The sequence below is a fragment of the Aricia agestis genome, chromosome 5 (assembly GCF_905147365.1).
Source record: "Aricia agestis chromosome 5, ilAriAges1.1, whole genome shotgun sequence".
NCBI classification, from domain to species: Eukaryota; Metazoa; Arthropoda; class Insecta; order Lepidoptera; family Lycaenidae; genus Aricia; species Aricia agestis.
Genome location: NC_056410.1, coordinates 21,461,338 through 21,533,426, shown reverse-complemented (window position 1 = coordinate 21,533,426; position 72,089 = coordinate 21,461,338).

The window sequence follows — 72,089 nt, the reverse complement described above, 5'->3', positions numbered from 1 at the left end:
CTTACTCAAAGGTTAGAAATATCAAAATTAACTAATAATTAACATTAAAGATTATGGTCATCAGAAGTGAGGGTAGTTAAATAAAAAATATATAGACGATTGAATATGTTTATTGTCGGTCCAAGGCCCTACCACTGGTTCAGTGACCTTCCCACCGAGAAGAACCAGCAAGAAACTCGGTGGGTCTAAATATTCTTTTCAACAGTATAAATTACAATACAAAACACAGTACACACAACAATCAAGTCACTAACAATAATAGCAAAGGCATAACCAATAATCAAATAACATTTAAGTAATATTATCCACCTAATAAACACAAAGCAACACAAATACAATTAAATATGGCGGATAATAATTACAATAGAAAAGTACTTAACTCATTGTTCAGCCGTCTCCAGGTCACCAGGGAAAGTGACCCAATTACGACTTTCTATGGCTTATATATCCCGGGTTTGGCTTTGACCAGGGGATATTTCCATCTATTGGCTAAACCCATTGACCAATCAAAACAAGTCAATATTATGTCTTGTATGATATTTTAATTATTAAATATTATTTGAATTTGACCGGAAATATTCGCTTTATCCAATCAGCCAACCATAACATTTCTATTGGATAATACAATGTCTGAGCCCTCAAAACGTTTTATTTCTCATTTAAGTATTTATGTTCGAAATATCCTAGATATTTCGAACAATACATTTATAACATATCTTTAATTGAAACAATATTATAAATAACATCTTCTAACTGAAATAAACATTAAGTGTCGATAATTAGATAAATAAGTATCTAAATGAACCAAAACTTCCTTATCATGTTTCACAGATAATAATCATTTTTATCTACTTCGAGGTGCATATTTCACAGATAACAAATACTTTCATCTTCTTCGAGGTACAGCTAAATAACCTAGTTATTTGCCACATTTTTGATAACCTTACTTTTCAAATTATTGTAATTTCTTTATTCCTTTGTTTAATTGTTACTATTATAATCTCAATTCTATATTGTTATTTCATTTTCTAACACACGCGTATGTCACCCCAACCGGACTCGGAAGGGGAGAGGGACGGCCCTCTTTTAAGCAATAACATTTTATTTAACGGACTAAAACGTAACTTGAGCTCATCTACCGCGATAACTCGTACTCAGCTAGTTTGTGCTACCGCGCGCGAGCAGCCTCACTCGTCTGAGAGTGAGTAAGGGGTCCGGACCCCTTAAGAGCAGGGGGGACCCGTGTCCCCACGTCAGATAAAAATAGCTTATTTTCGTAGCTCTCCCTAATATTGCCCGATTAGAATGTCACACGTGTGACTTTAGGGGAGGGGGCCAGGCCCCCCTCATTGTTTATCTCCAAACCAACTAGCAACAGACTAATTATAGCCACGATTAAACTACCATGGTCTTAACCAGACCAGTAGCTTAGACCCTTTCGAAAAAAAAAACGCGTTTCTTGAACTTGTATCACTTGCCCACACGTCTTGTGAGCTGTGAACGACATCGAATATCTAATGGTTAATATTCTACCAACATTACACATCAAAAACCGAAATAACACAATAGGCATGATGACTATTTTTTTTTCTTATCGGTAGTTGAAAGACACTTAAAAAATAGAAACATCGCTGAAAGAATGACTCTAATAGCTTAAAAATTCACCAAGTTATGACAATTCAAATATCTCATAAAAAAGACCTGCCCGAAACGCTCCATACAAAGTACTACGAAAGTATGACGTCACTCTTTCGTAGTTTGTACGCATCGGGAGAGAACTTTGTTCGAGGTATATTAAATACTAGCTGTTGCCCGCGACTTCGTCCGCGTGGACTTAAATGTAAGATGATACCACGTCTTATAGAAAGACTTTTGAGCAAGCGTCAGCGCGATGTAGAAGACGCACGGCGCCATCTATTATGAATTGTTGGAACTAACTTAATTTGAACAAATTTACGCATTTTAACCCCCTTACAACCCTTTTTTCCAGTAAAAAAGTAGCCTATGTCCTTTCTCAGGCTTTAGACTATCTGTATACAAAATTTCATTACAATCGGTTCGGAAGTTTTGGCGTTTGGCGTGAAAGCGAGACTGACAGACAGACAGACAGACAGAGATACTTTCGCATTTATAATATTAGTATAGATTATGTGCACACTGCGCAGCTGTTTTTTGGGTATTTTGATTAATTAAGGGCCGCGCTACACCGGAATGGAGCTGCCATGCGAGGCGAGCACTTTCAGCGCTGCCATTCCGGTGTAGCGCGGCCCTAAAAGGGGTACCACTTACCAGGGTTTTAAAAAGTTTTTAAATTTGACACAAATTGTGTTGACACCGCGCGCTATAAACTAAAGTCCACGCAGACGATGTCGCGGGCAACAGCTAGTTATGAATAAAAACAATATTATATAGTAAAGTAGGTATGATTAGTTCTGTTACAATAATAAAGTAAAAAATAAAACGCCATCTGTTTTCATATATTAGAATTAAAATGTTGATTGCATTGATATATTTTCTGGATGGAATATAGGCCAACACGGTACACTCGAACTCCTTTATTTTAGAGCGCCTTCTGTTGTCAACTTGTCACATATATTAGAAATGCAGTAGGAGTTCTATAAGATAAGATAGATTGATTATTATTATACCAAGTGATTATATTATTAAACATAATATTCTAACGTATTAAAAACTATAAACAAAAACATACTAACTAATAAGTATGATTAGTTCTATGTTACAATAAAGTAAAAAATAAAACGCTATCTGTTGAATCGTATTAGAACTAAAATGTGTGAAACAGACAGACAGACAGACAAACAGACAGAGATACTTTCGCATTTTTTTTTTCAATTAAATTTCTTAATATTTGTATACCATTCGACAACTTATGCAATTAAAAGCAACTTTTGTTATGAAACCACTTTCATAATTAACTTTTTTTAATTTAATTTATTTTATAATCCATACTAATATTATAAATGCGAAAGTATCTCTGTCTGTTTGTCTGTCTGTCTGTCTGTCTTGCTTTCACGCCAAAACTACTGAACCGATTGCAATGAAATTTTGTACACAGTTATTCTAGAGTCTGAGAAAGGACATAGGCTACATTTTGATGTGGGAAAATATCTTATTTTCATGAAAATATCGATGAAAATGAATTCGCATTGCGCGTGGCCAGCGCTCATCCCGGGGGCCTGGGTTCGAGTCCCGCAGGCGGAACAAAAAGTTTTCAATGTTCCTGGGTCTTGGATGTGTATTAAAATAAAATTTCAAAAATCTTAAACATATTTTATGTATAATATTATAAAAAATCCAGAAATATATCGATGCAATGAACATTTTAGTTCTAATACGATTCAACAGATAGCGTTTTATTATTATTATATTATTATATTAACTTTGAAAGCGCATAACAAAAAAAATACAAATGCTATCAAGCTGAAATTTTGGGAACACTTATTTTTTACCGTGATTTCTTTATTTTATTAACAAAATTCGCTAATCTTTGACCTTGTCATTATCCCTATTTTAGGAAAATAATACAAAAACACAACGTTACTCTTTCGTATTCCCAGCAAAACTCCGACAGAAAGTTTTTATGAATACGATAGTAAAGCAAAAAAAAAACCGCTTAGGTGATTCTAGTACTGGTTAAGTTGGTACCTATTTATAATATTATAAATATAGTCTGTCAAAAAAATTGAAGAAATTAAAAAGTGGCAACATCGTAGTGTCATCCCTTTTTTCTTAGATTGATTTGAAAGGGATGACACCACGATGTCGCCACTTTTTAATTTCTTCACTTTTTTGACATACTATAATAGATATTTGCTATAATTCACCCTATCTATAAAAGCGGTGACAAAAATTGTGTCGGGAATTATAGACCAATTTCTATCTTACCGATTTTTGCTAAAATTACTGAAAAAATAATAAATACCAAACTTTTAGATTACCTCCATAAAATCAATTTTTTATCTCCTAATCAATATGGTTTTAGACCTTGTGTATCGACGAAAAATGCTGTATCTGAACTAGTCGAATTTATTGTTACAAAACTGGAAAACAAAAACAAATGCATTGGTGTGTTCTTGGATCTTGCCAAGGCATTCGACACGGTCTCCGTTCCTATATTACTAAACAAACTTGAACGCATAGGTATTCGTGGTGTCGTACATGACTTGTTAAGAAATTTTTTGACAAATCGCAAGCAAAGAGTAAAGATTGCTGACTGCTACAGCTCTGATTTACTAGTCACATATGGCGTCCCACAGGGGAGTGTCCTTGGTCCTAGCCTCTTTCTTATATACATAAATGATTTGTGCGAACTTAAGATTCCCAATTGTAAAATTTTCACATATGCAGATGACACTGCCTTATTGTTCTGTGGAGATACTTGGGAAGAGGCTAGGAACAAGGCAGAAGAGGGCATCCATGTAGTTGGCGAATGGTTGAACAGCAACTCACTTACCTTGAACGTCACTAAATCAAAAATAATAACTTTCGGTATGTCTAAGCGTAATTTACCTAATGATTATAATGTAAAGGCTCATACATGCAATATGGTAGATGCGCGAGAAACCACTTGCCAATGCTTGCCACTAACAAGAAGTCAGTCGCTTCTTTACTTAGGTGTGACCCTCGACCAGACATTAGTATGGAGGGATCATATAAATTTAATCTCAAAACGCGCTAGGAAATTGATTTATATTTTTAAACAGTTACGACACATAGCGGACCTTAAATTGCTTAAAACAGTATACTATGCCTTGGCACAATCCATAATGACATACTGTATCGCATCGTGGGGAGGTACACATAAAAATATAATATTGATTTTAGAACGCGCACAAAGGGCTATACTCAAAGTTATGACATTTAAACCGTTCAGGTACCCCACATCCGAACTATATTTAGAATGTGATGTTTTGTCAATTAGACAATTATTTATTAAAGAAACTGTGGTAGTCCAGCACTCTAAAATTAATTATTCTAAAGTAGAATCATCATCTCGCAATAAGAGTAAAGTTTGTCCAACAATTCAAATTAAAACCAGTTTCATTAGAAAATTTCAATCCTATTTGGGGCCTATGCTATACAACAAAATAAACTCTTCTATTGATATTTACCATTTATGTTCCAAAAAATGTAAAGAAAAAATTACCACTTACTTGAAATCACTAAGTTACGATGAATGCGAAAATTTGTTCCTAACTGTCACATAATATTGTGCGTACTGTTACATAATATATATTAGTAGTACCAAGTACTGTACCTAGTGGCAAAGTTTCCGATCCCAAGACATAGTTTCGTAGGGCTAGGTACAATACGACTGAACATTAATTTAATATTATAATATGTTAGTATTATTATTTTAAATATTATCTATGTACCTACACTAATAACACCACTCCTCAAAAATATTTTATAAATGTCACGACTTCATAGTTGTCGTGGTCGCACCGTTTTTTCAATATGAACCAGCACAAAAATGTGTACAAATTTAATTGTACCCTCATATCGTAGCCTTGTCAATACTATTGTGTTATAAAATAATTATTTTGCAACGTAATTATTCGAGTTGTTTTTTTCTTTAACATTAACAGTTATTTGTATGTGCAATTAGACTTTTAAGTTTTAATACAATAGCGCGAAACTGTCTCAATAGTCAACAATACCTATAAAATGTTCTATGAGTGATGACTGTAATTTCCGAAAGTGATTGAGTATTGTGTAACTATTTTGTGAGGAAGAAACTGGCATCTAAGATACAGGCTCAGCCTAGTTTAGATGCCAAGGGAACCAGCATATTTCTCTGTAAGTTATTGAATCACAAATATCAAAACTTTTCCTTACTTCTTAACTAAACAAATGTCTTACAAATCCGTTCTTACTAACACATTCTAACCTTTAAGTTATAATGGTTTGTTTAATTAGGGTTTATAAAATAGTGTGCGAATAATGTGTGAGTTGGATGTAACTGTTTGAACCCGCACACATAAATATGATAAATTAGGTACTTACTTACAATTCACAATGATAATTATTGTTGTATCCTAGTGTAGTGAGTATAGATGTACCTAGTGGCAAAGTTTCCGATCCCAAGAAGTCATTCGTAGGGCTAGGTACAGTATGTGAGTACATACGTTGGTACGTAAGTAGAATGATATACATTGACTATTATTAGTAGCATGTGTCAATCATTGGATATGAGAAGTACCTAATAATTGTGGGAAAACCTTGATGTCGACATTGTTTACTTCAAAGTATTATTATTTTATTACTTACTTATTTTGCAAAATATCTTATATGAGTGAATGTGTATCATAATGCAATGTGCCTGCATACAATAAATATGGGTATACTTATTGTACGGTGAAGACATAATGTATGTACCTGGGGACTACTATTTACTAACAAAAAATTATAAGTAACTATACTTATTATGATACTGATGCACAGCTGACTCTCCTTTGCCTGCTGCATTGATCACACAAAAAAAAAAGATAGGGAAATGTCAAATGAGGCATTTTCTTATTTTTTAATTTGATTGTGAAGCAGTTTTCATTTTAGTAACTAGATGGCGTAGGGGTAGACTACTATGATCGGTGATACCATCAGTGCTGATTGCCACAAAATTTAAATTTGAAATAGACGCAATAATTTTCCAATGCACAGTGTAATAAAGTTATTATAACTATGTTATATATATATGTGTTAAAAATGGGGAGAGTGAAAGCCGTAAGGCTTCGAAGAGTCGCAAGACTACGGAGGGCTGTAAGGCTACGAAGAGCCGCAAGGCCAAGTCTTCTCGACCTGGCAAGGACGAGAGCAGGGGGTGCGATGATGAGGGCTTTATATTGGTGGAGAGGAGGAAGGAGAAGCCCGCCGCCCGCAACCATCGCGGCACCGCACCATATGTACCTGAGCTGCGTCTGCGGAGCGAGGTCCCTGCGATGCCCTTGTACATATCCCTCCTGCACTGGTCCATGGAGGTCGACGTCGTGGACTACATCAGTAAGAAGACATCCCTCCGCCTGAGGGTCGAATGTCTGCAGTCTCGCCACAAGGTCTTCAGTTCTCAGTTCCTTTGTGGTGAGAGTACCGACTACCGACGCATCTTCTGTCGACCTTTGAAGCGGAGGAATTCTGGCCGACTGATGTGGTTTACCGAAGGTTCCGGGGGAGACTCCGGAATGAAGCGAGCGTCACGTCGCCGTTAATTCGTGATAAAGTGTAGTACCGTAATTTGTGATGAATAGGGATCCAAGGACGAATAGGGACAAAACCAAGAACCGTTTTCAACATCAAAAATTAGTTGCCATTTCATAACTTTCTTTTAATTTTTTTTTTAAGGTAACAGAAGAATTCTTTGCAGTTTTGATAGCAACACTAAACATGTGCGAAATTAGCCACAAGTAGTCAAAAACACTTTTCAAAATAACTCCTCGAAGCGCCAGTTTGCACGGGTATAATAACTTAGCTCTGTTATTGAAATTCTTCAGTGTATGAATGTAATTTTGTCGCAAATGTATCTATTAGTTAAGTGTTTGGGCTGCGATACACACAAAAGGTAAGTATTTTAATATACTCCTTGCAATGATATTTAGCGAATTTCAAACACACAAATTTTTCATTGTTTTTGGGGTGAATAGCAATGAAAGAGGGGTCAATGGGGACGAAAAAGCGGAGGAGCACCTCTACAGCTCTACTTGACGTTACCGATAACATCCTAGCCGCACAAGATAATGGAATGTGTACTTTGCTTGTCCTATTAGATTTTTCGCGAGCTTTTGATTCAATCGATGTAAATCTACTCATATCTAAACTAAGCTATTACGGTTTTAGCCATTCAACTCGGCGGTGGTTCCACAGTTACCACTTACCTCCATAATAGAAGACAATTCGTTAAAATCCAGCACATTAATGGTGACTCTAGCTGCTCTACTTTAGAGCAAGTTGAGGCGGGAGCGCCGCTACCGCGGTCGCTTTTGGGTCAGGATCTTTTTAGCATATATTGTGCGGATATAGTACGATTGAATTAGGAATTGTAAGCATCATATCTATGCAGATGATATCGAGATATACATATCTTTTTATGTTAAAGATTACGGGAGAGCTGTTAGTGACCTAAACGATGACCTAAGTCGCATTGCTTGTTGGGCCAAAAAAAAAATTAATATTAAATCCTTCTAAAACGAAATACTTAGCAGTGGGCAGCCAGCAACAATTAAAAAACTTACCAACTTCGCTAGGTATAACGGTTCTTGGGCAGCAAATCGATAGAGTACAGGAAGCCCGAAATCTAGGACTTCTCATGGACAGTCACCTTAGGGACGAAAAGCATATAGCCGAATCTGTCCAGAATTGCTTCTATCGTTTAAGAATTTTATATAAAATCAGGCCTTACATCTCAGAAGAATTACGAGAGAATTTAGTGGAATCTCTAGTTCTCTCTAAACTAAACTACGCTGACGTGGTTTACGGACTCCTGGCTCGAACAGATAAATTAATTCTAAGAATTCAAAATGCCTGCGCCCGGTTTTGCTACACGATCCCAAGCAGAGAACATGTGACCCCATTTTTGAACACCCGCAATATGCTTAAAATGAAGTCTAGGCGTAAATATCATTTAGCGTGTCTTCTCAAACTCAAACTCAAACTCAAAATTTTTTATTCAGAATAAATTTTTTCAAATATTCTCTGAACGTCGGGGCTACACAGATGCCTACCACCGGTTCGGGAACTAACCCGGCGAGAAGAACCGGCGTAAGAAACTCGCACGGGGCCATCTTTTTCTAAAAAGATGGAAAATTACAAAAAATATATTATAAAATAACAGTGTCATTATGACTAAATAAAATACAACGAATGTACAATTATTATACATATTATAATGAAACAGCTCTGCAGGGGGCGACCTTATTCCCATGGTGTACTATCATTCATGAAATCAGTAACTTTATAGTACGCTTTGGTACACAAACGTTCTTTAACAACTTTTTTAAATCTATTAATTGAGAGATTTTGAACGCTTTCTGGGATCTTATTATAAAGGCGTATACATTGACCTTTAAAAGAATTTTTGACTTTAGTAAGTCTAGTCACCGGAATTTCAAGCTTATGTTTATTACGAGTATTTCTCCCATGGGTATCACATTTTTTCGTGAATTGATATATATTCTTTTTAACATATAATACATTTGATAGGACATATTGAGAAGCAACAGTTAAGATTCCAGTTTCCTTAAATTTTTCTCTAAGTGAAGTATTACGGGCCAACTTGTAGATTGCCCGCACAGCTCGCTTCTGCAGCACAAAAATTGTATTTATATCTGCAGCATTGCCCCACAGCAAAATGCCGTAGGACATAATACTATGAAAGTAACTAAAATACACTAGACGTGCTGTTGTTTCATCTGAAAATTGTCTAATCTTACTTACTGCATATGCTGCTGAACTGAGTCTGTCGGCCAACCCAGCAATATGAGGGCCCCACTGAAGCTTGGAGTCTAGTGTAATACCTAAAAATACAGCTGTATCCACTAGCTCCATAACATCACCATTTAAAAGCACATTGGTTTCCGTTTGCCTTACATTGGGCAATTTGAATTTAATACATTTTGTTTTTTTACTATTAAGTAAAAGATTATTAACACTAAACCAATGTACAATCTTTGAGAGAGCATTATTTACTTCGTCATAACACGCATTAAGCCGTTTGATATTGAATATAAGAGATGTATCATCAGCAAATAATACTATCCCATGTTTATCTTTAATTAAGAATGGCAGGTCATTTATATAAATAAGAAACAGGAAGGGTCCTAATATAGACCCCTGTGGGACCCCCATTTCAATTTTTGCACCAGCAGATTTTTTACCATTTATCTCAACCCTCTGAGTTCTATTTGACAAGTACGATTTTAGGAGGGCGAGTGCTGTGCCTTTTATGCCATAGTGACAGAGTTTCCTGACCAATGTTTTGTGTTGCACGCAATCAAAGGCCTTTGAGAGATCGCAAAAAACTCCTAGAGCATCCTGCGACGTCTCCCAGGCATTAAAAATACTACTGATCAATTCAACGCCTGCGTCTGTAGTAGACCGTCCCTTTGTAAATCCAAATTGTTTATTATGTAAAATATTATTTATATTAAAGTGCGTTAGTAATTGATTCAGTATTATCTTTTCATAAATTTTACTCAATGTCGGTAAAATAGATATAGGTCGGAAATTAGACGGGTCCAACTTACTACCAGATTTAAAAAGAGGTAAAACTTTACTGTGTTTCATTAGATCAGGAAATACGCCACTTTTTATACAATCATTAAATATAGTCGCTAAGTAGGGCGCGATAACATCGATTATAGATTTAATAACTTTCATTGATAGGCCCCACAAATCAGTAGTGTTCTTAATATTTAGTAAATTGAAAGTTTTTAAAATGTCTTCAGGACCTACTTCTTTAAATCTAAAGTCGATATCACATTCATTTACATTTTCTTTAAGTAACAATATAGCATCATTAGGAGAGTCCTTTAGGTTACTTGTAATTGAAACTGGAATGTCAGCGAAAAATTTCTCAAAAGCAGTCGCAACATCATTGTCGGAAGTTATATTTTTGTTATCTATATTTAATTTAAAATCTGAGTTGTGACTGGCGACTCTTCCAGTTTCACTTGCTATTATTTGCCACGTTGTCTTTACTTTATTTTTTGAATTCTTAATTTTATTTCTAATGTGAATAGATTTGGCAGCCCTGCAGACTTGTTTAAATATTTTTGAATATAATCTTACATAGTTTATAAAGTGTTCACTTTGATTTATAGTTCTTTCATTATAAAGGTCATACAGTTTTAATCTGCTTTTCATAATACCTGGTGTAGCCCATTCACTAAATTTACTCTTATTGTTTTTTCCAACTGTCTTAGAGGTGAAGGTAGTATCAAAATGGTTTTTAATTAATTTGAAAAGATTACCAAATGTCATATCTGGACTACTATGATATTCTAAATTTCCAATCTTAGATATAATTTCACCCCTAAACTTCTCAATACGTTTATCATTAATTGGAATACAAGTACTTTTGTTTTTACATACTTTTTTGAAATTCTTGTTCATGGGGAAAATAGCTCGTTGTCCACAGTGATCAGAGCTTAGTATGTTTAAGACTTCTTTCTTTAAGGAGTCTATATTGGTAAAAATATTATCAATGCATGTAGCAGAGTTGCCACTGATCCTTGTGGGTTCATAAAACAAATTTGTCAAATTATATGATCTTAACAAAGAAGTGAATCTAACAGTGGTTGAATTATTGTCTAAAATATTTATATTAAAATCACCACAAAGTAAAATGTGTTTGTTAGATGCACTTATTTTTGTTAATAAAATCTCCATGTCCTTTTCAAATATATCATATAATCCTAGTGGAGGCCTGTATACACATATAATAATAAAGTTTCCCACCTCTATGCAGGCTATTTCAGTTGTTCGTTCTGTAGAGAGGCTCACTAAGTCCTTACGTTCTTTATATTTTAAATTCTTGTTAATTAGTATGAGTGAACCACCTCTTATGGCTTTTTCTCTGCAGAAAGAACTTGCCAGCTGGTGCATACTATAATTTAACATTATTTCATTTTTCTTGAACCAATGTTCAGTAATACATAAGATATCTACATTATTGTTACTTAAAAATAAATCAATTTCTAGTTCCTTATTTGACATTCCTTGTATATTTTGATGCACCAGCGTAAGTGAACTAAGTTTACTATTTTGAATTAGATCTACAGTGCTAGAGACATCCTCTGTTGTCTTATAGTCTAATTTAAATTATTTTTATTTGGAACATATTCCAAGCTGTCATTAGATGTCATATCATTATGACCAAACTGCTCAACAGAAGCAGTTATCGTCCTACTAGCCAAGTTCTTGGCTGAATTTAAAAATAAAAAATTGAATAGCGTACTTGCTATAAGTCGTGTAAAGTAAAATGATAGAAAATATCTATCTAATGTCAACTTACATAATTTATAATTAAGAATATTATTAATGTCAATAATGTTTATCTTATTCTCAGTTTCATTCAATAATATACAATTATTATTAACAGCCTTATACAATTGGCTATTAAGCTTATATCTTAATTTGTTTTCCCATGGCAACCGTTTTATGTAGGGAAATGTAAATAAGATAACTTTACTTACATTTTTAAGTAAACTTAGTGATTCTATATACTTTTCCAATTGATCTTTATTGACATTTCCCCGTCTCCCTGACAATATTATTAATGTAGTATTCGGGCAGTGAGTAATGCTTAAAACTTTATTTGATATTTGTTCAAATGTAGCACCCGGCATACAGGTATTGCATACTGACTGTCCTTCGTACAACTTACTCAGTTGCATTCCGACACCACGACCCAGCTCATCGCTGTAAATATTGATTGAGCCCGGTCTTGAGGCCAATGATGCATCTAAGTTTTCTATATTAGAGGGTTTGGAATGAGTCTCCACTTCCATAGTAAGATTAATGATATCCGATGAACAGTTTACTTTACATTGGCATGATGAGTTTAGTAATAGAGACTTAAGTCTTTCTTCATTATAATGGGACTCCTCAAGCAAAGTGTTCAACGCTGATATATGACTAGATATTTCCAGTTGTGCCAGTTCATATCTTTTAGTAACAGATTGGAGGGAGGCATGTAAATATGTAATTTCTGATTGGAGACTGCATACCTCTGCCTCATATGAACATATCGTACTTTCCAATTCCTTGGTACTAGCTAAATATTTGTTCCTTATTAAGATTTTGTCTTTTGCAACTTTCGTTAGTTTAATAATATTTTTCTTATTATTTATTAATAATTTTCTGGTTTTTTTAATGCATTTATTAATTTTTATATATTTTTTTAGTTTATTTTTGCTTTGAAATGTGTAGGAAGGTATGCTGTCATCACCCGTTAAATCTATTATTGGTAATAAACTATTCTTATTGTTTGTGACATCTTTCTCTATAATACTAGGATCCCTCCCAAACATTTCTTGGAACAAGTTTTGTGTTTGTGAGGATTTGTGTTCATGAATTTCGGTTTCAAGCGACTTAATCTGTGTATGGGCTTCATCGAGTTTCCTCTTCCACATGGTAGTGTTGCTCAGGGCCTCCTCATACTCATCCCTACACTGGTCGAAGCTGTCCACCATATTTTGTAATTGAATATTCTTTTGACACAATTCCTCATAATTTATGTTTAACTTATTCAATTCAATTTTTAAGTCGCTATTTCTTTTAATAATATTTAACATTTCTTTTTCATGATCCTCGCGTTCAGAAAGCAATATTTCATTTTGATTTTTACACTCCTTAAGTTCCTGAAGTGTCAGACGGAGTTGCTCCTCAGTCTGACGAGCCAGGGTTCCTCGAGTCATCATAATAGCTAACAGTAAACTATAAGATAGTCAGTTAATTAATTGACTTATCTGTCTATCAATGAACCAACTATCTATTAGCTTGCACACCTGACACTTTCCAATATCTTCAGAGAGACCCAACCACTCAATATCTTTAGATGGTGAGATATATGCTCGGTGTAGAGGGGTCACGCAAGCTAGAGTGGGGTATGTAAGATGTTAAAGAAGATACAAGTCTATGCCAGGCCTACAAGCTAACCTATCAAGAAATATAGCATAAAGCAAGTGACAACGAAATGTGTTTAATTTTCTAAATAACTACAATGGCAGTGGAATAGATCTAACCAAGTCCTCCTTATATGATCCTGTCACTCGATATCTTTAGATGTTGAGATATTTGCTCGGTGTAGAGGGGTCACGCAAGCTAGAGTGAGGTTTTGAGGGTTGTTAAAAAGGAACGACTAGGTTCATCAGTTCCACGGACCGGCCTAAGTAACCTATAACGAAACAGCTGATATATTGCTTTCCTCTAGCGGTGAATTGTGATATAATGGTGATTATTATGGCCTATCATCAATTTATATCAGCTCGTAATAGTAAATAATAAAATTATAATCCAATTTAAAAGATTTCTGTTGAGTTTTGAGCGTTTTTAATACAAAATTTAAATTACCTTGACAGCTGATCGCCGTTGACGTAGGTCACTTTCAATTTTACACAAAACTTGTTCACAGCACTGAGATTTATTATTTATCTTATTACTAGTACCTATTATAATTAACTTATTAACTATTTTTAACAGTTTATTAAAGATTTATAATTATTTTACAATTTTTAATCGGGAGATATTACAATGACAAGTTAGTAGTAGGGTTGCCAGCGGAAAACCGCTGTTTATGTTTGGTATCATAAAATACGAAGAACCATCCTATTTATACGACAAGTTAAGCTGGCTCAACTCCCGTAGACATTGTTCGCAGAGACTGTCAACACAGTCACATCGTACTGAGGCCATCCGCGGCAGCTTTCGCTATGTAGCTGCAAAAATTTGGAACAACATCCCTCCCCCCATACGGACTCTGAAAACTCTGGGCACCTTCAAACGTCATCTTAAAGACTTCCTTATTAAGGAACAGCAAAAGTACAACAATATTGTTGGAAGGCCATCTTTCGTATGATCTTTTACATGTATAAGTGTTTTCCGTTTTTGACTCTTTCGTAAAACCTGTCCGCTTCTTCCATATTATTCTGAATAGTTTTATTTCATAGTTTCTTTATTTGTGTAATTGTTTATATCTATTTATCTCAAAATTGCCTGATTTCAATTTATTGTCTGTACTAATCATATTACATTGTCTTTTTTATATTTTTCAAAAAAAGTTTGTGAACTAATACCGCCACATATTTAATTAAAATAGTACCCTAGATAAACTAATATTATGTTTAGTCAGGTAAATGACATCCGTATTTCACTTGGCGGTTCAGTTGAAAACCGGTGTCATGTGTCCAACATAGGTACATGGCCTAAGCCGAACTGAACCCTTCTTTGGACACATCTAGGCACAATTGGTTAAATAATTATACTAATTTGTCTGCTCCTGTACTGCTTATATTATAATTGTGTCTTGTGTGTGCTGAAAATAAATTTTTTCTTTCTTTCTTCTTTCTTTCTTAAAACGAGTAGAATAGGGACGATATATAAATTAATAGGGACGCCGTAGAGGTGAATAGGAACGGCTCTGTAGGGTTGGCACTAATCATTTAAATTATTTTTCTGAGTTATTTTCACATTTATTTGTTTATTTACTCTTTATTGCAAAAAATAAAGTACTATTGGCGGACTTAATGCCAAATGTCATTCTTTAGTTTTATTGGCGGGGTAGATTACGTAGATTAAATGGCGAAAAATAAAATAAGATATAGATAGGTACTTACGTACTTACAATTTATAGACACGGGACAGCCCTTGGAGTTTTTCCCTATTGACCTTTATCGCATCCCCAATGACCCCTGATTGTGGGTGAATAGGGATTGCATATATTTTAGTGTTTTGTGAATAATTCTCAATGTTTATTCCATTATTTTATATTTAATAATGAAGATATTGACAATACTCAAGTAATGAAATCCTTTTTAGGTATTACTTTCTTTCAAAATTATTCACAAACCCCTAAGGGTGTTTCACCACTTTCTGATAAAGTCTACCATTTTCTGAAAAAGATAAAGCCTTGTCGAACAGCTGTGTTAAAGGGAAAATATTATTAGATATAGTGTTAAAATCCACAAGAAAGCAAGTCAAATAGTGCTACATTTTAATAGTCTTCAACAAAAGGAGGTTATCAATAATTCGATACGTATAATATGTAAGCATTTATGTAGCAAGTTAAACTTTGCTCTTAAAATTTTTAAGGCACGAATAAAAATTAGAAATTCGTAAATCTCTGGTATGAGACGCGATTCATAAAAAATAAAAATATTGTAGTGTAAAGACTAAACCAAAGTATTTTTCAGTTTGGACAGAAGGTGCGGAAATCATACCTTTAAATTGTTGAATATTAAAAATACTGCAGATCTCTGGGGCATGTCTACAAAAATTATTAAATCAATAATTGATATCGTAGCTCCTCATCTAGCAATGATTTTTAATAACTGCATAAAAAATTGTGTTTTTCCTGACTTGATGAAGCATAGCAAGATTGTTCCTTTATTTAAAGCCGGGACTAAATCGGATCCCACTAATTTCAGGCCTATATCGATTCTACCGACCTTTAGTAAAATATTTGAAAAAACTATTTTAAAACAATTACTAGTGCATTTTAATTCAAATAATTTGCTGCACGATAACCAATACGGATTTACTAAGGGTCGATCCACAACGGATGCTGGTATAGGACTTCTTTGTAGTATTTTTGAAGCTTGGGAGGAGTCGCAGGATGCCTTAGGTGTGTTTTGCGATCTCTCCAAAGCCTACGATTGTGTTGAGCATGCTACATTGATCAGGAAACTGCGCCACTACGGCATAAAGGACTCTGCTCTCAGCCTTTTGACTTCTTACCTTAAAAATAGGACTCAAAAGGTTGAGGTAAATAGTAAAAGGTCCAATGGAACCAAAATAGAATTAGGTGTCCCACAGGGATCTATCTTAGGCCCATTTCTTTTTCTCATCTATATAAATGACTTACCTTATCTAGTAAAGGATAATAATAATGAGATAGTGCTTTTTGCTGATGACACTTCACTTATTTTTAAAGTGAAGCGACAACAGTCGAACTACGACGAGGTAAACAGTGCTCTCTCAAAAATAGTACATTGGTTTAATGTTAATAACTTACTTTTAAATTCTAGTAAAACTAAATGTATAAAGTTTACTTTGCCCAATGTTAGGCAAGTCCAAACCAATGTGCTATTAAATGATGAGAAGATGAATTTGGTAGATAACACTGTATTCCTAGGTATTACACTTGATAGTAAATTACAGTGGGGTCCTCACATTGCTAATCTAGCAGGTAGGCTCAGTTCTGCAGCATATGCAGTCAGAAAAATTAGAGAAATTTCTGACGAAGACACGGCACGATTAGTATATTTTAGTTATTTTCATAGTAGGATGTCATATGGAATCCTTTTATGGGGAAACGCTGCCGACATTAATACAATATTTGTGCTGCAGAAGCGAGCCATACGTTCTATTTATAGAATGTCTGCTTTAGAATCTCTGAGAGATAAATTTAAAGAAATTGGTATTCTAACTGTTGCTTCTCAATACATTTTGGATAATGTAATATATGTTAGAAAAAATATAAATAAATTTAAAGTTAAAAGTGACATTCACTGTAGAAATACTAGAAATAAGCACAAGCTGGACATGCCAGTGATCAGACTTAGTAAAGTCAGTAAATCTTTTAAAGGTCAATGTATACGCCTTTACAATAAAATCCCAGAAAACGTTCAAAATCTTTCCATTAATAAATTTAAAAAAGTAGTCAAAGAGCGTTTGTGTGCCAAAGCTTATTATAAGGTCAATGATTTCATAGAAGATGGCACATCTTGGGAGTAGGATGGCTTCTTGCAAGGCTACTTCTACATCATTATATTATGACTTACAATTATGTATGTTGACATTGTATATAATATTAAGTTACAAAATTGTAAACTTTATTTTAAAAGAATAATTTTTCTCTCACTTTTTTGGTAAAAAGTGGAACCCGTGCGAGTTTCTTACGCCGGTTCTTCTCGCCGGGGTAGTTCCCGAACCGGTGGTAGGCATCAGGTAGACATTCTGAAAAAATTTGATTCAAATTTACTCAGAAATAAAACATTTTTTATTTATTTTATTTATTATTTAATCTAATCAACTGGGTAGCAAGTTTACAAACCCTCGTAATTAATTTAAATAAAATAATTTCGTTTTCAAGGAGTCAAAAAATGACTAATTTAAAAATTGATTTTCTCAAAAACGTAGTAAAATGCTCAAACGGGAGTTCTACTCTTGCATTTGAAACATAAGACGCCATCGACTCATTGCATTAACTTAGTCATGTCCGATTTTGGGGATTTCTAAAACACTGTGCAGCGTTTAAATAAATGTGACAAATTTCAAAACATACATACGTATGTTTTTGTTTATTGTTTTAAGTAAATTAATTATAATAATAATATCTATGGACGCTTCACACCACGTCAGTCTGGCCCCGTGCTAAGTACCTAAAGGACTTGTGTTACAGGTACCAGACAACGGAAATATATTTAATACTTTTATACTATACATATATTTAAGATTTTTATTATATCATACACATATTTAATACAAATCCAGACCCGGGAACATTGAAAACTTTTTGTTCCGTCGGCGGGATTCGAACCCGCGACCCCCGGCTTGAGCTACCGACGCGCTCACCACTGAGCCACAGAGGTCGTCAAATTAATTCCTTTTTTGATTTAAGTACTAGGTACATAGTAAGTATTGTTCAACTCAGGTATTGATACTAAGCGCCGGTAAGTATATAAAAATAAATAATAAGTCAGTATAAGTAATACAAAAATTACTCGTTTAAATGTAAGTATATAATAGATAAGTAAATGATTTATTATTGTTTTTGATTCATCGCCATTCGCCGAAGGTTGAGTACAAAGACAGGTATGAACAAAGACAATAATATTACTATCATCGTAAGGCAAAACAAGTTTTATTTTGGAATTTTTACAAAATTCTTACTGTTCGAAAACAATTTCTAATTTAAGTTCCACTAGATAGTGCCCTTGATAAATATTATTTAAAAAACAGCTCCTCAGCTTTTCTTTCTTCTTCAGCAGCTATGGAAACAGTACCTATACTTTCAGCAGAGAGTAATAGACTTTAGATTATGCATTGCATATTATTATTTTAATTAAATACAATAATATTATGTTATGTGATCAACAAAACGGCGTACATTTAATTATGATAAACCTTCAATTTAATGAAGAGTTTGACAGATAATGTAATGTCAACATTTTGAATTAAGTACATAATTAATCTGAAATTTCGTTTACAATAATAATTAATTATTATCACAATATCAAAATGTTTAACAGTATTTTCATCATCAACTCGGGTCAATCTCGAACTTAAAGAAATCGGTCAAGTGCGAGTCGGACTCGCGCACGAAGGGTTCTGTACCGTTATAGAACTTAAATAGGGAAAAAAAATATTTTTGAATGGGAGCCCCCCATAATTATTAATTATTAATTATTTTATTTTAATTTTATCTATAGGTACTAATATTATAAAGCGGTAGAGTTTGTTTGTTTGTTTGAACGCGCTAATCTCAGGAACTACTGGTCTGATTTGAAAAATTCTTTTAGTGTTAGATAGCCCATTTATCGAGGAAGGCTATAGGCTATATTTTATCACGCTAAGACTAATAGGAGCGAAGAAATAGAGGAAAATGTGGAAAAAACGGAGGAAATTATTTAAAACTAGACGTTCCGTGCGGCTTCGCCCGCGTAAATTAGATATTTCACAGACAAATTAGTCCACAAAAAGTAGCCTATATCCTTCACGTGGTCTATTTCTTATTTGTGCCAAATAACAGAAAAATTGCTCCAGTAGTTCCTTTCAAATAACTTCCTCTTTTCCTCTACTTCTTCTGTAGTATAGTAAGTATGTACCTAGTATAAGTAAGTGAATTACACTACAATAAAGTTAGTCTTAACCAAGTCGTCGAGTGTTTCATTTCACCTATCAGGGCCCATCCTCACATGGCGACCCTGCCGGTCTCAGGTTCAGGCGTCAAGTTGCCGGTGCGCGTGTGAATGTGCAATTTCTGGAAACTTTGCTTTGTGCAATGTGACTGTTCGTGATTATCCAGTGCACTTGCACTCAATAATTTTTGCATAAAATAAAATTTATGGCTGTTGAAGGACTTATAAATTAGTGACTATGTGCAATTCGAAATATCCCAAGAAAGAAGAAGTAATAATCAACCAAAATGGGATTGGATCTGCTCTTAGTGCGACTACAAAATAGTTGCAATCGCAATGCAATCGAGCATCAGCATAATAATGATGATAATCCTGGGCCTGCTGATAGTGCTAGTAATTTACTTCGCCCTCAAGTGGTATCAAAGATGTCATCTCAACTGGATTGACAACCGAATTATTGGCCAAATATTGAGAAGATCCTTTGCCCTGTGTGAAAACACTCCAAGGAGCATCGAAGGAGCCAGGTGTGCCGACTGTGCGGAGAGAATCCAACCCAGGGGCCAGGAATGAAGAAATAGTGAAGAATGGTTTGTGAACATTAAAAGTGAGTGGCAAAAGTATTTTTAGAAATTATGTACTTAAGATTATTTTTCCCAGTATACAAATAAAAATAATGATTAATAATAATTCTATCCTAAAAACGTTTTTACTAAAAATGTATTTTTGATTTTTAATTTTTAATGTACTTACTACATACTTAATTTTTTTTATCAAATAAGTTCTTTGATTTTATGCAATGGTAATTTTAATTAATAAGATTCACGTTTTAATTTTGTAATTATTAAAATGTAATGGCTCAAGAACTTACTGAAATTTATGAGCAATTGAAATATATACGAGAAAATTTGATTAAATTAAGTTACGAACGGCGAACGCCCGATCGATTAAATTTTAAGCTTGAGGAAGCTAATACTTTATATGATTGTTATAAAATATATGAATTGAATTTGCAAGATCAAATAAATAAGAATTTATTAAGTACAGAAAGTCTTACGTTAATTGAGAGATACTGTTCTAAGATTAAGCAATTATATTTAGAAATTAAGGAATTTTGTACTAAGTTTGGCGCAACGTCTAGTAGAGATATTAAGTTCTCTAAAATGGATTTTGATTTAAAAACTGCACTAAGTTTATTACCCGTCGAGGCCGATGAGTCTTCGATTAGACAATTGATCGATGGAATTGATTATTATGCATCTATTTTAACTAAAGATAGTTGTAAGCTGAATTTAATTAATTTTGTTTTGAAGAGTAGGCTATCACAATCTTCTAAGTTAAGATTGAAATCTAGCTATGCGACTACTAAAGAGTTACTGCAGGATATGACTACAATTCTTTTGCCTAAAAAGAGTTCTGTAGCTTTGCAAAATAAATTGCAATCTGTGAGGCAAGATTTTAAGTCTATAAATGAGTACGGCAAGGAGTTAACGGAAATATTCATGGACCTAACTATCGCGCAAGCTGGTGGCAAAACTGAAAATCTTAAAATTTTGCAGCCTCTAAACGAGAAACAAGCTATTAAACGTTTTGCCGACGGTTTACGCAATAGACGACTCAGCACAATTATTGCTGCTCGAAACTTCGATTGTTTGAAGGACGCCATACAGGCCGCCGTAGACGAGGAGACCGAAATGCCATCGCAGTCATCCTCATCAGCAGTCGACTTATCCCTTAATTTTTGTAATTATAAACGTGGTCGTAATAATTTTTACAACAGGCGTTATTTTTCTAATCGAAACGATCGCTCATGGGGTGGTCGCCCTTCCAAAAATGTTCGTGTCGACGGCAGCTCCCCCAGCAGCCCCGCTGCTGCTGCGTCCGGCCGCGCTCCACGTTGTGGTCGAGGCTTTGGCCGAGGTCAGACGACATCGTACAGAGGTAAGTCGAATAGTTATTATAATAATTCTAGAGGTCGCGGGTTCCGTCGAGGAGGCAATATCCGTATTATGAACGAGGAGATCGTTCAGAGAGCCGATGATGATGACGAGGGTAGCGATACGCCGATCATCCCTCAACAGTTTTTTCGTGAATAATGAATTTATTTACGCCTTAAATAGCACGTGTTGTGTACAATTATATCATGTTGATGAAAACACTTATCATTATAAAAGTAAATATAATATTCTGACATTTTTACTAGATACAGGAGCATCGATCTGTGCCATTAAATATGAGTATGTAAAGAAACTAAACATACCAATGCACACCGAGTGCATTACAATACAAGGAATAGGCGGTGCGATTCAAGCTATAGGATATGTTCATTTGACGCTTAGTAACATGCATAATTCTCAGGAATTTCTTATGCAACATAAGTTTTATGTTTTCCAGACTTTACCATGCAAAGCGAATGCGATTATAGGACAGGATTTTCTTACAAACTTTAATGCTATTTTGAACCTTAAATGCTCTACATTAACTTTAAATAACAAGTCGAATAACAATAGTATCGTATTGCCGCTTTGTTCCCAGACTGAAAGTAGAAGTAGTTATTATATTTTACCGCCAAGATCGGAATCTATACATTATATACCGACTACATATACGGAGGAATGTCTTGTGTGTTCATCGGAATTACAAAAAGAAGTATTTATAGCAAATACTATAGTTAAGCCCTCGAATGGTATGATACCAGTGTTAATATTAAATACTAGCGAGGATGAGATACGTCTTGAAAATATTGAACCGAAAATAGAGAAAATTAGTGATTACGAATTATGTGATTTTAGTCGTTGTAAAAATTTTAAATCCGATCGTGTTAAAAAGTTATTGAACATGCTTCACTTGAATCATTTAAATTTAGAAGAGAGAAAGATTATTGAGAATGTTTGTGCAAAATTTTCGGATATATTTTTATTACCGGGTGACAAGTTGACGACTACAAATATTTATAAGCATCGTATTTATTTAAAAGAGAATTCCCAGCCAATTTACAGTAAGCCGTATAGGATACCATACTCACAAAAATTAGAGCTTAATCAACAAATCAGTGACATGCTTCGGGATGGTATAATAGAACCGTGTCAGTCAGACTGGTCATCACCTTTAATATTAATTCCTAAAAAAATAGATAATTCAGGAACTAAAAAATGGCGATTAGTCATAGATTATAGGAAGTTAAATAATAATATACAAGATGATAAATTCCCCCTCCCGAACATAACGGATATTTTAGACTCTCTTTCAGGTTCTGTTTACTTCTCTACTCTCGATCTTTCAAATAGCTACTATCAGTGTGACCTTGAGCCTAGTAGCCGAAAATACACAGCTTTTAGTACTGGACAATTTGGAGTTACAGATTCAGATAAAAGTAAAACTAGTTCTCTTTCGGGACAATATCAAATGACGAGGATGCCCATGGGACTAAAGACTAGTCCAGCTGCTTTTTCAAAAATGATGACTGTTGCAATGTCCGGCTTAACATATGAAAAATGCTTAATTTATTTGGACGATTTGGTAGTTTTTGGCAATTCATTAGAAAATCATACGAAAAATTTAATAGATGTATTTGCAAGATTACGTAAAGTCAATTTAAAACTTAATCCCCATAAATGTAACTTTTTGAGAAAAGAGATTTTGTATCTAGGACACACTATTTCCAGTGAAGGTATTTTGCCTGATCCAGAAAAAATTAAAGTTTTAAGTAAATGGCCAACTCCAAATAATTTGAAAGAGTTAATTAGATTTGTAGCGTTTGCAAATTATTATCGAAAGTTTATCAAAAATTTTGCAATGATTGCATACCCCCTTACGCAGTTAACTAAGAAAAATGCTAAGTTTATTTGGGATGAAAAATGTCAGTCCGCATTTACAAATTTAAAATCTTTAATTTCGTCGCCTCCAGTTCTCGAATATCCAAATTTTTCCGTAGATCATAAATTCATATTACAGACAGATGCCTCTCAATATTCACTAGGTGCCGTTTTGTGTAATTCCAATAGTAAACCGATTGCTTTCGCAAGTAGAAATTTAAATAAATCTGAACTTAACTATCCCACGATAGAAAAGGAGCTTTTGGCGATAGTGTGGGCAGTTAAGCATTTTCGCCCATATTTGTATGGTAGGCCGTTTATAATACAAACGGATCACAAGCCGTTAATATATTTATTTGGGATGAAAGATCCATCCAGTCGACTTACAAAATTTAGACTTTTACTCGAGGATTATAATTTCACAGTAGAATATGTTAAGGGTTCTGAAAATATTGCAGCCGATGCGATGTCACGTTTACCAATTACGTCGGATGACTTAAAAGCGATGCACGAGAGCATCATCACGGTTATGACGCGAGCTCAGTATAGGAAAGCTGCTCAAACTCAGACTCAGAGTTCTCCGAGTGCTATGGTACCTACTGACGATCGGCCTGCGCAACCGAGAGTCGTAGAAATTTATAGTAAACCGGGAATATCTGTTGAACTTAAATTTATTGACTATTGTAAATTGAGGAACTTACGCAAGTTAAAAGATATAGATATTGAAAATGATATATTTTGTTACTCGTCAAAAAGAATGTGTTTATATATAAATCCAGTCGCCCGATCACAACTGAGGCCAGCCACTTTTGTGAGGGAACTGAGAAGTTTTTGTGAAAAAATAAATGTGCACGAATTAATTTTTATACGATGTAAAAGTAAAATATATGACGAGTTTATAGAAAAGTTAGCTAACGAGCTAAAGATACAAAAAGATTGGACCGGTCCGCGATTGTGTATTTTAAATGACGTAGAAATAATTGACGATAAAGACGACCAGAAGGTAATATTGAATGATTTTCATCTTCTTCCAACGAGTGGCCACGCTGGAATAAGACGAATGTATAAAAATATAAAAAAATATTACTTTTGGCCTGGTCTAGAGAATGACGTTAAAAAATTTATTAGTAAGTGCGATAAATGTCAAAAACAAAAACATAGCTCTCATCGTGTTAAGGAGCCAATGGTTATTACGACTACAGCTAATTCTTCTATGGAAAAAGTTTTTCTTGACGTTGTAGGACCTCTGGAGAAGGACGATTATAATTATTCGTATATTTTGACAATTCAATGCGAATTGAGTAAATACGTTGAGGCATATCCTATGTATACTAAAAGTTCAGAGGAAATAGCTAGGAACTTTGTCAATAATTTTATATTACGTTTTGGTATACCGGAAAATGTCGCTACTGATAGGGGTACTGAATTTTTATCATCAATTTTTCAGGAAACTTGTAAGTTATTACAGATAAATCGATTAAATTCCACAGCTTACCATCATCAAAGTATAGGATCGCTAGAAAATACTCATAAGAGTTTAGGAAATTATTTAAGGATACAAACACAAAATCATTCACGTCTATGGAGCCCATGGTTACCATTTTGGTGTTTTTCTTATAATACTTCTGTTCACACATCTACTAATTTTACACCATTTGAGTTAGTTTTTGGTAAAAAATGTAAAATTCCTTCTAATTTTACACAAAATTCTGTCGATCCTCTATACAGTGATAATTACATTTCAAAATTAAAATTTAGACTACAGACTACACAAAAAGAAGCTTATGAAAATTTATTACAAAATAAAATAACTAGAAAAGAAAAATATGATAAAAATTGTAACCCTATTACCTATAAGAAAAATGACTTAATTTTAATTAAAAACAAGACAGGTAATAAATTGCAGAGTATTTATAATGGACCATATGAGGTCATAGAAGACATTGAGCCAAACGTTAAGATATTAAAAAACGGAAAGATAGATATAGTTCATAAGAATAGGACTAAGCTATTTAGAAATTAATTTTTCATTTATTATGATTTAATATTACTTTCTATTGTTTAACAAAAGGTAATTTTTTTCTTAAAATATTTTAAATGTATTATTATCATGTAAGTATTGCATAGAAATTGTTATTAGTGTTTAGTTGATAAAAAAATTGTTTATGTTCAATTTTTTTTCTCCCCACGGGGAAGGTGTAGTATAGTAAGTATGTACCTAGTATAAGTAAGTGAATTACACTACAATAAAGTTAGTCTTAACCAAGTCGTCGAGTGTTTCATTTCACCTATCAGGGCCCATCCTCACACTTCGCTCCTATTAGTCTTAGCGTGATAAAATATAGCTTATATCCTTCCTCAATAAATGGGCTATCTACCACTGAAATAATTTTACAAATCGGACCAGTGGTTCCTGAGAGTAGCGCGTTCAAATAAGCCTTTTCAAATAATTTCCTCCCGTTTTTTCCACATTTTCCTTTATTTCTTCGCTCCTATTAGTCGTATTGTAATAAAATGTAGTCTATAGCCTTTCTCGATAAATGGACTATCTAACAAGGAAATAATTTTTCAAATCAGACCAGTAGTTCCTGAGATTAGCGTGTTCAAATAAGACCTTTCAAATATATTTCCTCGTTTTTTCCACTTTTTCCACTATTTCTTCGCTTCTATTAGTCTTTGCGTGATAAAATATAGCCTATAGCCTTCCTCGATAAATGGGCTATCTAACACTGAAAGAATTTTTTAAATCGGACGAGTAGTTCCTGATATTAGCCCGTTCAAACAAACAAACAAACAAACTAACAAACTCTTCCGCTTTATAATAATATAATAAGTATAGATTGCTTATTAATTATTATCTTAAGAAACTACTGGAGCAATTTTTATGTTATTTGGCACACATGAAGAATAGACCACGTGAAAGGATGTAGGTCTCTTTTTTTGCGGAAAAATGTAGGGTTTCCGTGACATTCCTTAATTACGTGGGCGAAGCCGCGCGGAACATCTAGCTATTTAATATTAAAGTACACATATAATTGAGGATTTTGTGAAAATGTCTATATGTTGCCATTATGGATTACGAGCCATAAAGACAAAAAAAATAACGTTTGTTGTATGGGAGCCCCCCTAAATATGCACTTTATTTTGTTTTTAGTATTTGTTGTTATATAGGTAGCGGCACCAGAATTACATAATTTGTGAAAATTTCAGAATTCTAGCTAGGTATAGCAGTTCTTGAGATACAGCCTGGAGACAGACAGACAGACTACGATGTCTGTCCAGACATCGTAGTCTCAGTAATAGGGTCCCGTTTTTACCCTTTGGGTACGGAACCCTAATAAATATTTCTACATATTCATATTATTACCTACATATTATATGATATTTCAGGCAGCAATCATTATTATTAATTTTGAGTACTTCGTTTTGTTTTTAATCAATACTATGCAAGTAGATATATCGGGTTTGTATATAGTATGAAACAGTAAATGGGGAGAATGTGGGATCATGGGATGTATATATTGTATATATGGACTTATATACTTTCATTAACAACAATAAACTAGAGCTATAACGTACAATCATCTGTTCTAAGGCAGTGACTACCGAATGGCACATGAACATCAGCCGACCATCGCGTCGTAATTATAAATATTATTATTATATGCTACGAATAATAAAAACTACGTCTGTCGTCGTTTTCCACGAGTCTACAAAATGTGCCGAATACATGCATACTTTATGCATGTAGGTATTCCGAATACTATTGAAAATCTATTGTGTCTGCGATTCCCACGATCGAGGTATTCATGAACGTAGCGAAAAAAGGAACTAACGCTGCCATCATACAAAAACGTCATTTTTGACAGTTCTCCTTTGCCAGCAGCGCTCGTAACTAAGCTCACGCCCACGTTCATTTAAAGCCTGTTTCTCGTTGCTATTGTCATATTATTTTAGTGTGCGAATAGGAACCAAATTCAAAACGGTTGAAGTATGGGAGTTACGTTTCCTTAGTTTTTAATTTTTATTATTCGTAGATATATAATATGTAGAGTAACTCACGATTCATCATCAACTTTAAATACATTAAAATAAGTACATAATTTAACAATTATTATAAAAATATGACAAAGGTAATTCATAAAGTTTGCGGCCCTAGACGTAGATATTACAATAGAATTCGAAAAATTATAATAAAAGAGTAGATACGGAGCGGGCCGCGGCACAAAGAGGTGGTAAAGGTAATGACGTGGGATCGCTTCTGTTGTAACTTGTAACTTGTAAAATGTACAGTTCATGCGCCACTCGCGCGACAAGCCGAGATAGGCCTGGAGATACTGACACAAAATTCTTGGTCATTTGTACCAGTATGGCGGTTCTACAGGGGTATAATTACGTAAAGGCAAAAAGGAAAATGATGGTCATAGCGCTCGCACCGACAGCCCAAACGCGTGGTCGTTAATCGAACGTGTCGGATAAATAACGAGTGTCGAACGATTTGTTCCACAAAAATGCTTGTATTTTCAGAGAGTCGAAAAAAATAAGTAGGCGAAAGCGTAATGCCATACTTGTCGGGTGCGGCTTACAGCCCGCCATACCGACGCGAATACGTTAATTTTAATAAAAAAATTGAACTATTTGTACCAGGCTAATTTTTGCATAGCTAATCATCGTCGAGTAGCCATTCACGTAAATCACCTTGCCATACTTTTCCGAAAGGTCCCAATATCCGCCATACCACTGCAAATGTGTATTTTTTTTTCGCCAAACGATTTCTACTAGTATGGCATTTAAATTTTTGGAAAGTATTTGACAAAATATGACCGTTATTATTTTCCCCCTACTTCTAGTAGGGGGAAAAAGTGCAGCCATACTTGAAATACTTATTTATTTGACAAGTTTTAAAAATACGACTGTAAATTACGTAAAATTTTGGTCTCTTCGTAAATTCTCGTCATTTGGATGCAATTGTACCTAAAAGAATTATTACAGATAGTAGCCATGTGGCGGATGACTATAGGACTTGAGCTAAAATGTGAAAAAAAATATAAAAAAATGACGATTTGCATTTTGATTTTTAGAAATTATACAATGTGACCATTATTATATTTGCCATACTTGTAGTAGAGGGTAAAAGTGGTGCCATACTAGTATAAATCGTTCGAATTACGAATAAAATCTTAGGCTTTTGAAAAAATATTATTCACATTCGCTACCTCCCACGGGTATGGCATTATCAGACTCCTATTTATGATCATAAAGGGAAATGTTAAAAAAAGTTTCAGGGTGGTACAAATCGTTACCGTACCGTACGTACTCGACGATGATTAGCTATGCAATAATTAGCCTGGTACAAATGGTTAATTTTTTTAATTAAAATTAACGTATCCGCGTCGGTATGGCGGGCTGTAAGCCGCACCCGACATGTATGGCATTACGCTTTCCCCAACTTATTTTTTTTCGACTCTCTGAAAATACAAGCATTTTTGTGGAACAAATCGTTCGACACTCGTTATTTATCCGACACGTTCGATTAACGCCCACGCGTTTGGGCTGTCGGTGCGAGCGCTATGACCATCATTTTCCTTTTTGCCTTTACGTAATTATACCCCTGTAGAACCGCCACACTGGCACAAATGACCAAGAATTTTGTGTCAGTATCTCCAGGTCTAAGAGTAAATAACTATATCAGCTACAGCCTACGAGGCACCTCGCTTCCTTCCGAATACTGAAACAATACGAATACCTTCGTGTCGATACAATTTGAACAGAAGGAGGAGCATTTGAAGATGAGCGCGACAAACTGTTTCTCTCAAATTTTTTATCGTGACGAATTTAATTCACGAGACTAGACGAGCGAACGATAAACCGAAGGAAAATTTCTATGTAAAAATTATAAATTAAGTCGAAAAACTATAATTACAAAACCGTTTTATACATTATAATATTATATCGTACATTATTTTTACATTTCTAATAATTATTATATTTATCACAATATTTTATTATAATCCCTATCTTAGCGAACGAAAACTAGACAACGTACAATAATTTAGTGACTTCGCAAATTCGCACCGATGAACGTACATTTTGTTCGATACGCCCGCGCCCTCGACATACATAGTACATAGTACATACGACAACCCAACTTACTCTATCCAAAGTCCAAAGTCCAAACAGGATACCGAATATACCGAACCAGAACCACAGACGAATATTACAGCAACACCTCGCTTTTTACCCAGGCAGGCGGAAGGACGACTCGTCGATGTCGGCGCGGGGAGCTCAAACGTCGAGCGGCGCGCGGTAGGCGAGGCGGGGCGGCGCAGCGGGCGGCGCGGGGGTGGCGGGGGGCGGGGCGAGCCGTTCGAGCGCCTCCATGTCGGGGCGCGGGCGGGGCGGCGCGCGCGGCAGCCGCAGCGGCACCGGCAGCAGCTCTGGCATCACGCTGTGGTGCGTCACCAGTGCCGACAGCGACCGGAACTCCTTCGTGAAGCCCTGCAACACGCGACCCGAGTTACCGTCCGGCTCCTGCTGGCGTAAATGCGATATTCGGGCCCCTCGTTTGCATTATCGGTACCAACATTACATGGGGAAGGGGCGCGACGAGCGCGAGGGCTGAGAGGACGGGTTGGCCACACTAGCTGTGTGGCCAACCCGTCCTCTCTCATAATATTATACTCGACGTGTGGTGCCATCCATAGTTTCCGCCCGGTCCTATTCTATATAATATTATGGTATTATTATAGTGCTATTTAGAAATTCTGGAAAAATCGACGGTCGGGCACCTTGATCTTGTAGCCCTTTGGCGTGCGGAGGATGAGGTAGTGGGCGAGGCCGTGCGGCGCGAAGTCCCGCGGCACGCGCAGCGACAGCGCCAGGCAGCCCGCCTGCGTCGTGCTCGCGCGCACCAGGAACGCGCCCGGCGCCTGTGCCGCCAGTACCTCCAGCGCTATCTGCCCATAACACCACACCGGTCACCACACACATGACAATGGGAGCGCGCTTCGAATCCGCGAGTCGACGGACGGGCCTCCAAGAATATTTCGGAGGGCGCGTCACTCTGCTAATAATTCTGAATTTTGACAAAATAAAAAAAAATTGTTAAGATTCGATTGGACGGGCACGTACCTCCCGGGGGATGCCCTGCTGGAACCAGGGCGCGTGCGTGAGCTCGGGCTCGGGCGGCCGCTGCGCGCCGGCGTTGGGCGCGGTGTTGTTGTTGCCCGACGCGCACGACGAGCCCGACGACGTCGATGCCGCCGCGCTGCCTCCTGCCCCCGCCCCGCGCCTGTCACAACATCGCTCGCTTTAGTATCCCGCTCGTAGGCGGCGCGGCGATATACATGTCGCAGTCATCTGGTTTAATCTGCGATTCAATTACATGACTAGCGCATTAATTATTGAATGACACCATTCAATCGAATGACTAAAGGACAACTCGTCAAGACGTTGATTGTGACGTTTACCGTCTTGACTAAAAGTCACGACGGTAAACGTATTTTTTTAAGTAGCCGTTGACGGGGTAGTTATGGGTAAATCCACGCTGTCATATTATTTTCTAACAAATGAAGCACTTCAAGCTTTAAAGCAAAAAACCGGCCAAGTGCGAGTTGGACTCGCCCATGAAGGGTTCTGCAGCAGCAATCTATACTAATATTATAAAGAGGTAAACTTTGTTTGTTTGTTTGTTTAATTAATTTATATTTTTATGAAATTAAGAGGTTTTTGATTTATTTTCATACGAGCTTTTGCCCGCGGCTTCGCTCGCGTTAAGAGGAATTATTATATACAAACTTTCATCCCTTATTTGAACCCAACCCCAAGGTTGGAATTTATTAAAATCCTTTCTTAGCGGATGCCTACGTCATAACATCTACCTGCATGCCAAATTTCAGCCCGATCCGTCTAGTGGTTTGGGCTGTGCGTTGATAGATCACTATGTCAATCAGTCAGTCAGCCACCTTTGAGTTTTATTATATATAGATTACAGTTGATTTAATGAACGTTAAATTATGGTTTACCATTTATGACGTATAAAAAAACTACTGGCTAGATCTCGTTCAAACCAATTTTCGTTGGTAGTTTTTGTAGTAATGTACATCATATATTTTTTCAGACTTATCATGCCCCTACTTTAGAAGTTAGAGGAACACACTTTACCACTTTGGAAGAGTTTCTCTCGCAAACTATTCAGGTTAGAAAAAAATGACATTAGAAACTTCAATATGATTTTTAAACACCTATCCATAGAAACCCCACACGCATAGGTTAGATGAAAAAAATTTTTTTTTGTTTCAGTTGTATCTATGGGGACCCCTAAAATTTTTAATAATTTTTCTAATTTTGTATTAAAATCTTAAAGCGGTTCACAGACTACATCTACTTACCAAGTTTCAATAGTATAGCTTTTATAGTTTCGGAGAGAAGTGCTGTGACATACGGACGGACAGACAGACAGACATGACAAATCTGTAAGGGTTCCGTTTTTTGCCATTTGGCTACGGAACCCTAAAAATCGACAAAATATGAACACAGTGCTATCAGCTGTGCGAACTGTTTGACGCCAATTTGTTTAAGTGACTACTAGCGCCACAGCGGAAAAAAATGAAATACGTTCAATTACCTGACTGATTTCATGTCCGCTCTCTTCAAAGGGCTATGTTACAAATCGTTAACTAGTTGGACGTTGAGTGACGATCGTTCAATCGACGTTCGGCCGAGTCATTCAATTGAATGGTGTCATTCAATGAATGCGCTAGTCATTCAATCGAATCGCAGATTGAACCAGATGACTGCGACATACATGTAGTAAAAAAGGTTCATCAGACGTATACTCAGGAATCTGAGCATAGGTCTATCGTTTAGGTGGTCACTGAGGCGTGGTACCCGTTAACGAGGTGCGTGAAGTCGAAGTCGTGTTCTGCGGCTCGGCGGCGGCGCTCGCGGTCCCGCCGCGCCTCCTCCGCCGCCTCGTTGATGTACCCGCCCCCGCCCGCTCCACCCCCGCCGCCCCCCACCCCCAGGCACAGCGGGGCGTTCGTCGGACTGAAATAGAAGAAAAATTTCACCTGTTATAAGGAGGCGAAGTTAAGTCTGGTAGAATGTGTATTATGCAGCCTATTATCACAATCCCTCTCGTTTTTGTCGACTGCAGAGATATTCGTCGGAAAGGTATTATAGAATGTCTTTCAATAGATAGCTCCGCCTGCGAATGGGGATCGTGCAACATGTGTTCAATGTTAGCGAGTAAAAGCGACAGTGAGTAGCGGGAAACTAGCGGGAAACTGACGTGGTGGGTGTGTCGGTGACGAGCGGCGTGGAGTCGTCGTCGGAGGGCTGCAGCAGCGCGCCGCTCAGGCCCAGCGCCAGGCGCCGCATGACCCCCGGCCGCTCCCCTCGCTCCGCGCCCCGCTCCCCCCGCTCGGCGCCCCGCTCGCCCAGACGCCGGTAGCAGCTCAGCTCGGTGGGGGAGTTCCACTCCTCGCTGGAGCTGGGGCTGGCCTCGCTCGCCTCCCCCTCGTCGCCGCACCGCCCGCTCAGGTTGTCGCATCGCGTCGGGGACCTGCGACCACGACCACGCGTACATGTACCGATATCATACAACGTTACTAAGGTTTAGTGTTAAAGCTACTCAGTTTCTGGTAATATACAACGTTATTTTGTATATTATCAGAAACTTATTTTTTTCTAAATTATACTTTAAAATTATTTTAATAAAAATACCGAAAATACCGATAGGTATTTTTATATTATGATGGATCAATGATCATGAAGGCTTCATTTGCTCTCAAGTCACTCCCGCACTAAGACCAGTTCCACTCGAACCTTTCAACGTTATAATACTTACTACTAGATGGCGCCCGCAACTCCGTTTATCGCAGAGGAACCGTACATTTTTAGGGATAAAAAGTACCCTATATCCTTTCCCGGAGACTCAAAATATCTCCGTACAAAATTTTTATAAAATCGATTCAGCGGTTTGGCTGTGAAGAGGTAACAGATAGACAGACAGACATACTTTCGCATTTATAATAATATGTATTAGTATGAATAGTTACTAGCATAAAAACAATAAACATACTCGTTCGTATTATTATAATACAGGGTGTAACAAAACTAATTAGCGGTTATTACTCTAGGGTGTGTAATGAGAAATAACGTCAGTTATGTAGAGTTAACTGTGTAGGTAACGTAAAGTTGTTTTTTTTGTAGTGTAGTGGTAGTGGTAGTGGTATACCTGTCAATGAGGTGGGGGTAGTGTGCGGTGAGGCCGGGCAGCGAGTCCGGGATGCGGCTGCAGGACCCCCCGCCGCCCCCCGCGCCGCCCCCGCCGTTCAGCTCGCGGCTCTGAAACATGCAATAATCACCATCACTCATCACTCATCAGCATCAGTAAGATAAACGGCGACAACCGCCGACCGTTGGCCCTACGCAATACAGACCTTCGAATTAAGCCATTTTCATCTGTAATCCGAGTCACCAGATAAATGGAGACTGATCTTGTGGTTTGGACTCTAACACAAGCACCTTTCGTCGTATTGCAGACAATCATATTCACTTAGGGCCTGTATCACCACTTCCTGATGAGTCATAAGTACCGAATAGGCTATCCACATTAACTTGACAGATGAAGTATGAAGAATCTGTCAACAAAGGTGTGAATAACCTATTCGCCACTTTATCAGAAAGTGGTGAAACAGGCCCTTAATAAAATAATGATTAATGGTTGACTGGTAGAGACCGCCTTAATATGGCATTAAGTCCGCCATTGTACTATCACTAGATATCCATATAGGATTCATAGGCAGATTGCGGACGTACATAGTTTGGTCGTGTTATATCAAACCCAGCCACGAATAACATTGAATTGACATATTTTTTAAATTCATTTATTTATATCAGGCTACGTAGGCCCATACTATATATTATACCTTAATGACTAACATACACACATACATAGTCCGACCAAATGACGTCTGTCAACTGCCTATGAATTAATTTCTTCGGTGGTACATTGTGCAAAAAGTGTAAAATAAATAAATTAATATGTTCCACAAATCAACTACGTCTATGGATCGTAGAAACTGCTATCAAAAGTTTAAAGATTTTTCCATCGAATAAAAGTCCAATTACGTTCCATCTGGATTCCAGATGGAACGTAATTGGACTTTAATTTGGCCGATTCCAGATTCTGGAATCGGCAAAATTAAAGAACGGCGCCTCGAGAATTCACCTTGTAAGTACCCTAATATTTAGCTATATTTTTTGGGACCGTTTCCTAAAATGAACCTCGAAGAAAAGTATACCTTAACATATTTTAGCAATAGAGTCGTATTTCGAACGTCTCGAGGGTGGCATTTCTTTAGTTTGTAAGATTGTCGTCGTCTCGCGTCATAAAACGGAACGTCGGAGAGAGCCGAAGTAATTTTCAAATCCTGTAAGCCTCTTACTGGGCCAGCAACCCGGGCCTGGGAGGCAGGGGTCACGAGAAATTGCAGAAAAAAGTATTTTCTGCAATTTCTCGTGAACCCTTAACTTAAAATCACGAGGCACGGTCCTCACTGACGTAGCGAGCAGTGAGCACCTTGCCTATGGCAATTGGCAGTCGACAAAAATATTTTTGTAATATTTTTAATTTTCATTGGCATACGTCTTGGAGCTAATGTGGATTGTAGATACGGCAAATAACATTTTCACAAGATACATTGTAATTATGTAAATCTGCTCATATACTCGTAGGTAAGTCGTAACTCGTAAGTCACAACCACAGATTTTAGAAGTTAAGCATTGTGGTAAGCCGTAAGCGTCAAAGGAAAGTGTTAGCTTTGGTTTTTGGAACCTTCTGGCTTTTCAGTGCTTATACTGTTGCAAATATTGTGTGTAACTGTAAAGTATGGAATAGATCGTTTCACTTAGCAGGGCAATTAGTATTTTAGTATGTCGATTAGATAATACAGCATAATCCTACCAAAATATAATAATAATCCCACCAAAAACATGAAATGTAAAAGGAGCCAAACAAAATACTTCTGTCATAAAAAGTTTTCAGATCACATTCAAGCCAAGCCTTTATCTCATTTTGTAATTTAAATCAACATTCAGTAAATGTATCAATAGATTTCTTTATTTTATAATTATTATTGTAGTGGTTTGGCAATGAGCACAAGAGAAACAAATATAAAACTGCATATTTGGAGAAGTTCATACTTACACAGACGGCAAGCGTAAAGTGTTTTAGTATGTAACGACGCATGTGGCCGATGGTACCCAATAAATCCAGTTAGTCGCTGATTATTTCTTTAGTGCTCATTACCAATCCACTATAATAATTATAAAATAAAGAAATCTATTGATACACTAGATGTCCCGCGCGGCTTCGCCCGCGTAAATTAGAAATTTTACAGAATCCGTAGGTACATTTTCCCATAAAAAATATTTCCCCCGTTTTTCCCACATTTTCCTGAGTTTCTTCTGTCGTATTAGTCTTAGAGTAATAATATAATATAACCTTCTCGATAAATGATGAGTCTTACTCGATAAATGATCTATCTAACACTGAGATAAGTTTTTAAATCGGACCTGTAGTTTCTGAGATTGACGCGTTCAAGCAAACATACTCTTCAGGTTTATAATATTAGGTATAGATTTTTTTTAATTATCGCTTGACAAACTCGAGTCTCGATCTAAAAGACTATGAAATGGTATAATATGGTAGTGATGATGATGATGATGATGATGAAGAATGTAATTTGCATAGTAGCATATGCTTTCTGTTCTTAAAACAACGCCGAAACTCCCAAACTTGTATCTATAAAGAATCAGGAATTCTCTCAGCACCTTCCGAACCACGGTATACCAGGTATATCTCGGTGCAAAATCTTACTTGTTGGTTGCATATGCTTAGAATACTTTTCACGAAACCGAAGTCACCATATGTTTCCCTATAAGTTTTGAGGAGTTCCCTCGATTACTTATGGATCCTTCATCAGATCACCACTTTTCTGAATATAATACCAAATTGGGATGATACCCTATATACCAAAAGAAAAATTTTGAAAATCGGTTAACAAACGGCGGAGTAATCGTTGAATATAAGAAAACGAACATAACACTTCCCCCATTTTGAAAGTCGGTTAAAATTGTAGCCTATGTGTTATTTATTTAATATTTTAATCAGCACATGAATTGAATAACAAAATTTTTTTCAAATTAATCGTAGCACCATCTGTCAGGACAAACTAAAATTGAAATAGAATAATATTGAATGCGATGATAGCGCCGTCCGCCGGATCTAATGTAAAACATTCCAAAATCAACAACTCCTTATAAATAAGAAATTAATTGAAAAAACATTTTCCAGTAGACCAAACTGTAAATCTAAACCATTCTCGAATCTCCACGAACACACACAAAAAAATTCATCAAAATTGGTCCAGTCGTTTAGGAGGAGTTCAGTCACATACACACGCACACAAGAAATATATATATTAAGATTTACTGTATGTTGATTTAAATTATAAAATAAGTTGAAGGCTTGGCTTGAATGTGATCTGAAAACTTGCAGTATTTGCTTGACTCCTTTTACATTTCATGTTATTGGTGGGATTTCATTTCTTTTTTGAAGGCTTATTTTTCTTTTCTTTTCAGGTCACGTTATTACTTTTCTGTGCTTAGCTTAGCACCCATTCTCTATCTCCTTTATATTTTTTCTTTGAGGCTTAGTAAGTTCTATAGGTGGACCGTTGTCCACGTTGTTACGTTTAACGTAATTATACTTCTGAGTTCTGAGTCGATTATTATATTATTCATATATAATTGACTCTTAAGCTTTTATACTTGACGGTGGTCATTTTCGGCATTGCCGTTGAATACATAGCAGCACATGTAAGCGACTCGACGTCCTCACAGGAAAGGAGCACACCTTATTTCATGTGATAACTTAAAACTCTCATATATCGAGCGAGTAAGGAGTGTATATCGCAGTACTGATTACATTTATATTTAAATCGAATTTTAATACGTAAAAAAATATTATGCATTCGAAATTCATACTGTTGCAAGAACAGTATAAGTTAAAGTCCAATTAAAATAAAATAAATTATTAATGGGGGGCCTCATACAACAAACACGAAATTTTCCCCCTTTTTTGCTCTATATCCATAATGGTAACAGTAAGGTTTTTGAAAATTTCAGAAAAAACTTAATTGTACTTTAATTTTAATAATAAAAATTAAATAGGCTTATTATATATTTAAGGTGGGCTCCCATACAAATTTACGCTACGGAACCCTCTGTACGCCAGTCCGACTCGGTCGGTTGGTCGGTTTCATAATTTTTTCCTTTCATTGTCAATATAGACCTATTCGGGTACCAAATTTCAGGGTTCTAAGTCTGCTAGAAGTACCTTAGAATTTTGTGATCTGTCAGTCAGTGAGTAACAAAATTTAGTAACTTTGACCATCCGTAATTATTAAACTATTTATCGAAATTTCATGCAATTTGGAGGTTAATCTAGTTTTAATATTTGCTCGAAGTGACCGAAATTCTAAATCCCTAGCTTTGTTGACATCGAAGACAAAGGGGGTGTGAAATAGCCGCGAACCGCTTCGAGAAAAGTATGGTACGGCCGTGCCTTTTCTAAAAAGCTTGGCTGGGGCACTGCCGTGCCCCCAGATTGTAGTTACAGAACGTCTGAAAAATCGCTGATCGAATAGCAAATAGGAATTCGGATAACCGCGTTAAACATACGCATCGACCGAGTGAAGGAATTCATCATCCAATTAATGTACGGTATGCGTGTCTCGCGAGGCGAGTCGTGTCGTGACGGTGCGGTACCATATCGTCCCCACTCCCCGCCCCGGGCCCGACTCTCGCTCGCCAGTTCATAAAAACAGTTAACCAATTCGCCATCCCGTAATTTACCGACACGCTCGGGGCCCACACGCACACTTTACTTATCGTCAACGTCGTACATAAGTACTATGTAGTATGTATAGCCGGACTCTCGCGTCTCTGCGACTAGCTACGAGGAGTTTAGCGAGTAAATTGAGAATTCGGAAGTCATACTTAACTTTTGTCATCAATAAAATAAAAGTATATTGAAAGAACGTTGAGAGCTATTACTAGTCAGGAGTCAGGACTCTTTGTAGAAATGAGTTGTTTCAACCGCGATAAAACCCTGCAGGGAGTGTAGGGTGCTGTGTAGTGTGCGGACGTCCTAACACCGCTCCGTGCCCCGGGCACGCGGCGCGGCGGAGTAAATCACTCCCCTTCCCTCCCCTCTCAGCAGGAATGTGCACCGACGGCGTTCCCCAAACATTCCGATTGTCAAACGATGCGCACGCGGACGCCGCGCGAGGTCGCGGGAGTGTTTACGATGCTTATCATCAACTCTTATTCTGATTCTGATATCATACTTTAAAAAACAGAATGTTACAATTATTCCTTCTCTATAAACAGTTACACTGGCGCCCCGCTTGTCAAGCGCAGTGTGAAGTATGACACGAGATCACGGGTTCAGCTCCCACTTCCCACGGTGTTGTGTACTCTCTAGCTGCCGATAGCTCCAGCATGTATTACGTTGATCGATTGGACGTGAAGTGTTGTTTGCTACGTCACGGTCGGTTTATTACGTTGTTTATTAGGAGAATGTCTTCTGACATTTTTGGTAGATTATAATAACAATCGAACGTTATACTACTCGTCGATTCGAATAATTACTTTCGTGTTTAAGTCTTCGAAATTGTATTGGGATACGAGCATGGTAGGCGACATAATTCGGCATTGTTATGTGACACCAGGGTGACAGCAGCACTGAGAGTCGGCACGCGACCGCCGCGCCGGTACCTGGCACCGGAGGACCCGTCACCCGTCACCGACCTTCAGCGCCGCGGCTCCGGCTGACGAGCTACGAGAGCTAGCCACGCGATATGGCGGCGACCGCCGTCGTTAAACCACTGAATTACGTCTGGAGTTCTCTGGAGGCCGAATGTTGCGCCGACTTTCAGAAAATCTAACAGGCGCTAAATTGTCATTTGGTTATTCAAAAGTAGAGAAGCGCTAGAAGACTCTTCTTATTCATCGCAGATTTATTTGCATTTTTGTAAGTACCATATTGATAGGTAATATAAACTCGGTGCAGGTGGGGTGTAAAATAAAAATCGGTCAAGTGCGAGTCAGACTCGCGCACGAGGGGTTCCGTACCGTTATAGAGCGAAATTATGGAAACAAAATGTGTTTTTGTATGGGAGCCCCCTTAATTATTTATTTTATTAAAATTTTATTGTGAAATATCGAAGTAGGTAAACGTATAATTGAAAATTTTGTGAATATTTCAGGTGTCTACATGTTGCCATTATGGATTACGAGCCAAAAAGGCCAAAAAAATTACGTTTGTTGTATGGGAGCCCCCTTACATATGAACTTTATTTTGTTTTTAGTATTTTTTGTTATAGCGGCACCAGAAATGCACAATCTGTGAAAATTTCAGAAGTCTAGCTATAGCGGTTCTTGAGATACAACCTGGAGACAGACAGACAGACGGACATCGAAATCTCAGTAATAGGGTCACGTTTTTACCCTAAAAATGGACCAATACGACCTGACAACATTCAAAATCATAATCTGCATGCTTTTCTGCGTTCAACCCCATTCACTGAATGCGATTTTATTAAATACTCAACTCCACCCAGCGCCTGCTCTAATACGAGTAGACAAAATATAATATTGTGAATAGTAAATTGATTCGGTGCTTCTGCTGTATACATCCCTGATTATACTTCGCACATACTGACCTATAACCTATGAAAGGTAGATAATAAAGTAGATAACCAATTTTTTAAGTAAGGTTCTTAAAATTAAGAATTCCTCTGTAGGTATGTAGGACGGTATCAGGAATGGATGTCTGTGCGTGGTGCTGTCGTCGGCCTGATCAGACGTCTGGTCGTCGGAGCCATCGGTCCGGACGATCGCCCGGCCTCCGGCGTTATTGCTACTCGTGTGGTCCAAGTTCCTCCAGCTGCTGATTACTATAATTGTAGTCATCAGCTGTCCAACTCCAATAAAACGTCTCTCATAGGTCACTCGTTGGAATGTCACACACCAACAGATGTTATGTCACATATGAATAGATTTTAATATATTATTCTGGGTTTAACGTTTCCTGTGCCCTTTAAGCGCCTCGGCGACAGTCACATCTCAGGCCTGTGGTTGTCGTGCGAGTAGATTTCACAGATCATACACACATATAAACAGTATTATAGTTATTGCAAATGTTGAACACGGCGTCAGATAATAATTGTTTTTTTTTGATTTCGTCACGCTAATTGTACCAATTAATTTGATAATTTGCGTTACGCCTGTTGTGTAGTTATTAAGTCATCGTGAACGTGACGTCAATGGTTTTTAAGACTGAAGTCGGCTTTTATATTTCTATATTTTAGTTTCCATTTTACCTCCACCCACAATTATTACTATTTATCTCGCTAGGTATCTACAAAGTATTTCTTAGGGATAGGAAAGACGCTTATACTTTAGTTGATAAGATCACCGCTGCCGAGCTGCCACGTTCTCCGACTGTCGGCAGTACGATGTGCTACAACCTACAGCATCATCGATCAGCAGCAGATATTATTTGGGAGTTTCGATTAGACATTAAAATGTGCAATATTATACTCTCTATGTGTGTGTGCAGCATAGGCCTACTGTCGGTAACATGGTAAAAGGGAGCAGATTGCATGTAACAGTATACGTGTACGGACGGGGAGGGGCAAACTGTGAACATGGTCAACCTTGTCACTGAACTTCGGTGTAATCGGCCCTCACACGCAGACCCGAGCTCCGAGCGCCAGTGCGGGGTCCGCTACACATCTGCTTCAGCCACTGTTATGAAAATTAGGACAGTTTGCCTTGTCGTTCTCATATATTTTTATGAGAACGTTTACTAGCTGGCGCTGTAAAAAGCTTTAGACCCTACGTTACCCCGAGCATCTGTTTCTAGGAACATTCATACTTTTTTAAGGGCCCAGCTTGACCTCTACCTCTAGTCTACATTGTACCATCATATTTTCACGTCTTAAAATCGCCAATCGCTCCCGTTCGTGGCTCGTCCCAATCGATATTAAACCTAATCGCGCGATCGCGGGGGCTCGTCTTTCAAATACTTTTTTACCGTCTACCATGAAAAAGATTCTTAGAAAAGTTCAGCTCGCGCCGGAATATTCCCATTTTAGTGCGGGGATATTGCCTCGTCGAGTTATTCGTTTCATACTATTGAGTACCATGGAATAGTGGATTGACTATTGTTACGATACACATTTTTACAGGTTATCACATTAATATTATGTTCCTTCTTATAGAAAATAGAGTTCAAAATGATAAGGGAATATAATAATTTGAATACTAGTCGACGCCCGGAACTCCGCTGCGCCGAAATTCGTACATTCGACCGTAAGCTTATTTTTTCAGCTTAAAGAGAATCCTCTATCCTTTCCTGGGGCTCAAAGTATCCACATTCCCAGCAAAATTGGTTTGGTTTGGTCGTGAAGATATCACAGACAGACAGACAGACATAAATTCGCATTTATAATATTAGTATGGATTTTCTGAAAAGTGTGAAAACTCTTACGTAGTTTACCAAGAGATTGTATGTAGGTACTACGTTAGTACATTACTATAGGGAAGGCCAACACAGTCCCCAGGTTAACCCAACATCAATCCTAGCCCTTCCGGGTTTGCATCGTGTATTAGATGAATTAAAAGTCCACCATCAAACCCGGCCCAGCCGCCGCCCGCCGCTTTGTCAATTATTGTATCTAACTGCACTACTACACTACACGTTCTTACTTATCTTATGCTTTCCTCCCTTCATTAATTATTATTAGTTATTACCTCTCAATGCATTCGAGTAAAAAGTAGGAGCAACTGAACTTCACATGTTTCTGACAGAAGAGAACTAAACGCAGTATGATTTCTGTAACAATTTATCGGCTAAATCAAATACTTTTATTATTAACTTTGAATTAACTTTTTACCAATGAATTAAAATAATGTGTTTTATTTATTAGTAGGTTATTGTTTGCAACGTAACAAAAAATAACGATACGTTTTACATTTCCTGTGTCCTGTGTGTGTTTGCAATTTACTCACAGTGTGAAAATTTCTTCATCTGCACTAACAGTAACAGCCAGTAGTGTACAGTGTAGTGTAGGAGGCGCCGGGGAAGACCGTCGCGTCGCCGGTGTTAGGTGTACATTAGCATATTGAACGGCCGCGAGCTCTTACACTAATTACTGCGGCCGAGTGCGAGTGCGGCGTCGGGACTATTGCGGGTGGGTTATCGCGAGACAACCAGTTATATCAGGCGAGAAAAGGGTTACGCGAGAGGGTGTCACTCTATCCTTAACTTTCCAGATTTAATGGAAGGGCACGGCCAATCTAGAAATAGGTGAAGGGGTTGGGGTTGAACATAAAAATAATAGTTTTTACGCAATATTCATAAAAATCCTCTGGATTGCGGTAACTCAACAGCTTATAACCTCAACAATAATAATATTGCTGCGGTTGTTGTACATGTATAAACATGTACATTGTAAATAATTGTACTCACATAATATAATTATTGTATCAGATTTAATAGTTTATTTCGACCTTTTCGCTGATAGGTAGTAATTGTCTGGCATACAGATTACGGCGTCAGCATTCACGAGCGAGGTCTGGCAATCTTCAATGATATTAATTATTGGTATAATAGGATTAGATGTAGTTCAGGTGGTGTGGCGTCGGCCGGGGGCGGCGGGGCAGGCGCTGCCGTCTATCGCGGACACAATACTCGACGCTACATTCCGTTTGGTAATTAAATCCACCCTCGGCCGGCCTTATGGTCCCTTCGCACGGCACTCTGCGTGATCTCCCCTCTCCCTCTAGCTCACGCGGGTCCCTAAGCTCCGTCTTTTTCCCACAACAGGAATCACAAATTACTCGGCCCGTATCAAGATACATTTCGTTTATTGAAAATTATTCGTTTGTTCCAGTTAAAAAGTTTTGTTAACAAAGAAGCAGAAGGCTTGCCGAGTTACGAGTAGAGGAGATGAGTTTGTTTGCATATTTACTATACTTCGCTATGTATAGACTATAGATATGTATAATGTCGACCCAGAGCACGGGTCTCGAAACCGCACTACCCTCTACTCGAGCAGTATCGTCTACACTCTACAGAGTGAACCGTTTCACCAGCAACACGGCAGATAAACTGCGGCGTATATTTCACGCTCCCGGCTCCACACCAACTCTACCCCCGAATTTTATTTTAGCTGCCGAATTACCCAACTATTTATACACAAGAAAGCGAAGATAGTGTAAATAGGTCGACCCAAATACACAATTTCAACACATAATCGACACTATATTTTGTTAAAATCATTAAAAATATTACATAATATTATTATTTAAACATATTATTATTATTATATTATTTAAACACCCTTTCTGATCAGTCAGTGGCTACCAATATAAGCCATTTCAAATGTAACTCTGGAAACAGTCTTCACCCTTCGCAACTTGGCCTATAAAATATTTCCAGGTCAATAGAGTATCAGATTACAATTTGTACCCGACCGCGACCCGCGACAAAAACAGAAAATAACTGTATTAGCTTTTGGAATTTACATTGTAGCATCAACGGATAAACTAGCAAATGTTATTTCATTATTTGAATCAAAGTATTAGCGGTTTATAATTAATTTAAATGTAAATATATTTTAACAAACATTTGTAACCATCAATCTCGTATAAAACATACAAAAAGGGGCTAACTATTGCTCCCTGGGGGACGCCCATTATAAACGAACGCGTAATGACTGTCTTTACGTGTAACAGCGCCATTATGTTAAGAATTCAATTTACTACTCCGCTTCAGCCAGCACTGTTATTAGCTGACTATAGAAAAAGATCCGTAGAATTAGTAATTTGAAAGACTCGTTAAAATCTTTTGTATAATATTATTTCTCTTCTCTTAATATTGTTTATAATTCTATAAAATAACTATATTCACTTTTATAATAATTATAAAAGTAAGTAAGCCTATTATCGCTATAATAATAATAATAATAATAATAATAATAATATCTATGGACACTTCACACCACGTCAGTCTGGCCCCGTGGTAAGTACCCGTAGGACTTGAGTTACAGGTACCAGACAACGGAAATATATTTAATACTAATACTTTAATAATAATAGTGTAGTCATATAGATTAAAGTTGTTGCTACTAAAATAAAAGTTTTATATTTTGTACTTTGAAGTATGTACGTTGTCCCACAGGCCACAGGCCGCATCTCACGGATAGCTCACGGAAAGGTTTTAATAGTAAGTAGCTGCAGCCAACGTATTATTTAATTAATATTATTATATTTGTAACTCAGTTAGGGATAGGTAGGATTTCAGAGTCAAAATAAATAGTAAGTAGGTATATTGAATTGTGTCTTTAAAATCGAATTCGATCAACATAGATACTAGTTTTACGCACACGACTTGATAAGTTGTGTATTTTCGGAAGTTACCTGAAATCACGCCTATGCTTACTCCGTCTGGTTTAGACGGTCAAGTGTGAAATTGGTGTTCAGTTTATACTTGTATTTTGTCAGGGCTCCAAGCAGTACCCTCGTGCACGGACAGGGGGTACACAGTGGCGGCCAGTAACCACTTACAGCGCACTAAATCGCGGCCCACTGGAGCGGTAGCTCATATTTGTTTATTGTTGAGGTATATTTTTACGGCGAGCTTGTTTGATGATTTTCGGAGCTCGTGTATTTCTTTGCAGTTAGATGAGTTATAAGAGGCAATTATTCTTTAAGTGGCGATTAAAATAACATAATTTAGATCCTAACGACGACCCTATAACGTTTTTAGACTTTATAATAACATCTTCGACGCGAGGTGACCTACAAATTGTTGTTGATTTTTTGTGTCGGTAAAGTAGGGCCCCGGCACGGTTGGAAGCTTCTGGTCTTAACATATCTACACATTTCGGTATCACCTCGTCCGCTTGGAAACTACATCTATCTACAGCTGTAAATGCAGATGTTGGGTTGCGCAGGTGGTAGTTGGTGGTAGGTGGTGGGTGGTGGTAGTTGGCAACTCACCCAGAGCGGCGCGGAGGGCTGCAGCTGCGAGGCGAACGCCATCCGGAACGCATCGCCCACCAGCGCGTTCAGCTCCTCCGCCTGGAACATTACAGCAATTCATTATTATTATTAGAATTATTATAACAATTGAACGTTTTAAATTATAATAATAAAATGGTGTTGTACAGTGTACACGGTTGACTCTGAACGCGCGCCTCTTCTCTCTATCATCATGTTAAGTATATCCGCGGTACCTATTTTTTTAGTACCTATTATTTGTAAACTTAAAATTAACTACAGTTGTATGGTAGCTGTCTGTTACTTAAATAAAATAAAATATATCTTGGAGTAAAATAACTGCTATCGAAATGTACAGAAGATCAGGAAATTTACGTCCCAAATTGTAATGTGTTAAAAGCTTTGAAATGTTTTGAAATGTTGTAGCAAATTAATATATCTTTACCACGTGAGTAAAGAGGTCGTTTAGTTTACTACTGTAGTTTATAGTTATATAGGTAAATATAAGCACCTGCGCCGCGCCGTTAGTTCTAGATTCGACCTAACCACTAAACTGGAACGAAGCACTAATTTCATCTCCATAAACTTTTACGTGAGGCAGGAGGCTCGAACTTTCATTACCTAATTAACATTGAGAAGGTCGAGGTCGAACGTTTTGGGGCGAAACATGAGCAGTCGCCTCGGTCTGCGAGACCGTATTAAAAGTGTACGCGAGCGGTGTCGGTGCGGCGCCCGGCGCGGGCGGCGGGAGTCAGAGCTCATTTGGGAAAATGGAGTGAATTCATTAGCCGCGTCGCCGGAGACCTCGCGCTAAGTGACTTCGTGCGTTTATTTTAAAATTAATATGTAACTACATCGTCAGTAGCATGGAATTAACATTAAAAGTTTCACGATAACGAGCTGCCAAAAGTATCAGATGGAGCACACTCGTGAAGGCTTTTGTGATTTCTTTTCATTTTAATGCCTTCGTTAAGTAGCCGAGAACTACCGATCATCTCCATGTTTATACATTGTTCTGCTGACGGATAGTGAAACTATTTAGTTATCTGAACCCAAATAAACAATTCAGTAACTATACTGTCGTCGAGCAGCGGCGGCGGCGGCCGGCGGGTGGCGAGTCAATATTTAACATCACGGTTTCCCGTGATTAAGTTGTTAGATAATCATAACGTAGCTAGTGACCACCGACTCCCGGATCCAGCTTGTTAAGTAAATGTAATAAATTGTCCTGACAGCGGACCAAATAAACGGAATATGGAGTAAACTTTAACGTATGTGAATACTTAGTAAAGTTAACTATAAGTTTCGAGTTTTCGTGTTTCGACTTTAACACAAACATTTTATTAAAAACCATAATTTTGGCTATCTCGGACAAACCAATTGGCTGTGTCGACGTATAAGGGCACGCGATATATTGCGGAGTGTCGGAAACGGTAATTGCAGATGTTGTCGCGTTCGGGGAAGGCGATGTGGGTCGCCGGCCGCCGGTCGCCGGTCGCGGCAACAGTTACACGCGGGCGACTCGCAGCGGGCCGCTGCTGCTCGAGGGTTATCGCAACCACTGACAGCTAACATCTGGACTTATTAAGAAAAAATGGATTATTTCCATGCTTGTGGTGACTGAGAACGGGAACCACGAGAAATCGAGGGAGCCGACTACGTGAAAAAAAAAACCATTATTTATGAATATAGGTAATATCATAATTATTGCTGTGGAAGAGTCGACGAGTCGAGTATAAAATGTTTTCTATACATTTTGAATATTATCTCAACTGCAAATTATGTAGGTACTCGGGTCTCGTACTTGCACTGTTATTATTTTGGAATGTTGTTTCAAGTCGACGTTGTTTTCTCGGTAACAACAATAATATAATGCGCACACGCACGGGGCTCGAAACACGAACGTGACTATAATTACTGCTATGTGTATATTGTTTTGACATCATACTCGTACTAGAGTTACTAAGTGTAATTGTAAAATATACTTTAATAATATAATATAATAACAAGCTTATCTGATGTGCAATATAAGTACAAAATCGCGATAGAGCTTTGCCGCTACGAAAGATTAACTCCCGGCGCGCGGCGTAGCGGTCGCCGGTCGCCGGTCGACGGTCGCTACGACATTATCCACCCCTATGGCCTTACTCTATTGAAATACGTCGCATAAATCTATCCGAGTTATCACACGATTTTATACTTGTAAATAATGAAATTATTATTGACACTTGCTACTAATGTGTTAGAAACACCATGTGTGTTTCTAACAAAAATATTATGTTAGAAACACCATGTGTGTTTCTAACATAATATTTTTAACTAGCAACATAATTTATTCTACTAACAGTAGAATAAATTCTGTGTACAAGTATAATTTAATTTGAAAATATAATAATACCGAATAATAAAGTGACCGTAGAAAAATATACAACTTGTACTTATTACACACGAATCATAACCCTGGGGTAATTTGCTTATTACAATTAGGTACTTATTTTATTAGTCAGTTAGTAGGGTAAACTCCATTATCTAAAACAAGGAACCTCACTGGTCAGTGGTCACTTATTACTAATTAGTAACGATTGTAGGAAGTAGCTCGAGCCCACAACGTTAGTGTTGACTGTTGTCACATCCGCTGTGGTCACCGGAGTGTGGACACTGGACACGCGTATGCCGAGGACATAAGTGAAGGGCAACGACCACTGCTGGCGTTCAGTAGAACGTGAGTAGTGAGTGAGAGTCTGCTCACTGACGTGCTACTCGTGCTACTCGTGCTACTCGCTGTAACGTTGGTGTCACGTGTGTACAGTGAACGGTTGAACCATGACGAACCACGGTGGGGGAGGCGTCATTAGTAGACCGCATGATAGTAACTAGGTTTCAACCGTACTCTCGATTAAAGTAGCCGATATCCTTTCCTAATTATAGGTACTCTAAATCTGTGTCAAATATTGTAAATCCACGTAGTTTTTGAGACCTTTCCGATATAAATAATAATTCATTGAAAAATAAATTAATACATGCTAGAACTACATAAACGTTTTAGTTAATATTTCAAAGGGCTGAGTAGTATACTCGTAACTGGTATACCAAATGTTCGTCCCACATAACTGAACAGTTACAAATTCAAATGTGTGAGTCATTTACGACATCAACACTTCCATACATCTATTTCACATCTCAACGTAATATATCGAGATGTAGATCGAACACGAATAGCACAATACACCCATAATATAAAACTAATTCTTAGCGGAAGCTTGTTCGTTTCGAAAAGCTACTAGATAACCAGCGACAACTATCGCTATATAATTTTATAACACGGCAGCTCATAGCTAGGTGTTTTTTAAAGAAATTGCAGGTAGAGTGGAAACTTGTATTTTCCTATATATTTATACATATTTTTTCTATGTGTGACGTTTCGGCGACCGCAAGCCGCGCGGCCGGCGGCGGTCACACAACCGCGGGTCAGTGATAGTGGACACCGCCCGCTCGGGAGCTGCTCATCATCAGCAGTACTACTGCCGGAGACACCTCGAGAGAGGGTTGCTGTTCAGCCAGCAGCCAGCACTGTAAATCTATCGCGAGTTGACCGATCGAGATTATAAAATTAATACGACATAATGATAAAAATATACAGGTGTATAATCTCTGAAATAAAAAGCCTGAGAGTATTATTGAGTACTATTTAAAAAGCGGAATAGCGGTCAAAAGCCAGGTGCAGCGTGCTATAAGCTCGTAGTGGTATTAGTTTACGGAAGACGGTAACTCGCTTGTTCGAGAGCGTCGGACGACACAAGCTAGTAGTCTTGTCGCTATCGGCGAGTATCGAGTTGCATACCGTGTTCACTTATATTACAGTGATTACAATAGCGTAAACTTAATACTTAGGTATCTCGTACTCGCCGAGTGCTACACCACAAACACATAAAACTTAGTCAAGCTATTACTATAAGAGTTTTGCCTGGTCGATGACGGTAAGTTTAATTCAAAAGATGTTTGCATCTCAATGTTTACTTTTTTATCTCTACTTATACTCTACTATTATTTTCTTCTACAATGAGAAAACAAAAACTAATTCAGACAGCCTAACTTTAACAGCGGTTTTCGTATCAGCATTATTATCTGGTAATGATTATACAGCATTACGTTTTACGCAGACTAACGTAAAAACAATAATACTCTACATAATCAACACTTTTGTATGTCTGCGCAACTCCACTGCCCTATTTATTAGAGAAGGCCAATCATCGAATGAATCGAAATGATTAACTACAAATCTAATTTAAAAAAACATGTACATATTTGTATTTGGCCACAGCGGCCACAGCCGATCGAGTGCAAACGAATGACTCTCCTTAAATATGGGGTGTCAAGTTAGCAGCAACTCCTTTCAACTAACCAGTCAGTTAACCGGCAAGTAAACAGCTCCAGCCGCGACTCCCGAGTCCCGCGACGTTGCGTGTCAAGTGCTCCAGTCGACGACGCCGCGCCGGTGGTCCGCGCACCGCGCGCCGCGCACCGCGCATGCTATGTGCTCAAAGTAATGTTATGTTGCCTAGTAACTAATACGGAATAGCTTAGTAATGTACAGTACCTGTGAATCTCGTAGATTCTTAAAATAATTTCAAGGAGTATAAGAAAACTTTTTAATAGTAAAGGTTGGCGATTTTAACTCTATGGTTAGTGATGTAGAGCAGCTATTTTTAAGATATTTAGTTGATTTGCCGACTCCGTGCTATATTTTGTAATCTAATCACTTATATACACTAATCACTATCTAAAACTACGTTAAATATTATGTTTTTAAAGCTCGAATCTAAGACTTAATCTATCGAATTATATGATTAAGCATATTAAGTCATAACTAATAGACCGCGTGTGCAGTGTTATGGTTATCTCCGGAAGTCTGCGGAAACGTAAAACAGAAATAGCGGAACACCCAAACACCCCCCCGCCCGAAACATCCGCCGGCGGCCGCACTTCGGGGAATCTAAATAAATCTATCCTAGCGATAAATCGAATTCACCAAAATACGATGTTTAAAGTGTTGAATATTTTATAGATTTTCAGCACTTCTAAAATTTCAGTAAACCTTGCTTTCCAACACTAAAGTTTAATTCTTATGTCGGTGCCATGTATGTATTTTCTTGGATAATCTCACGACTACGTTCTAATAATGAGTTTCGAGACAGTTATTTTTGTTAACCTTATCTATGTTCATGTTATATTGTTATTACAATTATGTTAGTATTAAAATATCTACACGCACGAGGAATGTCACAACTCACAACATAATTTTGTAATTAGCCGACGTAACAATGTGGCCGCCGCCCGGTCGGTAATATCAGTACCGCTGCCGGTCCCGGTCGGCAGAATTTTAATCATGTTTTAATTACAAAAGGCAATACTTTCTTTCTTCGCGGCGGTAATTAAAAATCCTGGTCTTCTAATTATTATCCTCCGCTCGGGCGGCCGATGATTGGCATCGCCCGGCTTACCACGACTGATGAAAAGTAGAGAATATTACGCGACTAAAAGTTGCTAACCTAGCGTAGCTATATACGTAGCGTTACACGTGGGAGAGCATTGCTTCGGCATGAATGGGCCGGCTCGGCCGGAGAATTACACTATTCCCTCTTAAAAGGCCGGCAACGCACTTGCAGCTCTTCTGATGCTGCGAGTGTCAATGGGCGACGGAAGTTGCTTTCCATCAGGTGACCATTTTGTTCGTTTGTCCCCTTATTTCATAAAAAAAGTAGGAAAAGTACTTCGTAGCCAGTCGTAGCGAGTTATGATTTATAGAGTCGAGACTCAAAAATTGACAAAGCATGAATAAAATAAAATTTCACAAAAATTCTCAATTTGATAAAATAATCAGTATGTACACAATAATGTATTAAAGCAATGGTTCATTGGATGAAGCGATTCCCAAAAGAAGCTTCGGAAATGTAATGCTAATCGATGGCAGTAAAACCAGCGCGGAGCAATTAACACGATCCGACAATATAAGTTTAGAACGCGTCAGTTTTATAGTCCATTTCTAATGCTTATAATGCATTCCGAAGCGCGCTCCTAATACCCCGTAAAAGGATAATAACTCAAACAGTTTTAACGTTAATGGGAACACAGGATATGAGCATCAAAGTATTTAAATATACTTTTATGTTTGTTTGTCGTGGCGTGAGCTCGGAGTTTCTAAGTTTTATCCCCGGAAAAAGTTCTCGCTGACATGTTTACATCTTTATGCTCGTATTATTAGAGTGTAAACTGTTCGTCGACTGGTTTAGAGCACGGATGAGATATCTACTAACATGCACCGGTTAAAATTTATAACCACAATAAAACTACATATTCGAAACCCGGACCAAGCACTTCGAAAAGACATGAAAGTTTGTGAAAATGGCCCAAGTTTACTGTGTAGCTGTATTCTGTATGTAGTGTATGTAGTGAACGTCGTGGTAGGTACAATTATTATACTATATCGCCTACACTGTCATTCTACTGCAATGTGCAGGCTTTTCAGTAACAGTATATTGTGTTAAAGAGTGTCGAAAACAAGATCAGCCGTTCATTTGTAAGAGTGGATTTAAAAAATTAGTAAAACAATTAACACATAAAAGGCAATCCCCACCCACTATTCAATTATCTGCCTCGATATAATATTTATAAGTTACAATCGAATGGCTGCATTAATATCGGAGTTATTGGACAACGTTTATTATAACGCTATGAATATATTATTTACTTTACGATCGGCCATAAATAATAAAATGTGTGATGTATGAGAGTCGAGTAAACGAGTGGGAGCGCACCTGATGTAGGCGGCGCGGGATCAATTTGTACGTGTCATATATACGGTGATGAAATCGCTTGTAGTGTTTACTTCGATCGCTTTATGAATAGGAAGCCGGAGATTATTTCTATTAGTAGATCACAACTGCGTGGGCGCGCGGGCGGTGTGATGTGCCATTGATAGAGCCTACTCTTATCCCAAAACTCTAAAATATGTATTAAACGCTTGACACAATTGGTATACTGACTTCTCTAACCTCTGTTACTAATTGACTGTATTGAATGGCGCTACGGAGCGCGTAGAGCACGTGTACAGTGTACTACGAGTATACAGCGTGTAGTAACTATCGCCGGTACGCCACGCGAGTCGCGCCACGTTGCCAGTGTCACGTGACGAGTTTTTGTCCGAGTTCCAACTGACGAGGGTCATAGCAGTAGACAGTAGTTGGACCAAGCGTGATACGACTTACGAGATATCGGAATGAAGTTATTTCAATCAGATGCAGCGGGTATTTAAATTGTAGTGTTTTTCACTTAATCGGTAAGTTGTAAGCAGATATTCGTTGTCTCTTTTGCATTTTAATTTCTCATCATTTGACATAGGTCGAGTCACGGAGCTAAAACAACGTGGGTAGAGTATAGAGTGGTTAAATCTTTAAGTATGTATGTATGATTTTTAAAATATCGTACAAATCGTGCCTTAGTCTTCCGAGAACGTATCAAGAGTCAAAACGCCGAGGCTTGTCGGGTGTCGTGAGGGTCTGATGGAGTGAGAACGTCTGACTCTGAAGTCTGAGGTCATCCTGTGTCAAACTTTCTTTATTATTTTACTGAGAGTACCAATTACCGACTTGTGAATTGCGACTCCGAACATGAATGAAACGTATGAAACGGAATAAGCTTTAAAATTTCTAAGTAGTGGTAGTTGTAAGGGCGGAAATATTTTCTTATGCCTCTTTTGAAAGTCATATTTTAACAAGCTTTATTACATTACAACAGAATTCATAGTTATTACATTGTGAAAAATTGGAACAAATTTTTTATTTTAGATTAAAATGATCTACTTTTTCTCCAAAAAAAAAATACCACAATAAAACGTATTCTAAAAGGTCATAAGTGGGCGTATGGCGTTCGGGGGCAGTCATTGAACCGAGATCAAACCTTTTAAGTTATGGTGGTGATACAGACAAACAGACATACAAAGATATTACTCGACTACCGGCCATTAAATCGAGATCGGGCATCAATTTTAGTTGCTTTTATCTTTCTTTAAGTGCTTTTAAAAATACTTTACCTGCGAGTAAAGCTACAATGTACATGTTTTTAAATACTATTGCATCTGCGTTTAAGCTGGTTTCGTTTTGAATGAAGCTCTTATTTTAATCTGTTTGGGCACATTTGAAACGGTATTTAAAGTTAAAATATTTAAATAATCTCCGTGAAGTGCAAAAGCTCGTGCAGGTAAAGTCAGAGCCGGGATCTCTTTTTTTGTGACGAAAGTCCTTTGTTTCTCCTACAAAAAATGTAAACTAGCACTGATTTTTTACACGAGGAACCGGCATAATATTAATAAATTGGTTTTTATGTTATCACACGTGAGTCCTACCTACTTGTGTTTTTGTCACGACGGGGTAGAGAGTGAAAAAGTCTCACAACGATTAACAGTCACAGCTTTGTATTACCTGATCTTCATGTTATCTAAGATTTTGGAAACTATCGATTAGCTTAGCAATAGAATTAAATAACGAATATTTTTTTCAAATAACGGAATGTTATGTTCTAGGTAGAGTTACAACTTACAATGTCTGATATAAATCGTTAACCTACGTTACGTTACGTTACGTTACGTGTAATCATCTTTTCAGTCTTCTAATTAAGAATATTCATCATCTCACGTTTTATTAACTGTGTTGTAATTCTGTACACTCAAATTCAAGGCCGCATACTATTATAGTAAATATTAGGTATTATGTTCCCGTGGCTTCGCGGAAAAACTATTAAAAAGTAACACCATATGTTACTTTATTTGTATAAAAATATAAATAAAGTAACATAATATTATAGTGTTACTTGTATGTTAAATAATAAATACAGAATAATAATTATTGAAACTCAACTTTTGTGAATGAAATAACAAAACAAGAAATCTGCGGTCGGTCGGCACTTCATTGAATTGTTTTAGTTGTAACTTTTTGTGTGTTTCGTGTATACTGTATTGTGTCGGCAGCCGCAGCTCCCAAACGGTCGTGGCAGCGTTGTGTTGTATCCGCTGTATTGTGGGGCAGCCGGAGAGTGACGGAGACAAAGGAGCGGCATTGTCTGTAGGTACTCTGTACTCTGTGTAGTCTGAGTGTAGCCCACAGAGCACAGGCTGCGATAACGACGAGCAGCGAGCGGCGAAATCGAACAATCACTGTGATTAGCCGCAGCATGATAACACCCCCGATATACTACATACACGTAGATACTGCGCAGTGGGAATATTCATAAATACTAGAGTTCGCCCAATGGTCGAAATTCGACCTTAGTTTCAAGGACATTAGGGCTACTACCTATATTTTGTAAAATAATAATATTGACTTCATCATAATTTTTTTTCAACTCTTGTCTCTGGGACCCAGCTGATCTCAGACTGGCCGTGTAAGCATTGTCTAATAGTATCTAAGATTCAATAAAAAAAAATAATCCATTTTCAATTTGTCAACTTGTTGTCAACAGACTTCAACCATAAATAAAAGAGCATAATTCGTATGTATATGTTTGTCACTCAAAAAATCTGTCATCTTCTTGAGTGTGGGTATTGTAGTGTTAGTAATGTTTTATTTGTTAAAAAAATGTATGATAAAAGCATAATTTCAAAATAATATTAGTTCGATGCACTCCTTCACCATATAAACTATAACTGTGCAAAATTTCATTCACCTACGTTTCCGTATTTTTTGTCAAAAGGGATACAAAGTTTTTCGTTCACGTATTAATATATACTATATAGATACACAGAATGTTACTATAGCTTTTTATACGTGGGAGAGCCATGCTTCGGCACGAATGGGCCGGCTCGACCGGAGAAATACCACGTTCTCACAGAAAACCGGCGTGAAACAGCGCTAGCGCTGTGTTTCGCCGAGTGAGTGAGTTTACCGGAGGCCCAATCCCCTACTTTATTCCCTTCCCTACCCTCCCCTAATTCCTTCCCATCCCTACCCTCCCCTATTACCCTATTCCCTCTTAAGAGGCCGGCAACGTACCTGCAGCTCTTCTGATGCTGCGAGTGTCCATGGGCGACGGAAGTTGCTTACCATCAGGTGACCCGTTTGCTCGTTTGCCCCCTTATTTCATTAAAAAAAAAAAGAAAAAAAAAAGCTTCTAATGTATTGTAAGATGAGAATAAGAGAAGACTAGATAGAGTTATCGTATGGGTGTACGATGGTTTTGTATGTTAGATAAGTGAAATATACATATTTTGTAGTTATACTTAGACATTTTTGCCGATGTCCATTACTAGATTGATTTTTATATATTTTCGTACTAGACATAAAATCGCTGTATTTAATTAGAATGTTGCGTGAGACCGCGCAGTGAGCACCGACTTAGTAAGGAGCTAACATTTCTCATAAACATTAGCATAATAATACAAGTTGTTATAACAAATATATTATAAGCTATAGCTCCACAAGGACGGGCTGTCTGCTGTCTGTTGAGTGCTGTCTACATAATACATATTACACTAGGAGTACGTACGTAATGATAAGACATCATTTTGCAATTATGTATTCAAATAAAATTGGTGCCCGAGTCACGAATGAAAATTATTTTTAACAAAAAATTAAAACCGACTTCCAAGGTAAAAACAATAATAATAATTATGAACTAAAAAGTATTAAATAACTCTTACTCTATAATAGTGCTTATTTCAGAATTCGTCTAAATCTCAACTATTTCTGTACATACTACAGTCTTTATTTTTTGAAGTCGGTACCAGCTAATTTTATCGTGAGTTCAGTCAATGTCAGAATATCTGAAGCTTTTGGGACTGGTACCGACATCAAAGTAATGAAGACTGTAGTATGTACAGAAATAGTTGAGATTTAGACGAATTCTGAAAAAGGCACTATTATAGAGTAAGAGTTATTTAATACTTTTTAGTTCATATTATTATTGTTTTTGCCTTGGAAGTCGGTTTAATTTTGTGTTAAAAATAATAATTTCACTCTTTTTAGTTATCTACAAGATAAGGCTTTATGCGTAAATAACCACTACGAATGTTAACTATTCACATTATGTTACTGTAAGCGAAATTGTGGTAAATGCTTGCAGTTATCTAAGCGATGCTGCAATTTAAAAACTTTTATCTTTAAAGGTTCAGGAGTTCTGTTCAGTGCCTTTGGACCGAGAGACACCTTCGTATGAACTTTCTCTTATTCGTAACATATGTTTAAGTTACTAGAAACAACATTTAACCACTATGAGTCTTTTGATAAATTTCAAGAATTTCCCTCAATTGCTCATAGATCCCATCATCAACTCACCACTTTCGTAATTATAATACAAAATCAAGATTATATCCTATACAACAACATAAGAATTTTGAAAATCGGTCCACAAACAGCGAAATAATCATCAAAAACATCTGCTTCGATGCAAAATATCACGAAAAGCATCGATAATTATGATTTTGGCATAATGGCATAATTATGATTTTGATGATGATGATAAAATAAATTGATGTGTTGGCTTATGCTTTCAGTTATTTAAACAACGCCGAAATCCCCGAACCTGTATCTATAAGGATTCAAAAGTTCTGTTGGGTACCTTCGGATCCAGGGTATAACCTGGTGCGAAATCTTAGTTTTTGGTAGCATTTACCTCGAATGCTTCAGAAAAAATTAAAATCACTATATGTTTCCATACAAATTTCAAGGAGTCCCATCGATTCCCATCATCAGATCACCACTTTTGTGAACATGGTACTAAATTCGAGTTAAACCCAATACAACACATAAAGAATTTTGAAAATCGAATCACAAATGGCTGAGTTATCGTTGAACATACAAAAAAAAATTATACATACACCCGAACGTATAACCTCCTCCTTTTTGGAAGTTTTGACGAGATGTTTGCCACCTTATTTTCCTGTTCTGAGTTTGCCACCAATTAGGTGGCAAACATCTCGTTACAGCTCGTAAGGAACTGCATGTTTTAAAACACTTGTTTTAATTCGTGACTCGAGATTCATATGTAATTTTCACGTAAATAAATGTCGGTCTGGTTGAAATTTTCGATATGAAATATCTAGTTTAGCTGATACTCGTACATCGATGGTGATGCACATGTGCGGTGGACTTCTAAACAATGGGAAGTCAAAGCGGGCTGCGGACAGAGGTATTATTCTATGTAGACTACTAATGACACTGCGACCACTCACTCTCTCTTCTACAGTACTCTCAACTTGGGCCAATCAGCTATTGATAACAAAATATAGACTCTACTACAGACTTATATTGTGTCGTTTGTAGAGTCAATAAAATATGTGACTAAAGCGGACAGTTTTCTGTTACCTGCAATCAACTTCTCTATTGTTCTTTAGGGAAGGATGTTTGACACGTGTAAATTAAATAATATCTATTTTGAAAACATACTTTGTAAGTGTGATAATTGATAAAGTTGTGTTAAAGAATTTTTCTGAAAAGTTTCCAAAACGTTTTGTTTTATCACTTTACTGTTTACACTATACTTTTTAGTGTTTAAAAATATAGTAGTATTTAAAAGAGTTACTTGTACCTCTACCGAAAACGCAAGATGTCACGAGAATGATGGTTTATTTTTGTAACGTTTCACAAACTCTACAACTCTACGTTTATGAATTTGATTTTATAATAATTATTGGATTGACAAATGCGAGGCGCGACAGTGTATAATGCGATAATTGAGCTCGCACAGGATGCAATAAAACCTGTATCTCGTCGATTCCGAGCTCCGATGGAATGCCCAATGCAAATCATACAATTTACCGCTGCGTCTCAAAAACAAAAGTAGTCGTAAGATAATTATATAACGCATTTACTTCTCCGATTGGCACCTGGAAGTCCAGCTGCGGCGGTCACAAGACTCACAACTTCACAAGTCACAGCGCACAGAACGACACACGATACACTTCACTGAGTTGCGGGTCCCTCGCGCCCGCTCGTCCGCCCGCTCCGAGCGCCAACCGTCAACTGAGGAGGGAGGTCGCAACTCCGACTTCCGAGCTTCCAAGTTCGAAAGCGGAGGAACTGGTTTGCGGAGGCTCCGCGGGCAGGAGGGCGGGCGCGGGGAGAGGGGCGCGGCGGGGGGCGGCGTGGCGCGGGGACAATGGCGGGTAACGCGAGCGCCCTGCGCGCGCGCACCTGTGCTTTTTATTTGCGCGGGGAGGCGACGAACTTTTCCGCGCGGCCGGTCGCTGACCCGATCAAACACGGGATTTACATTCAATGGGGGTTCTCAATATTCGATGATAGGGGGCCGGCCGGGATCATTTGTCAGCGGCGGACGGCTGAATAGGGCCGACTGGACCGGCGGGAGTCGCGCGCGCAGTCGATTACCGTCGCCTCCTCCGGGCCATTTAGCCCGCAATCAGCGGACCGCACGGGCCCCGACCGCCTCTAGATTGATATACAATGCGCGTCAACGTCGCGGGTACGTTGCAGTTATGTTGCATCTCGCATAGAATTTCTATCGAGCTTCGCTGTACCGCGACCGGTTCAATCAATCATGCACACAATGCCGCCCACGAGCTCAGCTATAGTCTACACGCAAAATTCAAAGCAAAACCTGTATTTAGCAAATACCAACAAAGTGGTTCTGATAAGCCAATACTATTTGCTTATCGGGTCGACAATTGAAAATTGAGGTAAGCATGCCGATAATTGCAGAGATTGCGCGGTATGCCGCCCCCCGCCGCCCGCGACGGCCGCGGCAAGGTTGCCGGCTGCCGGCGGTCGCGGAATGTCGGCCGACCACAGTCACTAGGGCAGCGGGCGTTGAGCAATCTATTGTACCATTTATGGCGACCCGACGACGACGGGATTATAGGCAGTATGATTGAATGCCATCATTTATTACGAGCTAACCATAGCTAAGTGATTCGACATTTTAAAAATTTAGCACTCAACTTTATGTTAAGACTGAGTATATTGAGCAACTAAGAGGAATGATGAAATAATGAGACGAGACATTTTTTATAAATTATTATAAAATATATCGATACCGCAACCATTTATGCTATCGCTGTGAATAGCCGATGGTTTGTAAAGATTTTTCAGAACGTTGAACCGAAGCATATTAAAAATATTCCCTTACTTATTTGGGTTCGACTGTACTTTTATTTGAGTAACCCTTTTATTTTTTAATTAAACCCTTTTAAAAGCCTGTTACTCATAATTACACATATTCAACCCTCTCAACAGCGTAATATGCATGTAAGACGTCGGCGTCGGGGCCGTTATTACCCCCGCATATTGTGTACGTGCTCCCACACCACGCGGTTACTAAATTTTAATATTAAACTATCCTTTATGGGGTTAACCTAGATTAGACATTTTGCGGGTGAATATCAAGCGTCATGGAATAATCGTCGCAGCGACGTCGCATGCCACGGGTTTCTAGACTCTCTTACTTCATAACTTCGTAACTTCATAATAATTATATAGCCATATACAGATTTTTTTTTTAACTTACAAAATTTAATGTGACTATCGCACATCGCTTGGTTATATTTCAATTGTATGAGCAGACCAGTTACCATTTACCAACTATAACAAGCGAGCTAAACCGCTTCATACAAATACTTTGAGTTTCTGTATCAGCTGTCATCCTCGTTTAAATCATACTCCTCACTTTAATATCGATAGTATTATGTCGGTAACTCGGTAAGGTATGAAAATGTAATTGAATATTGGGCACACTATTATGATTAATTGCTTACGTAAATACATTAGGTACTCCTTGACATTTTAAATAAGCTTTAAATAACAACAACTTTAAATAAGCGGCATGTCCTATGCTCGAATATCCATATTCGACTTTTCTAAGTCGTTATGAAACTGAGTACATAGTAAAATGTACTTACATACCTGCTTAACTCAGTTTATTAACAGTTGTTTGTCTGTGAAATAATGCAGACAATATTAAAACATAAGTATGGTTGACGCCGTTGACAATTTACTCGGTCCAAGTTGCAGGAGTTGAGAGTTGAGAGGTGTCGAGCAGTAGGAAGTGGGAAGCAGTCACGTAGCAGTTTGCCGGGCGCCGGCTTCAACGTTTGTTCAAAATGCACGGCGAAGAGAATTACATTTGGGTATTGTCAATAATGGCGACGAGGCGGAAAAATTCCGTTTCGAATTCAAAAGCTTTTAACGACTACGTTTTCAGCATTTTCTGCAATCGTCGATAGCGTACGCCGGAAAGTAGCGTGCACCTATTTTACTCTAGACTTTTTACGTCTATACCGACGACGCTCCAATTTTAAATATTTACTTCCTCCAATATTTAGTGACTCTCTTACGGCCGCACTCGGATATTACAGTTAATGCCTGTGTAAATAGTAATTTAATTATGAGTTATGACATCGAGAAAACTACGTATTACGTACATACGACTTAATGTTAAATTAAATCCTATACTTAACCACTTTAAATATTAATTATTACTTAAACTACTTAAGTTTCAAGTGATAAGATATCATTCATATTGTCTGTGAGTGTAGCCGTTAATACTTCGGTGTCACTGAAATAAAAATCGAAAACTCTATCTCTACTTAATATCTCGTAATTAATCGGCAAGAAAAGAGGGATGAAGTGAAATAATGTTTTACAAATCGCACTGATTGCAAAGGCTTTTAGCTCCACGGGTTTTTCTATTTTTTTTATTTGTCAGAAGTCAGTGTAAACATTAGTTAGAAGGTATTGTCTGCGGAGGCAATATCGGGCTCTCCAATCCGCCGGCGCTCCGGAGATCGCTCGCGAGAGAGATACTAATTACTTGTAGTGGGACTAGTGCTCGGATTGCGATTGTCTAATACATCCGCCGGCAGACGGGAGACGGGCACAATGCTGTCCTAGCGGGCGGTTGACCTCAATAACGAGATGAAAACACTACAGCGGAGTTTCAGCGATAGAGTCGTAGAAAATTTTGCGTAGCGATGTTCATAAAAAGCATATAATGGTTTAAATTGCTCGTGTTCAACGCTAGTCGCTACACGATATTTGCAATGTTAGCGTGCATGTGAACTATGTGAAGTTTAGTTTTACAAATCACAAGTAACTACGGTAGGGGCACTGTAAGCTCAATAAGCACCTTAACAGAATAGGTGTTAGTAGCTTAACGACTTGCAGATTCTGCGAGGAGGAGGACGAGATACCCTTTCTACGAGCTACCTTCTCCTTGACTATCCTGCTCTACTACAGAGCAGGAACAGGCATCTTGGTTGCTACGAATACTCATCCACAGAGGAAATTCGTGGCACCAACCCCAACCACATCGTTCAATTTATGAGTAGCATTGGGTCGGGGACGGTACTCTAATGCGAAGGAATCACAATAGATCCTCAAAGGTCGCAGTCACATCAGTGCTACTTGACCTGCCTTCAGGAAAAAAAAACTACGGTAGAGTTCTGTATTTCTGTAATTACCTACTACCTAGTACGCTGTACGATATTCGAAATACGTAAAATATAAATTAAACTGATTTACATTATTGTACAATGTTATAATAATATAATGAGCAAAAATAATTGGATGTGAACGAGTCAACGTCTGAAGTAGATCTTAATTAAACTCGACGACACAACAGCGACAAACACGTTCCGCGACACTTTCACATTCGACGAGTTATTACATGCGGATTGCGGATTGCGGATTGCGGATTGCGGATTGCGGATGCTGCTTCATAAGTAAATATTTATACGATTATTTAGTGGGGTATCTAAGAACAAATTAAACCAATATCCTTAATATCAGTGATAAGAACGATCACTACAAAAATTGGACTGAGCATAATTGCTTAAATTTTACTCGCTGAATAATCTAGCGTCAAACTTCGAAGCTACAACATAATATTACCAGGGAAAAAGGCGTTAAATAAAATAATCTTCTAGTATCCGGCTTTAAAATCACCTCTAGTATTTTGGTCGGTCAAAAAACATAAGATTTTGTCAAACACATGTATGTGTAAACACAGGTATACCTGTTCTGGCGTATCGGTCTCGAACGCGTGGCAGTACTGCTGGTTGGGCTCGGCGCTCGGTTCGGTGTTCGGCTCGGAACCCGGCTCGTCGAGTGGTTCGGCACGCGGCTCGATGCGCGGCTCGGCTCGCGGCTCGCGAGCAACGAACGCGAACAGCGCGCGCGCCCGCTCACACGTCGCGTACGAGATGCGGCGCAGCGCGTGCGACATACGCACACTCTGTAACAACGGTTATAGCTGAAAACTCTGAAAGATATGGCCTCGCCATGCCGACTGTATGGGCGCCGCCGTCTCGTTCACACAAAAAGTGTGTCGTCTGCGATCTCCTTGAGTGCGATTAAAATATGAGTTTAGCAGTCATTGTTTTTGCTTACAGAGGATTTGCCAAAAATTCTGAGGTTAGTTAGTAACTAGAAAATAGAGTTTTAAGTAAAGTATGACATACCTGATCGTGAGGGTCGCATACTTTGACGCCGGCGAGCGAGATGGCGAGCAGCACCGGCACCGCGCACCCCCCCGCGCCCTCCTACAGACAATACACACACGTTACTTACACGGTATACCTCACAGGATACATCTACACACTATAGTTATTATAGAGCTAAATATTAGCTCTTTATTACAACCTTTTGTAAAAAGACAACCTTTATTCAAAGTTTACTTGGCAGTCATTTAATTACTATCCAGATTGTCAACTGTTTATTGTGAAAATACCTAGCACAGCAATCACTTTAACACACAGGTGGTTAGTAGCTAGTAGTTGGGAAACATTTTAATTGACATCGCGGACAACGAGCTGCAATTATTTCCAGGTGCCCCACCCCGCAGGCCGCGGCCCACAGCAATTCGATTCATAAATCAGATTTAATTCCCGGTATCTCGTAAACTACAAAACTGTACCCGCAGCGGCAGCGCTCAATCACAGATTGCTAAATACTAGCATTTAGCAACGGTCCAACTTTATCATAGTATTTGTTGTCCACCACACACACCACACACACTATAAGCCCCGCATAAGTACTAAGTACAGCTCCTAAGGGGAAAATCACACATCATTATAGTTAATATTGTTTCTACTCTCTATTATAGTCAGTACGGTCCCCTAGTATTGTATCGGTAAACAATTTCAATAGCGAACAATAGGGCATAATAGTTGAATAAACATTAATAATAATAAATAATAATAATTGAGGAGTACCGAGTAGGTAACTAAAACAATACAGGTTAGACGCGGAGCGAGGTGAGGAGCGAGGAACGAACGGGCGGAAGTAAAGGGCGGCGCACACCGGCGCGCTATTGTCACCGCGTTCCCACAGTGTGGACCCCTCCTTACGGTGCAGGTTTCTGAGGATGTCTGTTTGTTGCTATTAACACCTCCACAGTAGCATGGATTTTTAATTTTTAACGTACTGAACTCGATTATATAACTTGCTGAATTTTATCGGCTACTTTAAACGAATACTATTTTCAAATATTTTCACGACAAAATTTCCCGGTGGGACAGGCCTCTGTTCAGGCAAAAATATTCATCGTAATCCAGGTTTAGTGCCGAAATGTAGCAGCCGGCTCTGTGGATTAGCGAGCAGCTGACGCGGCGACAACTCTTTATCACTCCCCTCCTCCTCCTAAACTCTGGTGAAATTGCTGCGAGCACTTTGTCTTAGCTCTTACTCAGCCAGATTTTACAAGCTCCGAGAGCCATTTCGAGACTTTTAAACCTGAGCTGGGGACTTCGAAAGCAATAAATTTCAGATATATTGAGCTGATGAGCATTGAGAAGCATAAACTTGAACTTAAAAACTTTCAGTCAAAGCTTATACAATTTTATAAATTCTATCGTTGGTCCCAATGAAGTTTATAGACCGTTTTAACCCTATAGTAGGGGAGGTGATGTTATTTTTTGCAGAGTCATTTCATACCGACCAAAATTTTTGTCAAGTAAGTAGTTAGATTAATATTTAATAATCAACGTAATGAGCGTCAGTCGCCGCACCCGTGGTAGGTTTTACATGAGAGTGTCTCAAAGTTGTATGAAAGCTTCATGGATAATTATTGAGGTCATGTTTAACCAAAAAATCACCGTCAGCCGTATTGCAGACAGGGGATTCAACGTCAGTCGCGACTCGCGTTACTGAATATGTAAAAAAATTGAATATAAAGTCATTATTATGATGGTGGAGAAACCGTCGCCAGCGATATAACTAATAAGTAATAAACATACTCCGCGCTAAATGTATCTGTAATAAACCTTATAGTTCTCATCAAATTATTATCGTTTTTTTTTATCCTCAGCAAACAAGTCCGCGGTCGTGTGTAGCCGCCATGGCTCACGGCGACCTCACACGGTAATTGGGGCCGCGGGTCGCTGCGAGTAAATGTGCCACTCTCACACACTCTCGCGTCTCGCGGGGCGAGTGCACACAAACTTTTCTTTGCTTCCAAATTCCATGGCTGTTGTTTAAACAACAACACTCTCCCCTGCTTTTGCAAGTAGCTTTTTTAAAAACATCATTCTTCATCCGTGTTCATCGTCTTACATAAACCAATATGGATGGAGTATTTAACATTTTCACGAGGGTACCAAATTTCCAAAACATTTTCCTACAGAAAACCTACCATTTAAGAAAACAGACTCTAACAGTAGCATTTCTTGAAATAGTCGAATTTTCCAGAGGCGGGTGAAATTTGATACCACATTAAGAATATTCAAATCCTCTCCTGGGGAGTTATGAGGGCGCGGGCAGTTTGTATGCTAATGTCGGCTGTCTGATGGCGCTGATGCTGGGAGCCCCGACCTCCTCCCGGCGGTGATTTATACTCCCACTATATTAAATACATCATCAGCATTCTATAATAGAAAGATGACGTCACTTTCAAGTAAAATCTGCTTGAAGAGATATTTACATTTTACTGCGAAGATATTCACTGAACTACTTTTACTTCCTCTATATTGCTTACCGGCTGCAATAAAGTGCATCTTTCATACCTCCTTTAAAAGGGATCTTCTAACTTAGCTTATTTGACAGAAAAAAATGTAACAGCTGTACAAATTTCAGTATAATATTCGACGTTAGTTCTCGCATAGAACATAAAAAACATGGGTAAAAGAGATCCATTTCGAACGACAATAAAATAAAACGTAGCCATTAAATCATAAAATGAAAACCATAATAGTAAAGTGGAATATCAGAGGCCATTAGAGGGTTCCACGATTTAATAAACTGGGATGTGACGAGCGGCGCGGAGTGACTACTGACTAGCGAGTAACAATAGTGAACTAAACAATGGCGGCCGATACAGTGGGGATTTAATTAAAAAAAACAGATATGGGTCAGCGCCAGTTAAAGCGTGGGAGCGCACTGCATGTGTGCGAGTGTGAGTGCGGGTAAGTGTGGTAAGTGCGGGTAAGTGCGGCAAGTGCGGGTAAATGTGGTAAGTGCGGTAAGTCTGGTACCGAGAGCCGGGGTCGGGGGTCTAGTCCCCAACTTCAGGATGCACTTAGTAAACTTTTTAATCCGCTTCGATTTTGTAAAGCGGCTGGAGAAGTTTCTGTAGCTGATGCGCAACTTTAAACATGACTTATAAAGTGGATTGAAAGCGGATTCTGAAAAATATATACAACTTTATGATATTATGTCGAGTCGACAGCGAATCGTAAGGAAAAAATAAAAACATCATCAATGGATTCAATGGTCTCGTATAAAAATATCGAAATAAACAACTCGTTAAATGACAAATCAGGAGGCAAAGTGCATGACATAACTACGCGAAGTCAGGTTTTACGCCCGGGGCAAAGTTCGCGATAATGGGCGACCTTAATGTGACGTCACAGGAGTGGCGGGAGGCGAGTGCCAAGAGAGGACCCTCGCAGCTGCGAGCTCCACATTCGAACCCATTTTCTCGAGGACTCCTCGATAGCTGAGGACCGAGTTACGGACGATAGTTTTTATACACGTAATGACTACTTGCAACTTTTCTCGAGAGCTTCAGCTTGATACAGCACTCGAGGTAAGGAGTCGGTCTGTCGGTACGTTAGGAGTCTGGTAGTTACAAGATCTTAGGTCTTTCGGCTTTCTGAATCTGCTACGATTTCTGCGAGAGCTTGCCGATTTTTGACTGATTTCCAAAACTTGTAAAAAACTTGACGAGATTAAGTAAACATTGCGAATATAGACGATAGGAAAATACGAAATACGTAAATAAAATTTTGTTAATTATTAAGGATCGCAATGAGTATTTGCCTGACAATGATTAACTAACTCCAACTCGCCGGTCTCTCGTGACCGGGCCGATGACAGTGCGTACAGTTCGCTCCGACTCCGATACTACTTCACACCTACCCCTCCACCTCTACATCCCTACACCGGTATACATTTACAGAGTACGGCCTCAATGTCAAGAGTTCGGGCGTCCTGACAACAACAGGACACTCGACATGTCGTTATTATAGATCGCGACTACGATACGTTAATACTTTGTTAGAACTTTTGTCCTTACATCAGATTTAAAAGTAGGGTTAACAAATTGAGCTATTTATAAACGAGTATATTTTCATTCATTTGCTTGCAATTTTACTCCGTATTTACCGATGAAATTGCCCGAAGCCTAGGCGTGTAAATAATAAATACACAAATATGATTCGAAAGCGTTTGATCAGCGCGTAATTTGAGTTCAGCGCGGAGTATTTACTCGCGCGTATTATCGCTTGCGCCTGCTGCTCAATTATTTGCTACTGACTGCTGCTGACTGCTGTTGAGTGCTGTTGAGTGCTGCTGAGTGCTGCTGAGTGCTGCTGAGTGCTGCTGAGTGCTGAGTGCTGAGTGCTGAGAGCCGATCTACTCGCTCCTGAGCTATTTGCTGCTGAAACACTCGCGAGTCGCGACTTCCTCTGTAATCGTCGAGTTTATACTTTACTTAATAGTTTCGTTGAGTTCGTCGAGAGCGCTTCACGATCGTCGATTCGCTTCTACATTTTATGCACAAAATGTTACTTTTATGAAAACAGTATCGTTTATCGTAATTCAAACTAAATTATACGGAAAATGCGTCCGTAATGTTCGTGAACTAGAGTTTCGAGGTGTCCGAACTCTGAAATACGATATACGAGCACGTATTTTGAGAACAATTTAAATATTATCTGTAGTTAAAATGATTTAAGACATAAATACCTACAAGTAAATGGACAGCGAAAGAGTAAATAGATTACATTAGGGATCATTTCACCCCATATTATAATTACTATTGACCTCATGTAAAATTATAATGTTATTCCAAGGATTTTTATAGGCTTGAAAAATATTCTTTATGGATAACCATAAAATCGGCAGCCATAAAATATGAAGCATAAAAAGCGCAAAGTCGTGCGTATTACAATTTACAATACACATACAGAATTGTAAATACTGAGACAGGATTACGTTACGAATATTGTGTGAAAAGTACCTTAATTATAATTATAATTAGATATTATATTATAGTTATTTATTATAATTTCTATAATAATTAGTTCATATTTCTCATTTCATCCCCAAAAAATTGAAAAACAGGTTACCTTGTTCGAAATTCAACACGACTATGATAACAGCGGAAAATAAACTACACGTAGCTATCCGTAGAGCGAAATGTATTCAGTATCTTTGATCTATTTTAAGAAGCATACAGGACGGCTTTCAAGCAGTTTCGCTATATTCCGAGCGAAGCTTTATACAGATTTAGTGCATACACGGTGCTATCTAAGCCGGAGTATGTGGAGCGGGACCGTCCGGCGAGAGTATCCGGCCGGTCCGGCGTCCGGCAGGAAGATCGGCCGGTAAGCCTTTAATACTGAAGTCGGCCGCCCGGACAGTCAACAGATTTTGTCCGTAGACCGTAGGGACTTTACATCAGATGCCTTTTATGTTCCTTAATAACTCCTACGTAACATACTAAAGCTACTTTTAATAAGAACCTAGTTTTTTTTTATGAAACACAGCGCAAGCGCTGTTTCACGCCGGTTTTCTGTGAGAACGTGGTATTTATCCGGTCGAGCCGGCCCATTCGTGCCGAAGCATGGCTCTCCCACCTAGATGTATTGAAAACTATAACGCAACATTTCTTATCATTTTATGAAGATTAACATCGTATGTAATTAATAAGTATTTTCAGAAGAATTATTGTAAAGTGCTAACTTATGAAGTTCAACATGGGTGTTTAGATTTTGTACTTTCTTTTGAAAGACGGTAAGAAAGGCTTTCTGTACAAACAAACAGAGAGTAATGATGATGAATTGCGTAAGTCACAAACCGCAATAAAACAATATGAAAGTCGGTGAGTCCCCCCCTCCGCGCTCACACGGCCGGGCCCGGTAAATAAGTGGCAAAGTTTCGCCCATAAATTACATCTTACTGCGGGAGACTTGCCGTGTCCTTGAGAGTAATTACCCGCCGCCCGCCCGCCTCAGTCGAAATGTCACCCAGAGCTGAGGTGACAAAGTCGTGGTGAGAGTCTTCAGTTTGCTTTACCCTGGCTTTATCTGATTTAACCAAAATGGTATTCAGGTAATTCTATTAGTCATTTTCCATTTTCCAAGCAGTTGTGTTGTCGCCTCAGTCGAATTACCGGCCTAATTGCTCTAGCCGCGCTAACATAATATCGAGTATCGCCGTTATCACTTGGCCTGGTAATATTCTTCATGATGTAGTGGCAGGTGCGATTACGTAGTAGCAGAGTCGATTAAAGAATTTGCTAAAACCAGAATATAAGTCTGAATAAACGCGCCCTAAAAATATTTTGGAGGTAAAAACAAAAGTTGAAATATTATGCCACGACCTAACAGGGCTCGTGCTTTTAAGCGCATTATGAAAGTTTGGGTGTCCCTAAGGGAAACCTTTTTGTCACGATATGTCCCACGTGTGTCCCCGTGCGGTGTACCGCCGACGATGTGTGGAATATATTATTGTTACGGTATGAGGTAAAGCATAAAAGTTGAATATAATTTTTCAGCGCGACTTGGAATTTAGGACGAGGCAAACACTAGGTAAACAAAACATTTTTTTTATTGATTGAAGGAACTCTTATGAAACCTAAGTTACGTAAACTTAAGGCAAAAAACAAGTTAAAAACTAAAAATCGGCCAAGTGCGAGTTGGACTCGCCCATGAAGGGTTCCGCAGCAGCAATATGGTTTATTTTTATGAAATTAAAAGGTTTTTGATTTATTTTTATATTTCAGTTGATTTAATGAAAGTTAAAATAAGGTTTACCATTTATCACGTATAAAAATCGGCCAAGTGCGAGTCGGACTCGCGCACGAAGGTTTCCATAGCGGTATAGAGTGAAAGTGGACAAAAAATTGTGTTTTTTGTATGGGATAAATATTTACTTTATTTTAATTTTATTATTAATTATTCAAGTACAAATATATTAAGAATTTTGTGAAAATTTCAAGTGCCTAACTCTAACCATTATTGATTACGATTTACGAGCAAAAAAGGACCAAAAAAAATCACGTTTCTTGTATGGGAGCCCCCCTTAAATATTAATTTTATTTTATTTTTAATATTTGTTGTTATAGCGGCAACAGATATATTATACACAATCTGTGAAAATTTAAGTAGTCTAGCTATAGCGGTTCTTGAGTTACAGCCTGGAGATAGACAGACGGACGGACAGACGGACAGACAGACGGACAGACAGACATCGAAGTCTCATGAATAAGGTCCCGTTTTCACCCTTTGGGTACGGAACCCTAAAAACTACTTGCTAGATCTCTTTCAAAGCAATTTTCGTGGTAGTTTTTATAGTAATGTACATCATTTGTAGTAACGTACATACGTACACATTTGTAGTACTGTTTTTATAGTAATATACATACGTAACATTCAATTTTTTTTTGTCGATAGCAGCTAACTTCAGCGTAATTTCTATATACAATTTACCGCATTATACAATATACGTCATAACCAATAACGGGGGCTTAGGCATATCTAAAATTTATATATGCCTAAGCCCCCGAAGAAACATTGTTTCGATTGGTGAAAAGCGCATGAAAATCCGTGCAGTGGTTTTTGAGTTTACCACGATCAGATATACTGACAGACGGAACTGAGGACTTTGTTTTATAACATGTAGTGATTAATATTTAAATACAATTGAGTATTTTATGGTCATATTCTCTTAAGTGCCTACCTATTGCCATTATTAACGGCAAAAGGTCAAATTCAGGCATTTGTTGTATGGGAGCCTCCTTCAAATACTTTCTTTATTTTGTTTTTTGTATTTGTTGCTATAGCGGCAATATCTAGCTCGCGGTTCTTGAGATACAGCCTGGAGACGGACAGACAGGTAGGCTTCGAAGTCTTTGTAATATGTTCCCATTTTTACTATTTGGGTAAGGAACCATAAAAAGGAAAAAAAATCTCTCTTTTTTCATTATCTTTGTTATCAAATTTAGTTGCAGGCGGGTTTTTGTCGCGGGCAACAGCTAGTTCATTATTAAAGTACAAAATATATAATCAAGGATTTTGTGAAAATTTCAAGTGCCTAACTGTTACCATTATTGACGTCTTATTTTATTTAATATAGAATTAGACGTACGAATCGAATATTATTATATATTTTGCAAAACCAATAATAATATTATAATGGTCAGGGATTTAATTTCAAATACAAAGTTATAGTGATACGTGGGACTTCGGTATAAAGATCTTTATTCTTCTCAATAAGACAATTTAACTTAATACTTAAAAACTTATCTCGACAACTTTAAAACTCTAGATTTCCAAATTTCCTAAATAAAACAAACTTTGCTACTAAAACATAAAATTAACTACTCACAAGTCACAGTCAAAGTCAATGGCAAGGTAACAGTAGAACACAACTGCACGTGACTTGTGGTCACTTCGCTCGCGCTACGAGCGTGCGGTACGGGCGGTGCGGGCTCTACGCGCTACGCGGCCGGCGTCGCTCGGCGCTCGCGGATACTGACGGAGGCTTTCGCGCTGCTGCCTGCTGCGGCCTGCGGGTCCCACTAACTTCCCAGCCCTCGCAGTTTAAGTATTTTGTAAGGGATACTGTGATGGAACAAGTTGATGAGAATTATAATATGGGGTAATTATTATAGTATAATATGTAGAATGAAGATCTTTATAATGCTTACACCCAATAACTTGCATTCTAATGAAAACTTTTATGACAGTCGGCCACATTTTTCGTCACACGTATGGTGTACATAACCATTTCATTCGTATAAGATTGTATTCGTGTTTGTATTCTGAAAATCGATACAAATAATAATAAATATCGCTTGATATATCGCGTGTGTAAACGTAAATCTGAGTAAATGTTTTATATCTGCCCCGCATCTGCGGCGACGTGGCGGCGACGGAATATTTTCCATCAAACGCTTTACACCCCTTCTGGTGATCGAAAAGACGAAAACGTATTATCAAACATTGTATGATTTGAGGATATATCATCGCAAAATATAACGTAGTGTAAAAAATATTATTAGAAACTTAACCAGAAACGATTTCGTTAAACAGGAAAAA